Source organism: Nuphar pumila, chromosome 1 (genome assembly GCF_984573655.1).
Source record: "Nuphar pumila chromosome 1, dmNupPumi1.hap1.1, whole genome shotgun sequence".
In the NCBI taxonomy this organism is placed as follows: Eukaryota; Viridiplantae; Streptophyta; class Magnoliopsida; order Nymphaeales; family Nymphaeaceae; genus Nuphar; species Nuphar pumila.
This window is the reverse complement of record NC_143249.1, coordinates 44,129,923-44,202,011: the sequence shown is the minus strand read 5'-3', so window position 1 is coordinate 44,202,011 and position 72,089 is coordinate 44,129,923.

Genomic DNA, 72,089 nt, shown 5'->3' with positions numbered 1-72,089 from the left:
ATCTCTGTTATTGAACTCACCATGGCTCAAATCCCGAGGCTGTAAGAACCAAAAATGTTCCATTTCGAGTCTTTTAGCAGTCTGCAAAATATCAGAAGTTTCCATAGTGTAAATCTTGCATTATCATATTAGGCATTGCATTTGGTTCGGATCCATAGGCAAAATCCACCATTTTAGGACTTTCCTTGAATTTTAGCATTTAAATCATATCATTTCGTGATTCTTAGAATTCTAGGTTGTTTATCAGAGTGTTTAGATGCTTCATACCGAATTTGGTGCAATTTGGAATCCATTTGAGGTTCGGATCATCCATAATACCAAAACAGGGTCCCGCAGGACCCGGATCCAAGTGAAAAACAAGCGAAATTCGCTATTTTGGCTAAATTTCAAAATGTCAAATTCTGATTTTACAGTCATAATGTGTCTAGCAGCATGTCATCATATCTCTTACTGCATTTCATCATCATTTGATTCAATTTGAATTTCAAAATCTCAATTTTACCAAGTTTTCCTTCAAAAAACCCTGATTTTAAAGATGTAACTTTAATTTTAGGGGTATTTTGGTCATTTTAACCTCAATTCCGAATTTCAAATTGTTTTTCACTGAATTTCTAGCATTTTCATCATTTCAAAATATCAAGGAAGCATGAGAATAGGGTTTATATCCAATTAAATCCAATAATTTCATAATATTATTGGAAAATCTTGGAAAAACCCACATATTTGAGCTAACTTTATTCCAAGTTTGGCAGGGACATTCAAAAGAAGGAGCTGAAGTCTGCAAATTTCTTTTATTTCCTTTATTTAGTGATGTAATAATGTAAATTTTGGAATAAGAGAGTTAATTTCCTGCTTAGACTAGGATGCATATCATATAGTTTGAATTTATGCAATATCCTGCTTATATGATTCATGCATTCTATTTCAAAAGCACTATGGATGTTCACGAATGGCACGTGCACCAACTCTTAGGGAGTTGATGAACTCGGTGGAATCCATATTTACGGCCCTAGTCGGAATATGGACGAGACCCAGATCCATCATCTTTCTACTAGTCACATTGAGCCTACACTCTTAGGCTATCTTGAAAATGCACATCATATTTCCAATGTTTTCAAAATCTTGTGCATTAAATCAATTAAACTCGGAACATATTCATGGCCACAGTCAGGATATGTGAAGGATTTACATTGACTTAATACACATTTTTCCAACAAAGTTCTTGGAAAATCTTCCAAAATGCTCTCATTCACTCATATCATTTGCATCATGAAATCATTGGTTTTCCCATGACTTTCTTAAGAAGACTTCATTCTCAAGAAATCGATTTCTCAAGAAACTCTAAGGATTTTTCAAAATCGGTTTTCCAAAGACAAGTTTCTCTACAGTTTTCCCTGGAAAATGATATTTTCTTAAGAGATTCAAAAGAGTTTCCCAATCTTTCTCCAAGATCCAAAATCGATTTCCAAGTATTTCAAAAGGTAAAATTCCCAGGATTTCGATTCCCCAAGTTTTGAATTTCCTTCTCCAATGAATTTTCCTATAAATCTTCCATCATCTTCCTAAGAAAACTCTCAAAGTTCAAGTTTTCCTAAGAAGTGTTTCCCTTTTCAAAAGGTTCATCTTTTCTCAAGAATCACTTCCATTTTCCCAGGATTTTCAACCATTCATGATTTTCCCACAACTTCATGAACTTTCCCGTGACTTCAAAAACCCTTTTTTTCACATGAGTTTTCCTAAGAAATTGACTTTCATCTTTTTCCTAAGAGAATCTTTTCAACTCCAAATATTTTCCAAGCATACATCATGTTTTTCCAAGCTGCATTTTCCAAAATCTCACAGCACATGCCTGAATTCTCTGTGCATTTAGGATAGAACATAACTTTGATAATTTCGCTAAGTCAAGCATAATTTTGGTCCTTGGTTCGATTACCCCTGTTAAAGGCGGCAGGAACGGTCGAACCTCGTACCGACAGGTCGAGCCCCATCCCATGGATTTTCCCGCAATTTTCAAAACGGAGGCGAGTATTTCAAAACCATTTTCAAAATCCGGTCAAGTTTGAAGCGCGAAATCGTTTCTCTCTTTCTCTCTTCCGCAAGGAAGGGAAGACGGGGGAAAAATTTCGCGACGATAACACGCTACCTATGAGGATTCTTTTGTAAATACAAGTTTTGTTAATCTTTATTGATTTTCTAGATTTATATCAATTTGCCTTCGCTAAATTTTTCTCAAATTCTTTTTCCCATTCAGGATAAGGGAAAATCCTGAAACCCCTCGTAGGAGCAATAACGCTACCTATGAGGATTCTTTTTGTAAATACAAGTTTTGTTAATCTTTGATGATTTTCTAGATTTATATCAATTTCTCTTCATTTTAAATTCTATTCTTGTTCCCATTCAGGGTAAGGGATAATCCTGAAACCCCTCGCAGGAGTAATAACACTACCTATGAGGATTCTTTTGTAAATACAAGTTTTGCCAATCTTTATTGATTTTTCTAGATTTATATCAATCTCCCTTCATTAAATCTCTTTAAATTCTATTCTTTTTCCCATTCAAGATAAGGGATAATCCTGAAACCCCTCGTAGGAGCAATAATGCTACTTACGAGAATTCTTTTGTAAATACAAGTTTTGTCAACCTTTATTTGATTTTCTAAATTTATATCAATATCTCTTCACCTTCTTAAATTCTATTATTTTCCCCATTCAGGATAAGGGATAATCCTGAGATCACTCATAGGGGCAACCATGCTACCTGTGAGAATTCTTTTTATAAAAATAAAAGCAAATTTTCCTCAAGTGTTCTACATTTTTTTCCAAGTTCTATATCCTTTTGTCTTCTTAAAGTTTATTCTTTTTATATTCCCCGTCACATACCTGGTCCATCTAAATCATAGATCATAAATTCTAAATCTTGTCATATCCCTTCTAAATTCAAGTCTCAGGTTATCTCTTCATAAAATCTTCTATTCCCCCTTCAGGTTAAGGGATAAACCTGAATCATTCTTTTCCTAAATTCTCATCAAATGTCTATTTCATTTCCCCTTCAGGTTAAGGGATAAACCTGAATCATTCTTTTTCTAAATTCTCGTCAAAAATGTCTATTCTATTTTGCCTTCAGGATATGGGATAATCCTGAAACCCCGACCATTCTTCTTGCTTCGATCTCTAAATATCTTAAATAGGTCGATCTCCTTCCCGACTCTCAGTTGAAAAACCTAGTGTTCGCATTGGTTATTTTGCTAAGTTTTCAAATCTAAAGATCAAGTTCATCAGTCCTCGTGTTGTTTGTCTCTCAGAAAAGTCTCAATCTTAAATCAAGTCATTAAATGAAATGTCCCAGCTACTTCGCTGGTCGTTAAATGATTAAATGAAATGTCCCAGCTACTTCGCTGGTCGTTAAATGATTAAATGAAATGTCCCAGCTACTTCGCTGGTCGTTAAATGATTAAATGAAATGTCCCAGCTACTTCGCTGGTCGTTAAATGATTAAATGAAATGTCTCAGCTACTTCGCTGGTCGTTAAATGATTAAATGAAATGTCCCAGCTACTTCGCTGGTCGTTAAAATGATTAAATGAAATATCCCAGCTACTTCGCTGGTCGTTAAATGATTAAATGAAATATCCTGGCTACTTCGCTGGTCGTTAAATGATTAAATGAAATGTCCCAGCTACTTCGCTGGTCGTTAAATGATTAAATGAAATGTCCCAGCTACTTCGTTGGTCGTTAAATGATTAAATGAAATGTCCCAGCTACTTCGCTGATCGTTAAATGATTAAATGAAATGTCCCAGCTACTTCGCTGGTCGTTAAATGATTAAATAAAATGTCCCAGCTACTTCCTTGGTCGTTAAATGATTAAATGAAATGTCCCAGCTACTTCGCTGGTCGTTAAATGAAATGTCCCAGATACTTCGCTGGTCGTTAAATGAAATGTCCCAGCTACTTCGCTGGTCATTAAATGAAATGTCCCAGCTACTTCGCTGGTCGTTAAATGAAAGGTTCCAGCTACTTCGCTGGTCATTAAATGAAAGGTCTCAGTTTTTACTGGTCATTAAATAAAAGGTTCCAGCTACTTCGCTGGTCGTTAAATGAAATATCTCAGTTTTACTGGTCAGAACATCCAAAATCATAAATTGCGACTAAGGGTCGCATCAAAATCTATATTGAGTAAATATTTCACATAGAAGTCATGAAAACTTTGCCAATTTGCTAAAAATATTTGTTGATTCCCAAATAAATCTTACTGCACAAAAGAATTACCTTGGATTACCTCTAGTATTTTCTTCATAAAAGGTGAAACTCTTTGCGAAAAAGAGGTAAAATTCAAATCTTTTTCCTGTTGATCAAGCAAAAGGATGAAAGAAATATCCTCGGTATGATTAGTGAAATAAATATTCGATGACATTGAAAAGCCGGAAGCAAATTGATATTGATCATAGCTATGGGGCATGTTTAAAGATGATTTTCTGGCAATTAGGCAGTGGAAATATCCTGAGCCATAAAAGAATCCACTTAATCCATAAGTTGCAATCAAAATATCTGCAAAAGGGATCTCTCAATTGTCGTCAAGATGAAGGCGAATTAAGCGAGTAGACCCCTGGGGCCAAAGAAGATTTGGATCATCTACCGAGATGAAGGAGTTTGTGAAGGATCCTTCCAGGAAAAGTTCAGATCACCGTCGAGATGAAGGCGAGTGTGATGGACCTACCGACAAACCCTAAATGATATTTGATTTCAGCTATCATCTAAAGACCTTTGAGCCAATATCATATATAATCCCTGAGAAAAAGAAGGATCAAAGCATCTTCGAGATGAAGGAGTTTGTGACGTACCCTTTCCTGAAAAAGAGAGAAAAGTCAGGACATCTCCAAAATAAAGGATGATGTAAAAAGCCCAAAAAGTTTAATGACTCAAAAAGAGTGCAAGAAGATCATCATGAGAAAACACTCAGATATCAAACTGCCTAAATTGCCAGAAATCATCTTTTCTTATGCAAAATATCTTTTATCAATGTCTTTTCACTACCTGCTTTTATGAAATTGAGAATATTTCTTCTCTTCTCATATCAGGGAAATAGATAACTTCCTTAAAGAAAATCATCAGCGCTAAAGTTCTGAATTTGACTCTTAAAAACCAAAGAGTTAACCTCGTTGGGGGAAATACTCTAGGTAAAAGAGGGAATATCTTTGCACACATGTACACATTTTCAAGCGTTGAAGTCAACTATAAATTTATCTTGTTGGCAAAATTTTCTAGATATTCTAAGAATGAAATAAGTAGTCAATATCCATTTTGATGCAACCCAGCGTTGTTCATATCTTCCAGAAGAGTTACCCCATTCAGTTGAAGTATCTCACCTGTCCCATCACGGTTTCGAGAAATCTGTATGGTTGTTCCCACTCAGGTTAAGGGTCAAAACCTGTACTCCCTGCGAGAGGTCATTAAATTCAAAAGATGATTTAGTCTCAGCAATGCGACGTCCAAGTTCATCCCTTTTTCAAAGCTTTAGGGAACCCCATTTCCTTCCTCCTTTCGCAAACCCCTTTCGGATTTGTTCGTTCAAACTCCGAAGGTCCCATCATGGTCTCTTCACTCGAGGATTTCATATGGTCGTCCCCTTCAGGTTAAGGGTTAAGCCTGAACCTCGTACCTCGAGGTATCTTCCTTTTCCAGGTTTGGGTTAAACCTGAGTCTCGTTTCGACGAGGTGTTTCTTCCTCCAGTCTCATCATGATTCTTCGGCAGCTTACATCAGACTCAACAAAAGCAAAACAGACTCTAAGCGCAACTGTACAATGTAAGTCGCAAGGGAACATGTTCCCCCCTTCAAATCATGCGCCGTCCTCGACGCCATCTGTTTTGTGGTAAGCTCTGACTTCAGCAGGGTAGCGGCTATTTATTTGGAATGCAGGCTCCCACGTTGGTTCCGCTGTTTCCTCCCACTGCACCAAGTATTTCTTTGCTTGCCCCAAGTAGTTGACCTTGTAGCGAATGATCTGACTAAAGTGCTTATCAGCCCGTTGTGCTGTCGGGGCCCTCTGCATGATGGGAGCGCGTTGTAGCACAATGCGTTTTGGGTCTCTATCATCTGGATGAAACTGCTTGAGGTTGCACACGTGGAACACCGGGTGCACCTTAAAGTCTGGGTGCAACTCCAGCTTGTATGCCAACTCATCCACCTTCTTTGTGATGGTGAAGGGTCCCTCATACTTTCTAAGTAGTCCGTGGTGCCACCCGCAGAAGATGCCTGTGCGACCAGGATATAGTTTCACCAACACTTGGTCTCCAACTTGGAACCTTGCGGGCCGACGATGTTTGTCCGCCCACTTCTTCATTCTCTTTGTTGCCTTGTGTAAGAATGCCTTCGCCAACTCATTCTGCTCATGCCAGTTGCGAACAAACTGATAGGCGAAGGATGGTCTTCCCTTTTCTCGTGCGGCAAGAGTGTGTGGGGTCAGTGGTTTCTGCCTCGTGGCTATCTCAAATGGGCTATGGTCTGAAGACTCGTTCTTCTGCAGATTATAACAAAACTGTGCCACATCAAGGAGCTTCACCCAATTTTTCTGATTGGCACTAACAAAGTGCCTAAGGTACTGCTCGAGTATCCCGTTGATGCGCTCTGTCTGCCCATCTGTCTGTGGATGGAAACATGTTGAAAACAGCAAATCAGAGTCAAGTAGCCGAAATACTTCACGCCAGAACTTGTCCGTGAAGCGAGCATTATGATCACTCACAATGCTCTTTGGTATGCCCCAGTGCTTCACTACATGCTTTACGAACAACTCTGCAGTCTTCTCTACAGGGCACTCCTTGGAAGCTGGGATGAAGGTGTCATACTTTGAGAAACGATCCACCACAACCAAAATAGAACTTAGGCCCTCTACCTTTGGCAGACTAACAACAAAGTCCATGAAGATGCTATCCCAAGGACGTTTTGGAATTGGTAGAGGCTCAAAGAGACCGACAGCCTTATGATTTATCCCCTTATCTTGCTGGTAGATGAGGCATGTCCGCACATACCTCTCAACATCATCTCTCATCTGCGACCAATAGTAGCCATGCTCAAGGAGTGCTAAGGTCCGCTCTTGACCAGAATGACCGGCCCATAATGTATCATGGCACTCCTTAAGTAGTTCTCGGCGAAGGCTTTCCCATCGCGGCACGAAGATGCGTCCCCCTTTTGTTACGAGGAGGCCATCCTGTAGCCAAAATCGCCGATTCTTCTCTGCCTGCGCCAGAGAAACAAGGTATTGTGCAGTCAGATCCTTTTGCGTACCTTCGCATATGCGGCTCAGCAATGCGCCCTCCAAGTGCACTTCAGAAGGCTCTGCACGTGCAGCTACCAGTTCAGCCCTATGGCTCAGAGCATCCGCCACAACATTGGTCTTTCCAACCTTGTACTCCAAGGCAAAGTCGAACTCAGCCAAAAACATCTACCATTGAGCTTGTTTAGGCGTCAACTTCTTCTTTGTCTGAAAATAGCTCGTGGCCACATTGTCCATCTTGACGAAGAACTCAACACCCAAGAGGTAGTGCCGCCAGGTCCTGAGGCAATACACAATGGCGGTCATCTCACGTTCATGCACTGTGTAACGCCTTTCTGCATCTTTCAACTTTTGACTCTCATATGCGATTGGATGGCCATCTTACATAATTACTCCGCCGATGACAAAGTCTGAGGCATCCGTGTGGACTTCAAAGGGTCTCGAATGATCAGGCAGTCGCAGCATTGTCTCCCTCACCAAGGCTTTCTTCAAGCCATCGAAGGCATCTTGGCACGCTTCTGTCCAGAGCCATACTCGATTCTTCTTTAACAAATCTGTGAGGGGCACAACAATGAGGGAATAGCCTTTGATGAAACGCCAATAATAGTTTGCCAAACCGAGGAATGATTGTAATTCTGGCACTTTTCTTGGCGAAATCTATTCCTGGATGACCCTTATCTTCTGTCGTAGGAGGGTGAGGGGAGGCACGCCTCCCTCTCGAAGCCCTTCGCTCCCATCGCGCCGACCTCCTCCTTCCTTGCGCACACCACTAGCGTCGATCGCTGCCATCGCTGCTACCCACGCCGATGTTGATCGTCGACGTCGGCCACCATCATCGATCTCCTCCCGGGTACACCCTCTTCTCCTCCATCTTCTACTCCCTCTTCGCCCCTCTCTCTGTCACCTTGCCGGAAGGCACGACAGGGGGCCGATGGCCCCTGCCGTACCCTCCCTCTTCACCCTCTTCTTGACGGTTCACCGGAAGGCCGACAGGCGGCACACGATCCCTGCCGCGTCTCCCACCTCCCCTGTGCCCATCGGAGGCCCGACAAGTGGCCTACGGGGCCCCTGTCTTCCCCTTTTCTCTCTGGGGGTTCGCTGGAGTGCCGACAGGGGACCAATGGCCCTTGTGACACCCCCCTCTCCTGCAGGCGATCGGGCGACCGACAGGAGGTCGGTCGTCCCCCTGTCAGCCCCCCCCCCTCCTCTGTGGCCTGCGAAGGGGTCGGTAGGAGGTTGGTGACTCCTGCCGCCCCGGTCTCTCTTTGGCAGGGGTTAGTCCCCCTGCCGCCTCTCGATCTCCGGTAGGCAGGGGCAGTGCCCCAACCACTTCCTGTTTCTCGGCAGGCAGGAGCTCACCCCCGCTGCCTCTAGGCTTTTGGCAAGCAGGGGTAATGCCCCTGCCGCCTTCCTATCTTGGCTGGCAGGGGCGATGACCCTATTGTCCTTTGATTGCTAGGCAGGAAGGGGCTCGCCCCCTGCCGCCTCTTGGTTTCTGGGAAGGCAGGGGATAGCCCCTGCTGCCCCTTGGTTCTCAGCAGGCAGAGGCTCGCCCCCTGTCACCTCTTTGGTTTCTGGGAAGGCACGGGATAGCCCCCTGCTGCCCCTTGGTTCTCGGCAGGCAGAGGCTCGGCCCCTATCGCCTGTTTGGTTCTCGACCGGCAGGGGCTCGCCCTCTGCCGCCTCACTGTTGTCGGCAGGCAGGGGCTTTCCCCCTATCGCTTTTTTGATTTCGGCAAACAGGGGCACACCCCTGTTGCCTCTCTCTTTTTCGATCGACAGGCCGAGGGAGATGCCCTGCCTGACTTTCTATTTCTCCGCATGATAAATAATGTAGCGCTGAATACTCACACTTTTGCAGACTTCGCATCGAACCCCGCTCTGGCTCTGCAGCCTGAGCCTCGTATCATATACACCCGTAGACGCACACAACTGCATAACATCCCGAGGTAGGGGAAAGTCGCATAAGGATTTTGGATGAATGAAATAAAATATAAGACTTCTGAGATAGACTAGTTATTTTACACACCTGCTTATCTGAAGAAGTATTTAACTTATGATTGTCTGGTCAGTGTTTTTCCCCTTCTTATTTTTTTGAAATTGCATGCTTAATGTAAACTCTATGAGTAGACTCATTCTAGAGAGAATCGAATAGTTTAATTGGCATACATGCTTACCTGTAGGATTACTTAACTTGTGATTGTGTTTTGCGTTTCCTCATGCTTATTCTTTTGAAATTGCATACTTAATGTAAACTTTCTGAATAGACTCATTTCTGGAGAGAAACCCACTGCAATTGCTATTGTAACCGAACCTTAAGACAAGTACGGTATAAATTTTATGAGAGGTCATGAAGTACCTTGAAGTGAGCAATCAACACTTTATTGATATAGATGAGATAATGTCGGCCTCCACAGGCCAATTGCTCAAAGAGCAATACATGTCATGTATGAACCAAAAGAATCATAAAACATTAATTGTTACCCTCTCATCATAGTCATATCTCTAGGAAGGTATGATTGTACTTTTTGGACAAGTACGTCACATGTGTGTTATGATGGTTGGATGATGAGGTTGTAGCAACATCGAGGCGTGCATTTAGCACAATGTTGAGATCACATAAATGGTGACAACTCGCCCTCACAAGCAAGATGCTCGAGTGGGTCTAACAGACCAGAGCATGTAGAACGGGGTGGCAGTTAAGAAACCCCCGTCGTACCCATTCGACCTTCACGGTTCATCAAGGGAGAGGATGGATCGTACAAAAACTCTGATGGACAGGTTGTTAACAACCACCCCACGGGCAAAAGACTCGGCTTTCTCAATCATCGGAGTTAGGAGAATTGGGATTATAAAAAATTATCCTAGGTGGTAACTCCCAGGTACTTCTGCAGAAGTTGAATGCATCCATGAGCCACGAATGCCTTTGGGGATTTACTCTCTTGGTCACTGACCATCTCCTTAGGAGCAGACTCAGCCAGCCATCCGGGTTAATGAAAACACCTGACACAATAAACCCCCAGGTCGGTATCGGCTGTTTCTACGTTTCGCGTCTGTGTGTACCCACATTTACAATTGTATTCGTTGTTTTAATATAATAACTGTTTATCTCATGAATGTCCTGCTTTATTTTTATTCTACTTATCTATTCGTGCACCTACTGATTTGTTATGAAACTGACCTATTTCATGAGCAGGTGAGGAGTAGGACTTCACAGGCGGCCGATGGCGTGGTGCAGTATGGCTCAAGACTTCTCTTCTTTCTGCTGGCGTCTTGGCTCTGAGTTTTAGAGTTTTTCTTTAGATGATGGAACGTTGGGAAATTGCTCATTTTGTAATAAACTGCAGATTTTATTAATAATCTATTGCATTATTTCCTCAATTCCTTTTTAGTAGTTATTCATGTGGATGGTGGTCTTTCAGCTAACGTACCCAGGATTGTTGACTTGTGCTCCTTTCTAAATGTCTTCCGCTGTCGTTTTTAAAAGTGAAAACTTCAAATCTTTGAAAGCATTTTTTCGATAATGTTTTCGAAATCACAAGTTGAAATTTTGGGGTGTTACAACTTGGTATCAGAGCCAGATCAGAAAGAGGTGAATCTTGACTATTGAGCATCCCATCGCGATGTAAGTCTTTGATATTTTATAACATATTTAGACTAAATTCTTGTTTTTTATTTGTGGTACCGTCAGATAGATGGATTTGTTTGCTGGTTCTAGTGGTAGTCACGATAGGGGCAGACATGGGATGTTTGGGGATGGTTACTGGGCTAACCGCTCTCATCTACCCATTTTTACGGATGATCAAGGCTTCCCACTATCGATTGCCTACCAAATACCCTTGGTAGCAACGTGGGTTGAGGTGTATGCTCGAGAAGGTGGTTTCACGCCTTCACACGTTCGGGTGCACCATCAGACACCACAAGAGTCATCGGGAGATTTTGTTCCACCTGAGTTAGCAGAGGAGTGCGTATTCTGTGGAGAATCAGGGCACACCATGAATGCCTGTCTCCGCAAGGCCAAGCACGATGGCAAGATCGCAATTTCGACTGTAGGCGAGCAACCACCACCTCCAACAGACCCAGTGGGCGGTGTATCACCCACATACACGCCTGCAACTGATTCATCAAGTTATAGTCTTGGCTCACCGGAATATACTCCAGTGACGCCCTCTATGGACAGGAGACCTCCTACGGGGAGCCACCTCCCTTCACCCCTAAGCGCATATTCAGGTGCACAGGCAATAGAAGGGAATATCTTAGGAAGTACTCTAGCAGTCCCTAAGGGAGGTAGCACCTACCATGTTTTGTTGGAGTCTGTGAACTCATTTATCATTACAGAATAGAACTTTTGCTTATGTACCAGCACGACTGGATTCAAAATAAATGACTTTCGTAATAAAGATCTATATTTTTGCCTTTGCTTCTATACTTATGTCTTCTTGTGCTTCTTCAATATTTTTGACTCTTAACCTTGGTTGCTTTTTAAGGATGACGGGAAACTCAAGCAACAACATAGCTGATGAGTTGCGTGAGCAGAGAGGATTCATGATGGATACCCTCAACTTCTTGGCAGAGATGATTCGTAGCCAGGGTCGCCCCCAGCAGGATCCGGGTTCTCTTGTGGGGAATACACCAACCGCCATATATGAAAAATTTCTGAAGCTTGACCTTCCTACCTTCTCTGGCAAGGTTGACCCTGACTTGGCGAAGAGTTGGGTTAAAGAGGTGGAACGGGTGTTCCAAGTGTTGTCTGTTCTTGACGATAAGAAGACAATGTTCGGGTCCTTTCGATTGAAGGACGACGCTTGCGAGTGGTGGGACACTACCCGGGATGTGAAGTTCCCAAGTGCTGGGGTGATTCCTTGGGAGGCCTTCTGGAGGGATTTTCTCAGAAACTACTTTCCTTCTCATGCGAAGGAAAATAAGAAGGTGGAATTTCTGGAGTTGTGCCAAGGCAGCTTAAGTTTAAATGAGTATATCGCCAAATTTCAACTGTTGGAGCGCTATTGTCCTCACCTATTCGAGGATGATCATGAGCGGGTTGGGAAGTTCATTCGTGGATTGAAGGAAGGACTCAGGCATAGGGTTCTCACCAGCATGCCTGCGACTTTTTCTGCAGCTGTAGCAGCAGCCACCCTACTGAACGAGGATTGGGAGCGTTCAAAGAGTGTGCAAGCAAAAAAGCCACCCGCGACGGGTGGTGATCAGAAGAGGACCTATTCTGGCGGCCCAGGGCAGCGACCACCATTACCTGTGAAGACCGAGGGAGGGAAGAAACAGTTCCCTCCGACAAAGCGCCAACGACAGCAGGGCCATCCACCGCTTAGACAGCCGTCTGGAGATAACTGCCCCAAGTGCAAGAGGCCAAACGTAAGACAATCTTTTCCGCGGGACACTGGCGAATGCCTGTACTGTGGCAAGATGGGTCATTTCATACGCGACTACCGAAAGAAAGCAGCTGATGACCTCAAGTGAACCGACAATGTATCTCAGCCTCCTCGACCACCTCATCAGCAGCAACAGTGAGCACAACCAAGCATTGTCAGGGAGCCGGGTTGAGTTTATGCAACCACGGTAGAACAATTAACAAAAGGGGATCTCGTTCAAGATACCATTCTTGTTGCTGGTCAAGCAGCTTTTGCACTCTTTGATTGTGGTGCCACACACTCATTTGTTTCAGAAAAAATCATAAAACAATTGCATATAATTGTAAAACCTCTTGTCAATGTGTTAGACGTGTATAACCTCTTTAGGAAGAACACAATTTGCGCCAATTATATACATGAATTGGACATAGTTGTGGTAGAGCGACACTTGCCTGCTTATGCCATCTTGCTTGAGATGACAGAATTTGACGTCATTCTAGGCATGGATTGGTTGCACAAGTATCATGCCAAGATATTTTGTCGTGATGGCAAGATCGTTTTATCACCTCCAGACTCTTAGAGAGTAGAATTCAAAATTCCCAGACCCATACGAGCAAGTCGAATGATCTCGGCGCTAAAGGCGCAGAACTTCTTGCGGAAGTGATGCACTACCTTTTTGGTTAGTGTTATCCAATCAGATCCAATGCCTATTCCCATCAGTGAGCTGGATATTGTTCGCGCTTATCTCGATGTTTTTTCTAAAGAGCTGTCGAGACTTCCGCCATCTCGTGAGGTAGAATTCAATATTGAATTGCTACCAGGTACGACGCCAATCTCCAAAGCACCCTACAGAATGGCGCTGGCTGAGCTTGAGGAGTTGAAGAAGCAGTTGAAGGAGTTGTTGGATCAACGATTCATTCACCCCAGCGTATCTCCTTGGGGAGCTCCTGTGCTTTTCGTGAAGAAGAAGGACGGGACCTTGCGTCTGTGCATCGACTATCAAATGCTCAACCAGGCCACGATAAAAAAAAAAGTACCCATTGCCGCGTATAGAAGACTTGTTCGATCAGTTACAGAAGGCTAAAGTTTCCTAAAAAATCGACCTTAGGTTTGGATACCATCAACTCAGAATTAGGAATGATGATATTTCTAAGACGGCCTTTCGAACAGGATACATACATTACGAGTTCACGGTCATGCCGTTCGGACTGACCAATGCCCCTGCAACTTTCATGGACTTGATGAATAGGGTATTCAAGCCATTTTTGGACACCTTCGTGATCGTGTTCATCGACGACATCATGGTGTATTCAGAAAGTCGAGAACAACATCGGGAACACCTAACCATCATGTTGGAGACCCTGTGAAAGGAACATTTGTATGCCAAGTTCTCTAAATGTGAATTCTGGCTCGAAGAAGTTATGTTTTTTGGACACGTTATTTCTAAGGAAGGAGTGTCCGTGGACCCTGCAAAGGTTGAGGCTGTGCTCAGTTGACAGCAACCGAAGAACGCACGTGATATTAGAAGTTTTCTGGGATTAGCTGGTTACTACAAACGATTCATTCAGGAATTTTCAAAAATTGCGTTACCTCTGACGAAGTTGCTAAAGAAAGAGGCTAGATTCTTATGGGACGAGAAGTGCGAGACAAGTTTTCAGTTATTGAAGGAGCGACTTACCAGTGCTCCTATTTCGACCTTACCTTCTGGTAAAGGCGGATTCGTGATTTATACTGATGCCTCTGGGTCAGGCCTAGGGGTTGTGGTGATGCAGAATGGGAAAGTGATTGCTTACGCCTCTCGACAACTTGAAATTCATGAGAGGAACTACCCAACTCATGATTTGGAGTTAGCCGCGGTTGTGTTCGCACTGAAGATATGGCGACACTACTTGTATGGGGAGCAGTTTGAGGCATTCACCGATCATAAGAGCCTTAAGTATCTATTTTTGCAGAAAGAATTGAACATGAGGCAACGACGTTGGCTCGAATTCCTCAAGGATTACGACTTCACCCTCTCCTACCACCCAGGAAATGTGAATGTCGTGGCTGACGCTCTCAGCCGCAAGGCACCAGAAGTTTTGATTAATGCCTTTTTTGTTGGTTGGAGGTTGGTCGAAGACCTAGCCTCTTGGGAACCTTTTGGCTATCACTCACGGTTCAATCGGTTTATCCCACCTTGTTGCTCAACCTGAGCTACTAGCGAGGATCATCAATGGGCAGAAGACGGATGCACGCTACGAGAAGTTGAAGGCTCAAGCGATACTGGCAGATACACATTTTCGTCTAAAGGAGGATGAAAGTATATGGTTGAAGGAGCGCCTTTGGGTTCCTGATGACCCGGTTTTGCGAGATGAAATTCTTGCAAAAACCCACAAGTCTAGATACACCATTCACCCTGGCGGCACAAAGATGTTCAAGGACCTACAACAGAGTTATTGGTGAAACTGTATGAAGCGAGACGCGGCTGAGTATGTCTCGAAGTGTTTGACATGCCAGCAAATCAAGATCAAACACCAGAGACCCGGTGGGGTCATGCAACAGATAGATATACCTCTATGGAAGTGAGAGGATATCACCATGGACTTCGTAGTCGGTCTACCGAGGACACGGATGAAGCATGACGTGATTTCAGTGATCGTCGATAGACTCACCAAGTCTGCTCACTTTCTACCTATCCGTCTCAACCAATCGTTGGATAGTCTCACTGATCTCTATGTTAGAGAGATTGTGAGACTACACGGTGTTCCGGTCTCGATTATCTCTGATTGTGATCCTAGATTCACTTTGAGGTTTTAGGGGCAACTTCAGTTGGCTTTGGGCACAAAATTGAAGTTCAGTACTGTGTTTTACCTTCAGACTGACGGACAGTCGAAACATACGATTCAAACCTTGGAAGACATGCTTCGAGCTTGTATGATGAACTGGAAGGGAGAGTGGGATTCCCACATCAGTCTGGAGAAATTCGCGTATAACAACAGCTATCATGCGAGCATCGGGATGGCCCCATACGAAGCTTTGTATGGGAGGTCGTGCTGATCACCTGTTTACTGGAACAAGGTTGGCGAACGAAAATTGGAGGCACCTATAGTTTTGCAATACTACACTCAACAAATGCAAATGACTCGGGAACGACTCTGTACCGCTTAGAGTCAGCAGAAAAGCTATGCAGATAAACGCCGACGAGAGCTTGCCTTGGAAATTGGCGAGATGGTTTTTGTTAAGGTATCTCCGATGAAGAGCGTATTTCTGTTCGGGAAGAAGGGAAAGCTAAGTCCTAGATATGTTGGACCATTCGAAATCCTGGAGTGGATTGGAGAAGCAGCTTATCGCGTGGCATTACCTACTCAGTATGCTCAGATCCATAATGTTTTTCACGTATCCATGTTGAGAAAGTACGTTCACGATCCATCGCACATCATTCATTGCGACGATGTGGACATTAGGGGAGACTTGACATTCGAAGAAAGACCAATGGAGATCGTAGATCGTCGTGACCAAGTGCTAAGATCAAAGACCATTTTCTTTGTAAAGGTTTGGTGGCAACATCATGGAATTGACGAATGTACTTGGGAATCGGAGAGCGATATCAGGAAAAAATATCCTGAACTGTATTTTGATTCTTGAAGGCAATAAATATTTCGCTGACGAAATTCTTTTAAGAGGGGTAGGATGTAAAACCCACGGTTTAAAAATTTTTTTTTATTGTATTGGACTGTGCCGGGTTGGGTCCGGACCCGACCTGGGCCTATCCTCGATAGGGTTTTAATAACCCGACTCAGGAAATCCTCTTCTCGAGCGCCGCACCCCCCACCTTCATTTTCGGGAGGATAAAGGAAACCCATCGGGGTTTCCCCATTCATCACCCCCCTGAGGCCTTTAAGAACAACGTAGGAGGGCGAGGGGAGGCACGCCTTCCTCTCGAAGCCCTTCGCTCCCATCGCGCCGACCTCCTCCTTCCCTGCGCACGCCACCAGCGTCGATCGCCGCCGTCACTGCGACCCACGCCGACGCCGGCCACCGCCGTCGATCTCCTCCTAGGTACGCCCTCTTCTCCTCCCTCTTCACCCCTCTCTCTATCACCTCGCCGGAAGGCACGACAGGGGGCCGATGGCCCCTGCCGCACCCTCCCTCTTCACCCTCTTCTTGAGGGTTCACCGGGAGGCCGACAGGCGACGCACGACCTCTGCCGCACCACCCACCTCCTCTGTGCCCATTAAAGGCCCGACAGGTGGCCTACTGGGCCTCAGTCGTCCCCTTTTCTCTCTGGGGGTTTGCCGGAGTGCTGGCAGGGGACCAATGGCCCCTGCGACACCCCCCTCTCCCTTGCAGGCGATCAGGCGACCAACAGGAGGTCAGTCGTCCCCCTGTCATCCCCCCCCCCCCCTCTCCTCTGTGGCCTGCGAAGAGGTCGGTAGGAGGTTGGTGACTCCTGCCGCCCCAGTCTCTCTCTGGCAGGGGTTAGTCCCACTGCACCTCTCGATCTCTGGTAGGCAGGGGCAGTGCCTTTGCCGCTTCCTGTTTCCCGGCAGGCAGGGGCTCGCCCCCGCTGCCTATAGGATTTTGGCAGGCAGGGGTAATGCCCCTGCCGCCTTCCTATCTTGGCTGGCAGGGGCGATGCCCCTGTCGTCCTTTGATTGCTGGGCAGACAAGGGCTCGCCCCCTGCCGCCTCTTGGTTTTTGGGAAGGCAGGGGATAGCCCCCTGCTGCCTCTTGGTTCTCGGCAGGCAGGGGCTCGCCCCCTGCCGCCTGTTTGGTTCTCAACTGGCAGGGGCTCGCCCTCTGCGGCCTCATTGTTGTCGGCAGGCAGGGGCTCGCCACTTGTCGCTTTTCTGATTACGGCAAACAGGGTCACACCTCTGCTGCCTCTCTCTTTTTCGATCAACAGGCTGAGAGAGATGCCCTGCCTGACTTTCTATTTCTCTACATGATAAATAATGTAGCGCTGAATACTGACACTTTTGCAGACTTCGCATCAAACCCCGCTCTGGCTTTGTGGTCTGAGCCTCGTATCATCTACACTCGTAGACGCACGTAGCTGCACGACATCCCGAGGTAGGGGAAAACCATACGAGGATTTTGGATGAATGAAATAAAATATAAGACTTCTAAGATAGAACTGTTATTATACATACGTGCTTATCTGAAGAAGTATTTAACTTATGATTGTCTGGTCAGTGTTTTCCTCGTTCTTATTCTTTTGAAATTGCATGCTTAATGTAAACTCTATGGATAGACTCATTCTAGAGAGAATCAAATAGTTTAATTGGCATACATGCTTACCTGTAGGATTACTTAACTTGTGATTGTCTGTTTTGCGTTTTCTCATGCTTATTCTTTTGAAATTACATACTTAATGTAAACTTTGTGAATAGACTCATTTCTGGAGAGAAACCCACTGCAATTGCTATTGTAACCGAACCTTAAGACAGGTATGGTATAAATTTTACGAGAGGTCATGGAGTACCTTGAAGTGGGCAATCAACACTTTATTGATATAGATGAGATAATGTCGGCCTCCACAAGCCAATTGCTCAAAGAGCAATACATTTCATGTATGAACCAAAAGAATCATAAAACATTAATTGTTACCCTTTCATCGTAGTCGTATATCTAGGAATGTATGATCGTACTTTTTGGACAAGTACGTCCCATGTGTGTTACGATGGTTGGATGATGAGGTTGTAGCAACCTCGATGCGTGCATTTAGCACAATGCTGAGATCACATAAATGGTGACAACTCGCCCTCACAGGCAAGATGCTCGAGTGGGTCTAACAGACCAGAGCATGTAGAATGGGGCGTCGGTTAAGAAACCCCCATCGTACACATTCGACCTTCATGGTTCATCAAGGGAGAGGATGGATGGTACAAAAACTCTGATGGACATGTTGTTAACAACCACCCCACGAGCAAAAGACTCGGCTTCCCCAGTCATCGGAGTTAGGGGAATTGGGATTACCATAAATTATCCTAGGTGGTAACTCCCAAGTACTTTTACAGAAGTTGGATGCATCCATGGGCCACGAATGCCTTTGGGGATTTACTCTCTTGGTCACTGACCGTCCCCTTAGGAGCGGACTCAGTCGGCCATCCGGGTTAATGAAAACATCTGACACAATAAACCCTCGGATCGGTATAGGTTGTTTCTACGTTTCGCGTCTGTGTATACCCACATGCCAGTTAATATCAGAACTTAAAGAATATCTTTTTGAATAGTTGTAGATGATTGAGACTTACACTGCATGAAATGCTTCAAACAATAGCTCTTTGCACATGTTACACTTGTTAGAATAGATTACAATTGTATTGGTTGTTTTAATATAATAACTGTTTATCTCATGAATGTCCTGCTTTATTTTTATTGTACTTATCTATTCGTGCACCTACTGGTTTGTTATGAAACTGACACATTTCATGGGCAGGTGAAGAGTAAGACTTCACAGGCGGCCGATGGCGTGGTGCAATATGGCTCAAGATTTCGCTTCTTTCTGCTGACGTATTGGCTCTGAGTTTTAGAGTTTTTCTTTAGATTATGGAACTTTGAGAAATTGCTCATTTTGTAATAAACTGCAGATTTTATTAATAATCTATTGCATTATTTCCTCAATTCCTTTTTAGTAGTTATTCATGTGGATGGTGGTCTTTCAGTTAACGTACCCAAGATTGTTGACTTGTGCGCCTTTCTAAATGTCTTCCACTGTCATTTTTAAAAGTGAAAACTTCAAATCTTTGAAAGGTTTTCGATAATATTTTCAAAATCACAAGTTGAACATTTGGGGCGTTACACGACATGTTCCTCCATGTTGCTGCTGTAAACCATGATATCATCCAGGTAGACTACCACAAACTTGTCTAAGGGTTGAAGATCTGGTTCATTAAAGTCGTGAACGTGGCTGAAGCATTTGTCAGCCCGAATGACATTACTAAGAATTCGTAAGCACCATAGCGGGTGACGCAAGTTGTCTTCAGCTTATCACCTTCAGCAATCCTCACCTGCCAGTAACCCGATCGCAGATCTAGCTTGAAAAAGATACGAGCACTGCCTAGCTGATCGAACAAGTCCGCTATCAATGGCAATGAGTACTTGTTCTTCACCGTGACCTTGTTCAAAGCACGATAATTCACACATAACCGTTTGGCGCCATCATGTTTCATCTAGAAAAGGACTAGGGCACCAAATGGGGCTTTTGATGGACGAACAATGCCTGCGTCCAACATCTCATCTAGCTGCCTGCGCAGCTCCTTCAGTTCAGCTGGCCTCATACGGTATGAAACCATTGCGGGAGGCTTTGCTCTCGGGGTCAACTCAATCTTGTGGTCGACCTCACATCTTGGCGGAAGACGCTTTGACAATTCCGGAGGCATCACCCCCCGAAACTTCTCCAATAGTGGGGCTAGGGTCGGCGACACTGCTGCTTCTACCTTCCCTTCTTCTGCGCGCACTGCCACTAAGAATGTCTGCTCCCCATGCTTGACACCCTTCTTCAGCTGCATTGCCGATAACACCGAAGACTTGCCTTTCTGCGTAAGGCACTGCAATGTGTGGGACAGGTCTGATCCCATGATCGTCAACATGTTAAATTTTGACAGCATCATAATATTCTGGCTTCACAGAAACTCCATACCCAAAATCATCTTAAAATCATCCAGGGGCACCACAGAGAAGTTGGCTTTGCCGACCCAACTCCCCACTTGAATAGCCATGTCTCTTGCTTAGCCAAGGATGGGCTTGGCCTCAGAGTTTACCGTTTTGATAGTCCTCTGCTTTGGCTCAGGCTTCAAGCCCAACTGTTCTGCCTCTTCCCGCGAGACAAAGTTGTGTGTGGCCCCGGAGTCTATCATTGCTGAAACAGACTTTCCATTCATAATGACTTCCAAGTACATAAGTTCCTTACTGGCCTGCATGTTCTTAGCCGCACAACTTCTAGCCGCGTTAATCGATCGCATGACCCCCATCCTTGGTTGCATCGCTTCAGTGTCACTGCATTTAGTATCGCTGCATTCTTCCTGTGCAACATTGGCTTGCATGTCGTCCTTTACGATGCACTTTGGGCACTGCCTGACGATATGTCTATCACCGCAAAACCAACATGTCACAATCGCACCCTTGTTGCTGTTGTTATGCTTTGTGAAGTTCTGTTTCTTTTCGGATTTATGGTGTGTCGACGCCTCACCTTTATCATTGCGCTGCTCATCCTTGCCTTCGTGGTTAGGCTTCTTCCCGACTTTGGTTGATGGGGTGAAAGGCTTACGCTGAGTGTCAACTAAGCGCTCGGCTGCCACATATACATCTTCCAAAATATGGGGGTTGCTCCTTTCCACTTCAGACTATGCCCATGATTGAAGTCCCACAATGAACCAGTTGAGCATGTCGTCTTCTGGCATGTTAGGTATCTCCAGCATAAGCTTCTGGAACGTTCTGACATAGTCTTGCAACAAACCAAAATGTTTGAGCTCACGAACCATCCGGTATGCCTGTCTCTGCACATTTCTTGGCAAAAAGTAGTTGTGCAACTCCATTTTGAAGTCATCAAAGGTGTCTATCACACATTGACCCCTCTCCATGTCATTGTGTTTCCGCCTCCACCAAGCGATAACGTCTCCATCAAGTAAGGCCGCTGCAGCCTTAATCCTCAGATCTTCAAGGGTCACATTTTGGATATCCAAGTAGTCTTCTACTTGGAACAAGAAGTTCTCAATGACCTTGTTGTCACGAGAACCATTGAATTTTGCAGGTCTTGGCACATCAATCCTTGATGGCCTCTCACCATTTTTGCCATTTAGGGTCACCGTCCGCTGCAACGTACAGTTCTTCAACTGAAGCTCCCCTACTTCAGTCTGCAAGTCAGCTACTGTATTCGTTAACGAAGTGACCTGCCCCATTAATAAGGTTACCTGCTCTTGCAGGCTCGCCACCGCATCATTCAGTCCATTGAATGATTCACATGCGCGTGAAATCACTTCCTCATGCGAAGTCACCTCTTCTACCAACTTGTTAACAGTTGCAACCAACTCTTCTTATCCCCGAGGTGAACCCATCTCCTCAGCTTTAACAACTGCCTTGCCTTTGGTGTTGCGTAAGTTTTGATAAGGCGCCACGATGTCTTGCTCACAAATCGCAGCCGGTTGGCGTGTCTGTCGACACCGACTTCGGAGTCTCTTCCCCAGCACGAGAACAGACTCTGATACCACTTGTCAAGGGTCTATTTACTTCAATGGGCCAGCGCGACGCGACGGTCCCTCCTCACCGTCGCAAGCCTAATTGTCAGCTCGCTTGCCGATCGCGGAAGCTTGTAATCAGAGTGCAAGAGAGCAAGAGAGAATTGAGGGTGAGAAATTGCAATCACAAGAAGCAATCACAATGAGGGTGAACAAAAGAAAGCTCAACGCATTTACTTCATTCACAATTTTGCCTGCAGGCTATTACAGTTCAAGTATATGGGCTGCCCCTTCGGAGTATTGATTCACCTGAACCGGACAGCTTACATCAGACTCAACAAAAGCAAAACAGACTCTAAGTGCAATTATACAATGTAAGTCGCAAGAAAACATTTTGAGTGCCGCAGAAAAAGTGATCTTTGTGCAGCGCCTACTCATTGAGAAAACGTGGCACTGACTTTCCATGAGAAAGGTCGCCCAGAAAATCAATGTTGTAACCCATGGAATCATTTTCCCTCTTATGGAGGGTCAGACTTGCTTTCCTCCGAAGCATTCTTCTGTGGCACACAAACGCCTCCTAATAAAATCTTGCCTCGTACTGCTAAAGGACCATAATTTCGTTGAGAGGATTCGATCCATATCATCGGATCCAGTCACCATATTAGAATCGGTGTCTGATATGAAATAACTATTACTGGGCCTAGTCAGATCTGAATAATAACAAATATGACTCGATCTTGTTTCAAGATTAGGTCTAACCCCACTTGTTTTAAATTTTTACATTAAAATCTTTTTTTTTGTTTATTTTTAGTAGGTCCAGTGACACATGGATTCGATCCCTAACTGGTTGGGACTCCCTTATGAGATCTCATTAGTAGGGATGGCAGTGGACCCGGGCGGGGGTGGGGGACAAGGTCTCCACCCCCGCCCCGTCTCAAAATCCTACCCTCCATTCTCGCACGGGATTTGATTTTAACCTTCATCGCTGGTCCAAATGGGGCGAGGCGGGGCGGTCCCCCAATTTCTCCTTGGTCCCCAACCATCTGTAAAGAAGGATGGGGGCAGGGCAAGGTGGGGATCGGGGACGGGGTGGGCGGGGGAAAGCCTGAGTGCATCCTCACAGGGGTTTTGATTTTAACCTCCCATTTCCAGTCGACTGCCATCCCTACTCATTAGGATTCAAATATGTAGCCAGATTCACTATGCATAATTTGGAGCTGTAATGAGGTCGAGAATAAACTATCCATATCCAGACCATTTTCACTCCACTTCCTACCAAATAGCCATGTTGGATTCGCCTAGCCCAGCCAAGTGCAGTCTAACGGGTGGGACTACAGTTACTGGACTTGACCCGATACACACGCTGCACTGGTGGGGGGCACAGGGCAGTGGCTGATAGGGGTGTTGAACCTTCACCAGACCTGGATCCCTTTCTAAGGTGATGTTTCTAGGTCCAGACCTGGGTATGACCCAATCTACCATAGAAAAACCATACCCAGGTAAGGATTACAAAAACCATACCTAGCACATACTTACATTATTTATATTGACAAAATTGTGGATCTTAATCGGAACTTGAGACGGACCAAAGGTCTGGTATGTTATTTCATAAACCATGCCCGATTCTATCTACTAATCGGACGACACATGTCTGATCCCAACAGTCAATTGGATCCTCTTTTTTTTTTTATCAAACCCTGACGATACCGGATCTGGTACGAAACAAGTTCGGGTCATACCTGACCCGTTGACACTATTTGTGGGTGGGCCATCTGTGTTATTAATGACCCATTTGGTCAATGGCCAGCCTGGCCACGCACACAGAGAGAGAAGTTATTATCCGTACATCCAGGAGAGAGAGAGAGAGAGAGAGAGAGAGAGAGAGAGGAGTTATTATCCGTACATCCAGTAAGTCCACACGATTAGAAGTGATCCATTTTCAAGACCACATCAAGATAGTAACAGAAATAGCAAATACAGGTCAGGAGTCACCCCTGCGCACCCTGCAGTGTTCCGTACCAACCCAAGACATCAAGTTTTTCTCTCTCTCTCTCTCTCTATATATATATATATATATAAAAGGTAATCATACTTGATAATAAAAAAAGTGATTTTTTAAGCATTGAATATATTTTAAATTTGTAAGCGGTTGATTTTTAATCTTATAAAAACCTAATTTATTGTTGAAATTGAATGATTCATTCCCACAAAATTAAGCATGTATAGATTACATCTTGTCAAGCTTTAGAAAAAATAAAAACAATCTTTCCAAAGCTCGTAAGAACAAAAAGGTTTAAGCACACCTACCCATCATTATATATATATATATATATATATATATATATATATATATATATATATATATATATATATATATATATATGTCATGAAATAGTACCAACACAAACTATGCACCTAGATGTGTGGTAGATCCCATATTTTATCAACGGTCACTGCCCACAAATAAATAAAGACCGTCCAATTTTTAAAGATATTGAACCGTTTTATATCATTGGGGGAGACACACACACGGCTAACTTTGGCTGGCTAATCATGTTTGAGACAAAAGTCTTGTAAAAGATAAGCAGTTATAGAGATGGGAGCTTTTTTAGATGCCATTGATTTCAAGATAAACGACATCCAAACCTGTATGAATGAGATGCCCATCAATTGTATGGGCCTCACCCTTTTTCGGGACCTACTTTGTGTTTAGGATGGACGGCATCTGTCTGGCTTAAAATGAACAGCTCACAACGAGTCTTATTCATTGTTTGATGGGTGCCCTTAATGGCATCCAAGGCATAGTGACAAACGTTTTTTTAGGCAATTTTTTGTTTTTCAAAAAATTGTGAGAAATTGAAAATTTTCATAAATCTTGCATTTTTTTTCGGCCAAATCTCGGCAATAAAAAAATAAATTAAAAAATATAAAATTTATTTTTTATAAGAAAATATTAATAAAAAATATTTAAAAATAAAAATACATGATTTTTTCATGACAAATAGCCATTTAAAACGTAATAAATCACGGTATTTATGTTTTTTCATAAATCTTGTGATATTTTGAAAATCTTGTGAGAAATTGCCATTTTAAACTTTCAGGCAATTTCTCACGATATTTTCATAAATCTCACGATATTTGTCACTATGATCGAAGTCTTCACTGTGCCTCTGACCTGGTCTTCTCTCTCGCAATGGGTTTAACATAAATGTTAGATTTTTATTTCTATTGAAATCTAATCACGTCTTAGCCCAAGACTTAAAAGATAAGTCTAATTATGCATTGACATCAACATCATTCTCATTTATTTTGGAAATGACAGATGCTAAGTATTTGCATATGTTTACTAATTGGGACTACTAAATTACTAATGTGCATTTACCGTCTTGATCTTCTAATAAAAATGTATAGCAAGATTACTTTTTTATTCTCAACTTAGATATTGAAAATCTGATAATCGTGATCTTAAACGTTTCTTTTCTTTTTTCTTTTTTTTTAGAAGAGGTCTCAAAAAGTTCATTCCATGTACCAGAAATTTAACAAGAGGACCAAATGCACTTGATTTTTTATAAACCTGAATATTTAATAATGCATTTTCTCATGTTTGTTTACAAGATTGTATTTTTTGTTTTTTAAAGGCAAGCGGTACCACTGGGGTTTGAACCTGCAACGTCCCACCACAAAGAGACATGCACTGACAGCTCCTACCAACCACGCGGAGCCCGCTTGGTACAAGATCCTGTTTTTATGTGAATTGAAAATGACTAGAAGCACTTGAAATTCTTTATTTCTGAATTAATTTTAACAAACTCGTTCATATCGAAATGCACACACACACACACACATATATGTTGCATGTTAAAGCAATATAAAACACAATATTTGGGAAAATATACAGCCCTATGCAAATTATAATTTACATCTTGCGCAGCATGTTGGGAGCAAACCATTTTGACAATATGAAAATGTTTTCACAATTTTCACTTGGGAGCATTTGATGCCACCATATTTGGCCTTCCTTCTATCCCAAAAACCATCATGGATTTTTATGGCATCTAAATTGTCACACTACCACAACCGAGGGGTCTCAGGTTCAAATCCTGCAAAGACTATACCCCAGCTTGCCCAAACTAAAAAAAAATAAAACAAACAGAGAATGATAGTACTGTCCTTGCAAAATGATGCATTTTTCAAAATGCCTACTAATTTTTACAAAATTTGCAACTCTTTACTTGTGAAAGTTCTCCTGCTTAAAAAAAAAAAAGGCAAGACAGGAGGGCGTTTGCAAATACAGTACAACAAGAGTTGCTAATGTCCTCATGCCTATGCTTTTTTTTTTCTAGGCAAGAGGACATTTATAAGTAAAGAGTTGAGCCGTGGAGGGTTTAAAAATGTGGTAAAAAAAGTCTAGAATCTAAATTTTAGATATTCGGAGAATTTTGTCAAAAATTGTTAGGTATTTTAAAAAAATGTACCATTTTGCAAGAATACGACGGTCTTTTTCTGTTCTTTTTTAGAATGTGGTTGAAAAGATTATTGCTTGTGTCCTAAAATCTTTGTAGAAAAGGACACAAGCAACTTGGTTCTCAACATTTCTTATTAAAAAAAAAAAAATCAAAATCCAAGAGATTCTAGAGATTTCATGACTTATGTGTGGCACCGAGCTGAACGGACGTCTCAAGTTCGAAATCCATGTGTGCATCCTTTGGTAAGAGGATAAAACTAGATGTGTTTACTGTTGTTCAAGAAAGACCTGGGGTTTTTATAACGATGAGCTCAAGAGTGAGTGAGGTGGTTTTCCAAGATTATACAGGCAAGAAAAAGGAAGCCTACATTAATGGATTTACCAATCGGGTCCGGCGTAGACCAACCTACTGATAGTGAAGATTTAGTGTGATGTACCTTACACTAGGGGTGTGAAGGGGTCGGGTTTACCCGGACCAAACTCTATAGGGTCTTGGTATGGAGACAAATAAGACGACTCTATTAATACCCAGGCCCGGACTCGAAGGTCTGACTAATACATGGATCTGGGTATAGTTTTTAAAATTTTAAACCAGATCCAGACCCGACTCGATTAAGACCCTCAATTTTTCAATGTAAAAATGATAGAAAATATTATTTTACCGGGTATGGTCTGGGTCTGGTTCATGTAGTTCTTATATATAGTTTTTCTTATAGTAGACCCTATTAGACCCGGGTCCAGACCCGATACCATACCTGAAAATCTGGTCCAAGTCTGGTTCCACCTGGGTCAGAACCTAACCCCACCAGTTGTCACCCCTACAAGGCGGTACCGGCTAGTTTTTCAAAATTTACCTCAAACATTAGAACGAATACCGTAATTATTTGCGTATCCGGATAAAAAAAAAGACCACAATTATTTGCATTCCAAAGTGCAGTCTATATATTTTCCAGGAACTGCATCAATGTTGGGTAACCGATATGAAAAGGCTTAGGACTGTCAATGGGTCAGGTTTGTATTGGGCAACCGATTTGAACCCAAACATCAGGTATGGGCATAAAAATGGTGACTTAAATATTATAAAGGTCAACCTAAACCTGGCCTGATCCATATGTGGGTTAGGTTGAGCCATGATTTTCTATTAGATATGCAACCCAATCCAGCTTGACCATGCAATCTATAACTGTTCTAAATTAAAAATACAGGTTTTAGGTATACTCAAAGATTATATGGCTATTTTCTTTTTCTTTTTTTGATTTATTACTGGAATAAACAACTTTTGAGATCAAAGACCTGATCGCACTGGCTTATAGAGAACATATTATGCATTCTAAAAATTGCAGTTAATACATCATTATGCCTTTCATTGTGTTTTTAATCAAACTTCTGAAATCCTTATGGTTGATATTTTTTATAATGTCCAAATCTGAATTTATGAAGACATTTGAAAACACAAATTTGTGGTGAAGGTTGGTGCGGTTCATCTATGGCTGTGAACACCAACAGATCCCTCTGTGTGCCTATGAAGGTGAAAACCTGATATTCAAGGAATCCAACAGCTCCCTCTGTAAAAACATGATATTCAACGAATCCAACCAAGAGAGAGAGAGAGAGAGAGAGAGAGAGAGAGAGAGAGAGAGAGAGAGAGAGAGATTGGTTTGTTTGTTTGTTTAAGTGCTGCCAACCATCAATTCCTAGCAGGGAATGTGCAGAACATGCTGTGCATTTTGGCCTTGGCCTACAATGCAACTACGTGCCACCATGTGCCCCAAAACTCTCTCTTTCTCTCTTTCCACGCACATCTGCTGAACCAGCGCACATATGCTCCATCCTCCACGCCCGCGTACACTTACTTTTATCTCTCAAGCACATGCCCGCGCACACACACACACTTTCTTTTTCAAGCACATATGCTCTTTCTCTCTACACAAACACATGCACACACCCTCTACCTTCACACCGGGAACAGATCCAGTGATCAGTAAAGTATTCAGGCAACACAAAACACAGAAATCGCTAACATGGACTGCAATTTTCCATGTTCCCGTTTTACATAGAAAATCGCTATCCATTAGTGATTTTCTGTGTTTTGTGTGACCCGAATACTTTCTTAATTGCTCGGGATCCATCACCCTACCACACTCCACCACACACCGCACACATATAATGATTTTGCTCTCTCTCTCTCTCTCTCTCTCTCTCTAAAAGCCGCCTGGCCTCTCCCTTTCACACAGGCTGGCCTTCGCTGGACATGGTAACTTCACGTGCGCCCTTTGGGGAAACCGCACCCCACACCCACAACCCCTTCTTCCCACTCTGCCCTTATGCGTTGTAGTAAAAAACTCTCCATCCCAACTCTACTTCCATCATTTTTTAACCTTTATGCCCTCACTTATCCACTTCCCCACATCCGTTGAGAGGAGGATGATGCTTTTGCCCTAGATTATATGATATGATTAGTATGAGCTAACTGACACCATTGGTTGGCCTAAAATAAATCTTACAAATATCGAAGTACACAAAATTCAGAAGTGCAAATAAAAAGCCGATGATAAGACATGTATTTATAAGCCTGCTTTCTTACAAGTAAAATTTCTGGATTGAGAAGACGATCACCCAGCCTTATGTGCTTCAACCGTGATAAAACTATGGCATCCCTCATGCCCAAGTGAGATCTGATCCACAGCTTAAACCAGGACTCCGCTGACCACATGGTAGCCACCGTATTATACAGTCGAACCAGTAAGGAAGGAAAGTGGTATATTAGATAACACAAAAATGAATGAGGGCCATACCACCATTTTGCTCACTTGCGTGATTAAAAAGAACGTACTGTAGGGTATTTCAGATATAAATAGAAAGTGGTAATGGTAAAATAGTCACTCATATGTCCCCGAAATCCACTGCACATGCATGCTTGCAGGCCGGCAGGCCAGCAGGCTTTTCTTTATAGAGAGAGATAGAAGGCTTTAAAACGCTACCTCCTCTCATTTCGATCTCATTTCCACTCGGAAACAGTCTTTTGTAAGAGAGAGAGAGAGAGAGAGAGAGTTCTCTCTTCAAAGGAATGGGCTTCTGCATGAAGGTAGGCGTGGCTGCCAGAATGAGGAAGGGGAGAGGGAGGAAACCGGCCAAGAGAATCTTCCCAAGGCGTGCCCCGAAGATGGGTGGTGGTGGGCATGGGGATAGGTGGTCGATCTCAGCCAGGTTGGTGGCCCTCCAAAGCCTGGTGGCCGCTGGAGGCAACATGAAGGTTGAGAGCCTCTTCCAAGAGACAGCAAACTACATACACTTCTTGAGAACCCAAGTGCAGATCTTGCAACGCTTAATCGAGATCTCCGGCGGTGATGGTGGTGGTGGAGCAGAGTGGAAAGGATGATGGTTCTTATCTTTGGGCTTGTACTTTGTACAGTAGACTGCATGATTGCTTTCTTTTTTGGTTATCTTTTTTCTGTTTTTTTTTCTTCTTGCTAGTTAGTCTGTTTTTTGTTCCTTAACAAAGACGGGGTGGAGTTTTCTGTTTCTTCTCTAGTTGCTGTATTTTTGTTCCTTCACAACGATAGGAAGCTCTTTCTCTCTCTCACACATTTTGAAGCTAGTTTACTTTTTTTTTTCAATTTATTACTCGAAGTAACTGCTCTGGCTGAGAGTAAAACTCCCAGATTTTTTCATTCCTTCTCCCTTTCTCTATGTTATCAAGCATGCACAAACTGGTAATGGAAATAGTGGTTTGAATTAACTATTGTAACAACGTTTATGTCAAATCGCAATACTGATAGAAAAATTTCACGTCAGACATAAATCTGAACCCCAAAATAAAAGGTTGTTGATGATGATGCATGATCTCTGTTCAAGTTGGTTTTCAAAGTCGATCATGACACGTCTCTTGGAGGTGAAAATGAGATAGATTTACGTGGGAATAAATGTTTTGATACTTAGAAGGTGGATACCCTCTTAGCAAGAGATGCGAAACATCTGGAACATGCTGTAGTCCAGTCCAATCTAGCCTGGCTGAAAGAGACGTTTTGGTAAGGCTGATGATATAGCAACAAAGTCCACTGATGGTTGGTGCATCTCACAGCTAGACCTTTCTTTGGATAATAGCATCTCACGTCTCATTTTACTCTATAAAATTTGTTCTCTTGCATTTATTAGGATCAGCCCACTTATCTAGAAAAGAGTGTGTGTGTGTGTGTGTGGGACATTAATATATATGTATATTTTTTATCTATAATGAAATATCTAGATTTTTCCCAGTTTTTTGGACAGCTTAATTATCCTGACCAATGTTATCAGTATCGGTGAGTATCGGCCGATACACATAGTATCGGAAAATTTTCGATACGTCTTCACCCGGCTAATTTTTAAATAAATGCTAAAAATACTAAAAATCAATTTAGCATTATTATTTTAATGATTTTAACATGTGTCACACGTCATGGTTGACACAATATTTTGTATTATTTTCTGGCCGATACAGAATGATTCAGCTGAGTATTGGTATCGGCTACGTTTCACCCTGATTTGGCTATTTTTTTAAATAAATGCCAAAAATACTAATAATTAATTTTTTATTATTATTATTTTAACGGTTTTAACATGTGTCACGTTATGGTTCACACATTTTTTTTAATTATTTTCTGGCCGATACAGAACGATTCAGCTGAGTATTGGTAATCGGCGGATACGGCTGAATCGGTGCCCAACAATTCAGGGCAGATACCGATACTGACAACATTGATCCAGACTGGGATAAGAGCAGATATTGCATTATGAGAATGTGAACCACCTTATCCCAGATTCTGGAGAAGCTACTGCATCCTCTTATTTAAGAGTTAGCTCTGACCCAATGTTTCAAAACATTCTTTGGTAACAAGAAGAACCTACCGTTATGGTTCAAAGTCCCGGCAAGGGTTGAAAGTAGGGATGTCAATGAATCGAATTTTATCCAATATCCAATCGGATTTAATTATGTTCAATTGCACTCCGTAAGCCAAAATCATATCCGTTGGATGCTGATATGGTTTTGAATTTTTGCTACTGAATCTAACAAATATTCAAATTTCACGGATACCTAAATCCATTTACATTAAAAAAAGTCGATCGGGTATGAACTTTTTTCATCTGAATCCAAATTCGAACTCATTGTTTGGCCACATCCAATCGGAATCTGAATCCGAACCGTTTCCATCCCTAGTGACTAGGAAAGGTGCCACTGCCATGTTGACTATAGCCCTATTTTAGTATTTGCGGTGCAAAATTCCACGAGTATCTATCAGAGGATTTGAAATGTAGTCACAAATATCAACCAACATTTTAAAATTACTGCAACAAAATATTTTTGAGCAATGATATAATACCCAAGAAAAAACAATATTTTACAAAATATCACCTATATATTTTGAAGATATCATGTTCTTAAACCGATATTAATGTATTAAAAGCAGTTTTGTTGCTTAGTTTTATGCATAGTATTTACATTTGTTTTCCGCATATTTTGCATATATTTTCAAATATGTATATATATGCCAATGTTTTCTCAAGAAAAACTCGTTTTTTTTCCAAAATATCATGAGGTTTTCCTGAGAACGAGATTTGTGACTATGGTTTGAAAATGAAACGTTCATGGATGAATTATGAAACGGTACAAGTCTACAAAACATCATAATTACATACATACAAAAGAAAAGGCTAGAGTAAATTCTCGACGGTACCAACTTTATATCATGAATAAATGTAATCGACATAACCTGTCAATTCAGTAAAGAAAGAACATTGGAAATGGTTAGTAGATTGTCAGAATTTAAATTGCCTATTATTACAAGAAAGCAGTAGAGAAGGTAAAGAAAAAATTAACCAAGAACAAGTTTTTCCTCGAAGAGTTCATTTGGCTTCAATTAAAGAACGGCCATGATCACATTTATGTACCATACTGATCTTAATTAAGGATTATCAACTCTACCTCTTGAATATATGTTTCTAGTTAAACCAGGGTTACCGGAAACACTATAAGATGGAAAAAACAAATTTTCTAACCAAGTAACACTTTATTTCCAAGACATTTGACAAATGCTAAAAATGTGTGAGAAACAAGTTTGCACTCACTACAGGGATGAGGGTCAATAGCAGGACTCTTTAAAGGCAATAAAAATCTCGCCTCTATTGATCGCGCAATAACAATAAGAGTTTTATCCTGGCTAAATGATAGGTAATAGAAGCGACATAAATACCGGCCATGAATCTCGCTGTTATTGCTTCATCAATAACGATGAGCTGGACTGGGTCTTGCCCTTGCACACATCTCGCTGTTAAAGATAAAACTATAACGACCTCTGGATGTCGTCGTTAAAGATATGTTTATAACGCTGAGATTATTTGGACGTTAAATATTATCATTAAAACACTTTATTGCTTATATCTGACGGGCAAAATATTTCGATATTATAGATCAATAATGGCGAGTTCTGAATCTCATCGTTACAGAGTTTTACTATATAATGGAGATATATCAAATAGTATTTAAAAAAAGGTCCGATGGGCCCATTTATATTTTTCTCTCTCTGCGATCTCGTCGAACTACTGTTGGACCACTGCTCTTTTGTTCTCTCTCTCTCTTGGGTCTCCCAGCCCTCTCGTCTTCTTCTTCAACCCTTCATTGTCCGAGCCCGAGCCTCCGTTGCAACCCTATCGGAGATCATCCCCACCACCGATTGAGGTCCCTGTTGCAGGTGTGTCTCTCAGCTTCTTCTCCACACCACAATTTAAATGGATGAAAGAATGATCTTTTCATTGATATATGTTTTTCTAGTTTTTGAGTTTTTTAGGGTTCATTGGTTTCTCTTTGTTGATTGATTGAGTTGGGCTTTTTTAGGGTTGATGCCCTTAGTTGGAATCCATTCAATGACCCGTTTGGTTTCGTACTTTTTTTTCAAAAGAAACTGTCAAGGATATGAATTGCTGGATCCCAAAATGCATGGGATGGAAATCCAAATAACATCTAATTTGATTTCCTACTTTTTTATTTCAAAGCAAACTTTAAAAAACCAAAAGAATAATGCAGCACCTAACTTGCTGATTTTTAATCTACTCTGAACGGCTCAGCCATGTGGGCTGGTTCGAACCAAGTCACAATTTAAGTTTTGATCGAAACTGAGCGAAACTCAAAACCATGATTCGGTTAGGTCCCCACTGAACCAAGTCACCAAGCTGGCCGGTTTGAACCAGCAAGTTTGACAACCATGATAAGAGGCATATGAATATTCAAGGATATTGCTATATGGCGATGTTCAAATCCTCCACTTGTTTCACCAATTACTTCTTTACTACTTTGAATATTTTTGTGCGATGTAAAAAGAATAATTATGCACCAGCACGTTAATTTCTAGACAAGAATGGAATGGTATTCAAAATTTTCTTTTGTACAAGCATGTTGTGGAAAGTATGGAATGATCTACAATTAAAACCCTTCAAGAGGCATGTGTCGGTGAGGGTGGCTTTCAAGCAACGCAATAGTGCATTCTCAATTGGTGTCGACATGTCCCTCTGCACAAACTACATGATATAGTCTTTTTTTAGAGTTCACTGGTTTTCGGTGAGGGTGCATTCTTAAGAGTGCATTCTCAATAGGTGTCGGTGAGGGTTTTTAGGGTTCATTGGTTTTCAGTTGATCTTTATTTTGTTTATGTTTCGAAAAGAAATGTTATTAGCTTATTTTTCAAGCGGTGGTTGATGAAACTGTATGTTGTGCAAGGATTAATAGTAATTTTTGCAGCCAAAAGCACCTGGAACTGATGACGCTTCTTCTCTTCAATGCACATTGAAAATTGAGATTTTGTTAGGTATTCTTTTGCCTTTCTTTAAATTGAGTTTTATTTGCTGTTCAAGTTTGTATTGAGGAATGATTTTATGTGTCAGTTTTCTATGAGTAAAATTGTACGTGACCAAAGGGTAGACTGAAATCTTAGGTTGTGAATTGAGATTTTATATGAATGTTTGATTTTGCTAGAATATTGATGTTTTTTAGGATTTAGGTTATTGATTTAGTTTATTAATTTTTTTAAATTAGCTTACTACTTGGTTGTTTATTGTTTTTTCTGCTAATGATCAAATATTCTCTTGTTGAATATAGTGGGGTCGCTGTCTATGAATATGGATCAATCGTCGACACATTCATGATAGAAGTTATGAACCTTATACATCTAAAATTGATTAATTCCATGAAACGTCACATGTTCATGTTGATTCCGCTGGTAGGATACGATGTTCATGTTGAGACTGCAAAAATAAAAATTATGAAGTTCAACCATTGATCAAATTACACTTGATTGAACATGGTTCTACCACGAAATATATTCAGTCACATGTGAGTGTGACCCAAACCCATGTAGATGCTACGCATGTACATCATGATGAGAGCGAGGATACGAGCGAGGTTTATGATCAGATAAAAAAAAAAGTTTGACGACGTTATTATGAAGACAACATTGGATGAAACTCCGGATGATAATGGCGATAATATGCCCCTTCAAGACTTAATGGGTGATGTCTGGAGTTATCTATATATAAGTTGTACAAAGTTAATAAAACTAACTTTTATTCTTAAGTTGTTACATATCAAAACAATGAACAATTAGAGTAACAAATCATTTAACATACTTATTGATTTGTTGAAGGAGGCATTGCCCGAGTGAAAAAGATTGTCAAACTCTTACTATACGGTGAATAAATTTGTGCATCACACCAACTTTGATTATGTGAAGATAGATGCATGCATGCGTGAATGACTGCATGCCTTTCTAGGAGGAGCATGAGAAGAACGAAACATGTCCAAAGTGTAATGCTTCAAGATGGAAACTATATAAAGACAAATGAATGAAAGTTTTTCAAAAGATGTTACGATATTTTTTTGTAAAGTTGAGGTTGCAGCTCTTGTTCATAACAACAGAAATAACATCAAATATGAGGTGGTATAAAACCTGACGTGCAAGCTATGAGAATATACTAATTCATCCATCAAGTTTTATAGTGTAGAAGGAGTTTGATAGAGAACATATATCATTCGCGGCAGAACCTCGCAATGTTCATCTCGACTTAGCAAGTGATGGTTTCAATCCATTAAAAAATATAAGCTAGTCATACAACATGTGGTCTATAATATTATTGTCGTATAATTTGCCTCCATGGATGTGTATGAAAGATCCCTTCATACAACTTTTCCTACACATCCTTGGACTAAAGGCACCTAAAAATAAAGTAGATGTTTATATGCATCAGTTAATTAAAGATTTGCAAGTGTTATTGGGATGAAGGCATTAGCACGTACGATGCATAAACTAAATAGATATTTCAAATGCGAGTAGCGGTAATGTGGACTATCAATAATATTTCAGCATATGCTAACTTATCATGGTGGTCTACAAAAGGAAAGCTTGTGTGCTAAGTTTGCAACGTAGGTACAGTTTCATATAGGTTAAAGTTTCTTAAGAAAACATATTACATGTCATATCATCGATTCTTATCAGAAGATCACCCATGATGTCATCAAAAGAATGAGTTTGACGATTAAATGAAGCTTAGAGGACCACCAAATAAATTATTTGTAGGTGAAATTGAAGTACAATTAAGTAATGTTACTGTTGATTTCGAAAAAGTATGGGTTGGTGGAAAAAGAAAAAAATGTGATGATAACTAACGATATCTAAATTGATTTTTTTTTCCAACTACCATATTGGTTATCATTAAAGCTAAGACACAACTTAGACATGATGCATGCTGAGAAGAACATACATGTCAATATTTTATATACATTGCTCGATGTAAAAGAGAAAACAAAGGACAACAAAAATGCATGAGAAGATTTAAGACTCAGAAAGATTCGTCAGTCACGTGTACTTAGACAAAAGCGATGCAACAACCAAAGAAACCACACACACACAATATACATTTTTGCGCAAGCATGAAAATGCGTTTTTCAATTGGTTAAAGGATGCGAAGTTTTTCGATGGCTAAGCATTTAACATTGGGCGATGCATAAATATAAACAACGTTAATTGTTTTAGAATGAAGAGTCATGATAGTCACATCTTTTTCCAGCACCTACATCCTATTGTAGTTTGTGGATATCTAAAGAAGACAATCAACATGCCTTTAATCCGTTTGAGTGATATGTTTAGACTCTTGTGTGCAAGGACAATGAGAAGAGATGCTTTAATGAAGATTAATGAAAATATTCAAGTAATCTTATGCACTTTGGAAAAGATATTTTCACCTTTATTTTTTACCATCATGATGCACTTAGCCATTTATTCACCACGTGAAGCCAAACTTATTGGACCAGTATAATATCGTTGGATGTATCCGATCAAGAGATTCTTTAGTAAATTAAAGCGAACTGTGATGAACAAAGCACGACCAGAAGCTTCCATTGCTGAGACATATATTTCAATAGAATGCGCGACTTTTTGCTTAATGTATCTTAGTGATATTGATACTAGATTTAATCATTGGGATCGATATGATGATATGTCTGGCATGACAAGGACACCCAGTTTGTCTGTATTCTCATATGACATTCGTGTGAAAGCCGAAGGTGGTTTATCAATTGTACTTTCAGATTTACAACCTGCGAGAGCTCATCAATATATATTGGACAACTATGTTGAATGTGAGCCATATCTAAGGAAATATAGATAGATGATCCACAACTTGTGCAATAATGTTTAGGAAGCTACAATACAAAATGCCCAGGAGTTCACAAGTTGGTTTCTAAAGAATCCCAATGATGCTTCTCCAAAATTACAAAATCTCGTAAGAGGACTTGAGCACAAATCATAGTCCTATTAAACTTATGATATGAATGAAATCAAGTTTCATACACAATCTCGAGGTCAAGATCATAATTCTCAGAACAATAGGATAATAATTATGTGTGAAGGCGATGTAGAGAAGCCCGATGTAGACTATTACATTGTTCTAAAGGATATTATCGAATTTAAACATATAAGACGACATTAAGTGTATACGTTTAGTCGTGATTGGTTTGATAATAGGCACATATGTAAGGACAAATATTTTACATGTGTCAATATGTCTCACCAATCATATTGGGAGGATCTCTTTATTTTAGTCGTTCAAGCTATGCAAGTATTTTATATTAGAGATCTCACAAATAGTGAAATGCATATAGCGCAGAAGAAAATACCAAGAAATGTATATGAGATTCTGCCATCTTCTGTTGAATGAAACTAAGAACATGACAATGATGCATATCAGGAGGTTGATTGCGGAGGGGATGATTCCTTACCCATACACCATCGACAAGATCCCTTGCCGTTACACCGAGATGATTGATAAATATTTCAATGTGTAATTTCATGAAAGATAAAGGTTGCCTTTATGACGCGACACAACAACCTCCTGAGGTAGTCGACCTTGAAGCGTAAAAACATTTGATGAATAGAACAAAACAATGATTCAATATACCAATAGATCATTTTCGTACCTTCAGAGGTATCAAATGAGGGTAACTTTTTTATCCACTAAGTTTATTTATTTTCATATAGTATAGTCCTAAATATGTTTGATCTAATAGATTCTTAATTTGTTATTGGCACATTGAAATAGATGAATATGAATTGACGATGAGTGCGTTCTACAAAAAAATGCATGCTCATTCAAATCACATGGCATTTATCTCTAACGAAACAAAAGACACCTTTGTAAGTAACTCACATTTTATAGTGTATATGTTTTGATTTTTAAATTGTTATACTTAAATTTTTGATTTATGTGAATTGTAGATGTGTATATATTTGTTGAAGGGTTGGAGAAGATGTAGGGAGTGTAAGGGGTTTGTATTTGAAGTGTGTTTGTTGCGGGCGTGAAGATGATGTAGTGGGTTTGAAGTTGAATATTTGAGGATGTATGTTTGAAGTATATATTTGCAGTGTATTTGAAATTTCTGTTGAATATACATTTCAATTGCTAATTTCATTATATTTAAAGTTTTCGTTGAAGTCGAATTTTGAAGTGTATGCATTTGGAGTATAAATGTGAATGTAAACAAAAATTTAAAACTAATTTTTAGTTTTAAATTTGCAGGTTTATAGTATATAACGATGACATTTATATGTAGCGAAGTAAAAGACACCTTTGTAAGTAACTCACACTTTATAGTGCATATGTTTTGATTTCTAAACTCTTTGCTATAATTGCTATAATTAAATTTTAAGTTGTTTGAATCATAAATGTGCATACGTTTGTTGCAGACTTGGAGAGGATGTAGTGGATTTAAAGTTGAATGTTTGATGATGTATGTCTGAAGTGTATTTGAAGTTTTTGTTAAATGTATGTTTCAGTTGCTAATTTCAGTATATTTGAAGTTTTTGCTGAGGTGTATGCATTTAAAGTGTAAATGTGAATATAAAAAAAATTAAAACTAACTTTTAGTTTTAAAATTTCTGGTTTATAGCCTATAACAACTAGTTAATTCTCCCTTTTATAGCTTACATCGATGAGTTAATGCTCGCCATTATAGGCTATAATGGCGAGACAAGAATGTTAAAAACTATAGGTATCCTATAACAGTGAGCCAGAGATCTCATTGTTATAGGGTATCTCGTCATTAAAACAACCTCGTCGTTATATGCTACCTCATCACTATTAGTGGTTCTTTGTTTCGGCAAGATTCTTTGCTTATATTGGTTCACCTTTAACATCGACCAATAAATGTCATCATTATTGGTCAACAAAGGCCATTTTTTTGCAGCGATTTATTGACGAGAATTCTCACCATTCTAGGCTAATAATGGCGAGAAAAATTGCTGTTATTGTGCCTCATCCTTGTAGTGACTTTAAGGAAAATATGTCTCTCACTCTTTGGGAAACACGTTTCTCGTGCTACGATAAGAGAAACACGTTTTCTAAACATTTCTCTCTTGTGGGATACATGTTTCTCAAGTTTAGTTTCATTAATTTATTATGTTATTAAGCATTCACTTTTTTTTAAAGGGTTCTCATGTTTGTGTAATGAAAGGAAACACGTTTGTTAGGCATTTTCCTTTTTGTAGGATACATGTTTCTCATGTTTGATTTCATTAATTTATTATGTTATTGAGGCTTCTCTTTTTCTTAAACATTTCTCATGTGTTTCCCAATCATTTCTTGGTTCATTTTCACATTCTTTTCTTGGTCTTTTCCTGTTTTTTGTTTCACATGCACTTAAAAAACCTTGTTTCTGATTTGCCAAAATGGTTTTATTTTTTGTTTCTCTTTCTGGCAACCTTGGGGAAAAGTGTCATCACTGGTCACACATTCACACACCTTTGGTTAATAAAACCCTGGAGAATCGTCGCCACCCATTGACAAGTATACCGAGCTTTGACTTTGGGTCAAGGGACACCCTTAGGGTTTTTGAACCATATTTTCTCATGTCAAGTGACAAACTTCCCCTAGCCAGAAAGGCAAATATAAGGGTACGCTTGGTTGTATTTTTGAATAGTAAAAATATTGTTCAAAAGAGATTTATTTTTCAAAATCTCATGAGACCTCATGAAAAAGTGAATCACACACAAACGAGATTCACTTTTTAAATCTCACACAAATGCCAACTCACTTTTTATGAAACTTGCTTTTGGAGTTGTATACCAAAAAAGGGTAAAGTGATTTGATTTTTCCCCTGCAGCCTCCTCCGTTAAGAGGGACCATTTAGCTAGTTGAGCAAAATGTAAACACACTGTGACAGAAAGAATAGCATTTACCCAATGGACATTAGAGTTACTTTAAAATGGTGAATTTTTATAGGGTCGTTTGTTTCATTTTTTCCAAAAACAAAAAACTTCATTGGAAAGGCATCCCATGTGTGAAAAAAATGCATATTTAAATCGGTTGGGTGGGGGCGGGAGGTGTATGAATTTACATAATAAATGCATGGTCAAAGTGAAAAGAAACTCATGATGACTGTGGGCCCCATAGGAAAACGGAGCGAGCATGTTTGTTTCACCTGCATATGAAAATGGAGGGTTTCATACATAAACCCCCATTTTCATGTGTAATTGGGTGAAACAAATGACCCATGAGAGATTTGTTTTTCTTTTCTTTCAATTGTTGGTTTATCTAGGCTGAGTTAGGTATAGTCCTTTATGGGATGCTAACCGGAGTAGCCATAGCTAATAAAATACCACTCTATAATGAATAAGGCCCCGTTTGTACTGGGAAAATTTTGAAAAAGGAAAAGTTCTCCCAAAATGCATTGGCAGCATGCAGCTTTTCTTGAGCATAACAAACATGGGTAGTTTTTGCCGAAAAACAAGTTATCTAAGGCAAGTTGTAGAGAAAAAAGTTTGATGTGTAGACATCAAACTTTTCTTTTCCACATACTTTATCCAATTTTTCCCCCTACAAACAAACGGTGGTTAAAGGAAAAAAAATTACCTGCGTGATTATGCATGTGAATATGATCCCCACCGTTATACATTGTACCATTAGGAAAAAAATGCATATAAAATTTTTTTTTTTTGGTTTTTTTTATAGGCAAGCGGGGGGGTTAAGCAGACCCCCACCATTATACATTGTACCATTAGGTTTTAAGTGTGGCCGGGCCTGGAGATGGCTAGACCCATTTACTAACGGGCCAGGTATTAGCCCGGTTCTTAATGCTCGACTTTGAAGTGCATCCCATGGCCCAGCTCATTGGCCCAATGAGACAATGTTTAGTCGGTCAGTCCAGTCCAGCCTGATCCAAACCCATTTGCAAGTTATTTTGAACAAAGTTCATAAATTAATTCATAGAATACCCAAAAAAATAAATTAAATGAAAAAAACATAAAATTTAGAATTTCACATTTAATAATCTTCAAAGTACCCAAATGAAAAGTTCATAGCAAAATATTTCATACATGGCATAGCATTTGAACAAATAAATCAACATTAATTTTCCAAAATTACATAAAGCATGATCTTGAATTCTAGCCACTGATATGGTTTAACCCATTATGCAGCATAACCTACAAAAAAAAACAAAGCAAAAATATTTAAAAATAATTGCAGTTAGAATTACAAACCACAACAAATTTTACCTCAATCAGTATCATTATTCAACTCTTTTGGTGAATCCATAACAAAACTTGATGATGAAGGAGTTGCAGTTTGCACGGAGAATGTGATAAAGAGATGGAGAAAAAATGCCAGGAAACCTAATTCTTAAATCAACCAGCATTCTCATAAAATTATCTTTCTATTTTTCATAAAATTAGTGTAGCTAATTTGGTAAATATTAATAATTAATAACTTTCCATGTACCCAACTAATTATCTTTCTAGTTTTCATAAATTTAATGTAACTAATTAAGTAAATAGCAATAGTTACCAAGTTACTATGGAACTACCTAATTTTTAAAATTTTTATATTACTAAAAAATTAATTAAATAGCTCAGGCCATGGGGCCGGTCCATGTATATAACGGTATGGGTTTTCACCTGGTAGCCAATGGTCCAGGGCCTAAAAACTTGACCCAAACTTGGTCCATGGCAGGCCGGGTCGGCTTAGCCGATCAGGCCGCTCAGCTTGTTGCCAACCCCTAATTGAATGCCTGCCAGAAAAACAAAAAAGTTAGTTGGATCATCTTGATTGGGATATAAATCTCTAAGAACAAAAAAACTAACTAATTTAGTTAATCAGATCTGGAATTATTTCTGACTGAACGATAATATCCAAACCAAACTGCATGTAGAGACGGGGCTTAGTCTAGATCATCCTGACTCGCACTGGATCTGACAGGGTCAGGGCTTGGTAACAAAGGAAGGGGTCCGATTAACCATTCGGGTCTGACCCATGAAGTCAGATTATTGTATGAGCTAGCATGGTTTATGAAATTTTATACCAAACCTGGGTCTAACCTCAATTCCCTTTAAGAACCGCAAATTTTCAATGTAAAAAACTTAAAAAATATTATTTCCTTCTATATGGATTGGGTCTTGTTTGTGTAATCCTTATTGGAATCAGGAATGGTTTTTCTTACGAAAGATCCAGTTAAACCCAGATCCGAACCAGATGCCAACACCCCTTTGTCGTGACCAGGTCTGGGCCACCCATTTTGGTGACGTCTGACCCATTGACACACCTGCCCATGAGTTAACCGAGCTGTTTCAGTTTTAACTAGGGGTGTCAACAGGTCTGGTTTGACATGGACCCAACCCGTACCAAACCCTACAAAGTTAGGGTTTAGTGATAAAAAAGAAGGTCCGACCTCAAGGGTCCGACTAATATATGGAGCCGGGTATAGTTTGTGAAATTTCATACCAGACTCGGCTCTGACCCGAGTTCCACTTAAGTTTGGTAATTTTTCAATGTCAAAGAGATCAAAATATTATTTTATATGATATGAACCGGGTCTGGTTCATGTAATCCTTATAAGACCCCGGTATGGTTTTTCTCATGGTGGACCTGATCAGACCACGGTTCGGATCAGGTACCCTCACCTCAAAGTCAGATCCGGGTTTGGACACACCAGATCCGATACAATGATACCCCTTACTTTTAACGTAACGCCCGAAAAACGATACGACTCAGAATCCATATTAGTCTCCGTAAATATCCGATAAAATTAGGGCTGTTTCCGTAAATAGGTCGCCAACAGCACAACGCCTTCCCTGTAAAAGGGCATTCGCAGAGGATCCAGATCTCCCGCTTTTGCCGGGAAACACCCATTCGAAAAACCCGCCTGAGGCAATCGAGATCGTAGAACTCGTCGGCCGGAGACTGGATATTACGTCCTCAGATCCTCAATTGCCGCTAGATAATGGCCAGAGCTCCGTCGGGGTAACCGTGATTACCGGCAACCTCGGCGCCGGTAAATCCACGGTGAGCGTCAATTTCAGCGCAGATGTAGGGTTTTCTTCCATATTTCTTCCAGTATTTCTTTCTAATTCAAATCCTCAATATCTAGAGTCCAGACTATGTTTTCTTTCGTATGTCCGGGAAAGTCTGTCTAGTTTAAGGGAGTCGTCGGAAGAGTGCTAGTTTTCCTCGCGAACGATGCAGATTTTGTGAAGATTTTTCTCAGAGTGGTAAATGATTCGAATTTCAAGAGCTCTTCAATTACTAGGCCAAGACAAAACTCTAGTATGATCGAAAACTCAGCTAGGACTCTTATGCAACTCATTGTGATCATTGCACAGTACTCTCGCAAGGTTCACTTGACATTTGAAAAAAGATTTTTGAAAATAACTCGCCTTTGTTTTGAAAAAATGCGAAAAAATGGGAAGATGGGGCTCGCTCGTTGGTACGAGGTTTAACTGTTCCTGGAGCCTTTACTAGGGGTAATTAAACCAAGTATCAAATTTATGCCTTTACTTTACAAAAATTTGTCTAAAAAATTATTATAAATTCTAAAATGCACAAAGAATCATGCTTGTGCTATGAATTTTCAAAAAAATGTTAATTTTAAAAATATGGTGGATGCTTTGGAAATTTGTTTTGATTTGAAAGCATTTTGAAAATATTTTAAAATTGAATTTCCAAGTGATTTTGAAATTGATTTGAAAATATATTTTAAAAAATTGTTTGAAAAGCATCTTGAAATTGACTCGAAAAGAATTTTGAAAATGAAAATTGAACTTAAACTTGAAATTATTTGTGAAATTGAGATTTGAAGTTTTGAGATTGAAATTGAAATTGAAATTGAAGATTATAGTTTGATGAATTGAAGTTTGAAGTTTGAAGTTTGAACTTGAAATTGAAGTTGAATAATTCAAAATTTAAAATTTAAAATTAGAATTCAGAATTGGAATTGAAAAATTACTTGGAAAAGTGATTTGAAAATAATTGGAAATGAATTTGAAAATTGTATAAAAATTGAACAATCACTGAAAATAATTTGAAATTGAGTTAGAATTAACTTTGAAAATCATTTGAAAATTGAGATTAAACTTTGAGAATGAAATTTGAAGTTGAATTTGAAATTAAAATTGAAATTGAAATTGTTTGGCAGTTGAAATTAAAAGTTAGTTTTCGAAATGGAATTTGAAATTAAATTTTTGAAATTGAAATTAGAGTCTAAAATTGCAATTTTGAATTGAAATTAAGATTGGAAATCGAATTTGAAATTAAACCTTGAAATCGAAATCAGAATGGAAATTAGAGTTTAAATTGAATTTTAAAATTGAGATTAAAGTAGAAATTGAAGTTTAAAATTAAAATTGCTTTGGATTTCGAAAATAACTTTTAAGAAAAATATTTTGAATAATTTTGAATTTTGCAAAATAACTTTAAAATTGAAAATGGTTTTAAATTTACTTTTGAAAATAAATTTCAAAAATCACTTAGAAAATACTTTGAAATTGAAAATATTTTGAATAATTTTGAAAATAGAAAATAATGAAACGATGTAATTCTATCCTAAATGATAAATGCATTATTTTATAAAAAGGGTTTTGAATGGAATTTTATAGAAAATTCCTTTGATTTAAAACTTTATTTAAAAAAAAAAGTGAATTTGTGTCTTTATAGAATTAAAACAAGATTAATTTTTTGATATATCCATGACTATGACCATTGGTTGATATTTTGAGATTCTCTTTTTAAAACAATTATTTTCAATAAAGCTTTGGAAAATCGTCAACCAAAAATTTTAAAAACCGACTTTCCACCAAGTGGTAAGTACGGGTCGAATCCATAGGGAACAGGAATTAAACACAATATTTCTATAAAATTCAATTTATTAATGCCAAATGTCAACCTACAATTAAAAAGTTAATACAACTGCAATTAAACACTAAAAGAAAAGTAAACAAGCAATCAGTCTTCTGCTCCATGCTAAGGGTATTTCCGTCTTTTCGCCACTTAAAGAATCTTCTCACTTGGACAATACCCCTGGACACTAAATATGTTTTTCAATCCTGAAAATGCAGAAAAATACAAAGTTAGTTTTCAATTCTAATAATGAAAACAATAACTAAAACTATTTCTAATTTTACGAAAATTGTAAAACAAATACTATTTATCAAGCAAAAATTAAATAAAATACTAAATTAATGCTAAAATTAACAAATTTAACTCTACTAATGCTGTATGATGATGATGCAAATCCTAAAATGCAGAAATTATGGAAAACAAGTCTAAATTACCGAAACTACGAAAATTACGAAACTGCCCCTAACTAGTGTAAAATAGCATTCTGACAGGTTATCGGAAAACCACTGTTTGACAGGGCAAACGAGGTCTGATTTTCCCGAAATTTGTTCTGTTCTGCAACTGACAGATTGAACAAAACGACAGTTTTTACAGAATTGAAAAACAGTATCTGTAACTCCAGATATAAGCGTTTCAAATCTGGGAAAAATCAGGATATCGCCAGTCATGTAATTTAAAATCCAGAAAAAGCGGTTTTCACAAAACGCTTAAAAATTAGACCAAATCAACTCCGAATGAGCTGAAATTTGGTATGCAGTCAAACAACACGTCTAGAAAGTGAATAGAATAAATTTTTTTGTAAAACACAGAGTTTTTGTACAGAAAATAAGGCTGGTGCGACAGGGCAAAAATCTGGTTTTGATTTGAGTGCACTATTCACTATTTGAACTATTTTACTCTCTAAGAATGTAATCTACATGAAATGCAATAATCCTATATAACTGATTATATGCAGATGATAACTATAATGAAGCTAAATGAACTCTACACGGAATATGATATGCATGTTATGACTATGCACTAAATGAGATACTAATGCAATTACAATCAATACACTAAATAATATAGTTAAATATATGACTAAATGATATATGCTCTATCAACTAACTATACTAACTAACTAATCAACAAACGGTAAACTAACAAACACCAATCAAATCGACAATTAGAAATTTTGGCTAAACAATTAAAGAGATAACTACATTAGCTAATCTAAAATCGCTATGAGTAAATAAAAAACTTAGGGGATTAAAATGGGCTAATGGGACACGTGTTCGACTAAGACTAGGGTCGGTTGACTCCAATGGACTCGGTTTAGGCTTAGCTAAGGGGGGTTAACTTGGGTAGGCTCGAGTTAGGTTTGACTCAACTCGGTTTAGGTTTGGGCTCGGCTAGGTTTGGTCTCGAGTTTGACTTGATCAACTAGGTTCGAATAGGATAAGGTAAACTCGGTTGACCCACTAGGTTTAGACTAGGGTTTGGGTCTTGGTTGAACTCGGATTGGATTAGGTAGGCTCGGTTTGACCTTAGCTAAGGTTGGGTTGGGTTTGGTTAAGGTTGATTCGATCTCGGATTGGTCTTGACTTGGACTTAGGCTAGGCTAGGGTTTGAACTTGGTTTAGGATTGACTTAGTCAACTAGGTTCGGGTTGACTTAGGCTCAACTAAGTTTGACCCAGCTTAGGTTTGACTAGGTTCGAATTGTGTTTGACTTGGGCTAGGGTTCAAGTTGACTTGGACACAAGACACACTTAACTAAATCGACTAGGTGAACTCGGTTAGGCTAGGCTTCAATAGGTGGACTAAGGTTGACTCGACCTAGGAGTGGGTTGGGTTTTGACTAGACTTGGCTAGGTTAGGGTTTGACTTAGTCTTGACTAGGGCTAGGTCTAGGTCTAGGACTTAGGCTTATTAGGACTAGGTTGAACTCGGTTTAGGTTTGACTTAGTCAACTAGGTTCGAGTTAACTTAGGCTCAACTAAGTTGGACCCAACTTAGGGTTTGACTAGACTCGAATGGGATGTAGACTAGGGTTTGACTCGACCTAGATTCGGTTTGACTAGGTTAGGTCTAGACTAAAGTAGTAACCTATTAATTCCTAAAATTAATTCAAGGTTAACGATTTTAATGGAGAGGGTTGGAAAAGGAATATAATAATTACCAAATTCCAAACTTTGAAATGCTTTGGATTCTCAAAAATCGCCCCATTTACAGAGGGGGTTACACTCCTTAATTGCTTTTAAAGCTCCTTTTGGAAAATGGAAAGGTCTAATATAGAAATCCACGATTTTTGCTTTTCAAGATGGAATTGAATGCCTTTAATTCTTTATGAAAATCGTGGAGCCTAAATTAGAATTTTTATGTAAATTCAAAACACTTTCCAAAATGGAAGAGTAACTCCTTCTTTAATGCACATGCTAAATTCAAATCTCCATTAAATGCCTCACACGATTTTTGATGAACCTCCTATTTCCAAAAGATTTCCAAGTTTCAATTACTTTAATTATCTCCCTTCTCAAAAATCGCCAACTTCTAAAAATCCTACTTTCTAAATAAAAGAATTAAATTTACCTAGGGAATAAAAGGAACTAAATGAAAAAACGATTTCCTAGGAGTTAATGCTAACCTAATTCCCAAAACTTAACTTAAATAACCCCTAAAAACGGCTAAGACACTAAGCCCTAATACATTGAACCTAGACAACCTAATTACACCTACCTAACTCCATTAAAACTTACTAAAAAATTCGACCAAGAGCTCAAGGAGAGCTCTAATGGCTGCCGCCCCCCTTGGGGAAGAAGAAGAACTATACGAAAAAAAATAAAATAAAATTATAAACTACGAAAAACAATAAAACTAAGTAACTACTATTTTGATAAAACTAAGTTAGAAAATACTAAAAATGACTCCTAATTACACAAAAGCTAACAAGAGCAGCACTATACTGGAATTAAAAACATGAAAAACAAAAAAAACCTTGATTTTTATAATTTTCAACAATAAACTCAAAACATAAAAACGAAAAAATGATTAAAACAAGTATTAAGACAAATCCTAAAACAATGAAAAGACTAACACAAATTTATGCTACTGTTAACATAAAAAAAATACAGCAACCACACCATTTACCCACATCAACACATACATTTAACAAAAACACAAAGCTCGGCTTGAATAATCCTAGCCGATTTCTTTTTTTTTTTTTCTTTTTCAAAAATAAAATCAACACAATACACAAGTACAATCCCACGAATAAAACGAACTAAAATGAAATTTTCTAATGAGATGTTCAGCAAAACAACACAATACACATGCTGGACGAAACAAAAATACCAAAACAAAAAGATATATTTTTTTTTTGTGAAAATCAAGAATCCGCTAGAATAAGTCTAACCGATTTTTGGATTTTGCTTTTTAATTAAACCCAAATACAACTCACCCACAAAAACCGAATAAGATAAATCAAAATGAACATTTTTTTATTGGATTTTCTGTCAAACAGCCCCAAGAGCGCCTATGAGAAATTTAACGAATCGACTAGATGAAGATCTAGCCGATTTTTTTGATGAAAAGAATGAAAAAAATCAAGAAATTCGATTTCAATGAATCAAACAACCAAGTAAACCTAATCTAACGTGCTGGTCTATGCACGAATATTACTCTAAGGTTGAAACAAAAAGAAAACTAAGAAACACACAGAAAATAACAAAACAAAATCCGCACACAAATCGGCTTTATCTAGAAGAGAAGAAAGAAGAAGACCTACCTTTTGGAAGATCCGACGACCGGGGGGGGGGGGGATGAAGAAGAGCGGATCGTGGCTGGAGATGGACGTCCTATACAATTCGAGGATGCTGTACTTCACCAAAAACGGCACCTATTGCAGCTGCTACACGTTGGAGATCCACCGACGATGGAGTGTGGGCCGATTCTCGATCGGAGGGTGTAGAAAGCCGGATGGAGGTAGGTCCGGCTCACCTTGGTGGTGTGTTGCGCACTCCCGCCAAGGTTAATGGTCTCCACCTCTGCTACACCTGCAAAAGTACAGAAAAATGGTGAAAAGACAGCAAGGAACAAGAAAGAAATGAAAAGAAACAAAAGGAAGCTCGAAAATATGCTTGAAAATCAAGCATAGGTCGATCTTCAATGGCCAACACGTGGGGGAGATGGAGAGGAAGGAGCTGCTTCTGTAGAGTCACTGTAGGGGGCGTCCAAACACAGCCAAAGACGCCTAGGGCTTCTCTAAAAAGTATATTTATACTTTTTGGAATTTGCAAAAACAATGTTATAAAAAAAATATTTTCTAGGCGCCTCTTTTTGGGGGGTTTTCAGAAAAACTTTTTGAAATGGATCTGGATAGGCGTGTGGGTTGGGTTTTGGACTTTTAAAGAGTTGATCCAAGGTCCAATTAACCTAATTGGGTCGGATATGGATCCGATCCACCTCGAAATCCATGCCCAAACACTGAAATAGCCATAACTCTCTCATTTTAACTCCGATTTTTCTGAAATTCGAACCATAGCCCCTTACTATCAAAACACATCTAAACATGGGTTTAAAACCTTAAACTTGATACAAAATGCATGAAAAACTTGTTTACATGATATGCATTTCATGCATCATCAAATACCCCCATGCTTGAATGTTTGTTAGTCCCTTAACAAACCCTAATCATGATATGCACTGAAGACAAGAAATGCTCAGCATGAATGCATAATACTAACTCACTTTCGTAGGAATCACGGTTGCATTTAGCGTATGCAACAAGCCCTTTAAACCCCTAGCTTACACTAGTGGACGAGTAAGGTCTCGTGAGGGTTTGCAGCGATGCTACCCACAAACATCAATGAAATGCGAGGATGATCTTTCAAAAATATTAGGCTTTTAAGAACATAGTTGTAATACATATTTCATGTAATTGACATTCTCAAAACAAGTTTAAAAATCTCATGCCACCACAGTAAAAATTCTTTTCCTTCACTTTTCTAATATTGTAGCTAGTTCATGATTTTTCTCTGAAAGTCAAGTATTCTCATGTTTTACTCATTTATTCTCACTTGTATATTTTCTGCACAGTAATACACATTTATGCCTAAGCAATGAAAAATTTCTCATTCAGCACATCCTTTTCTTTCAATTTCACTCTTTTTTCAACTTTTGATCTCTTGCTCATTCTTCTCATATGAGCACTATTTCGAATAGTCAGTTTTTGTGACCCGTGTAGCGAGCTTTGGGTCAGTGACTCCCAAGTCGGCCGACCTTAGGGCACTAGATACAGAGTATCCCTCGGACTTAATTGCTCGAGTCACTAAACCTTCTATTCTAATAGTTTACGTATAGTCTTCCTCTCGTCATGTACAATGTCTCTATCTCTTAGGCTTTCTATGCAGTTCATGTAACAAGCTTTCAAACCAGTGACTCCCAAACCAGTTGGTTTTGGGGCACCAGGTGTAAAACACCCTTCAGATTCTACTTACTCGAACTACAAAGGCCACAGATATCGATTTAGACAAGAAGATGATCTCCTTCGTTATCCTTTTCGTTAAGATACTCAAACACTTCATCTCGTGTCTGAGTTCTACTACTAGGATTCACGAAGACATCAACAACTAAACATAGCTCTATTCTTTTAAACTCATTTTTCAAACACATCTTTCCATTGCTTATTTCTTTCAGAAAACATACTGTGCATACTTATACTAAAGTGATTCAAAATTTTTGAACAGTCAAATACTATCTTTTCTTTGAATTTTCTCATGAATAACTACTCTATTTGACTCAGTTCAGAAAATAAAATTTTTTATGGGGCTTAAAAATTTATAAACCGTTAGTTTATGCCAAAAACAATCATATATGCTACACTTTGTTCTCAAATGCCTACTTTGATTACCAGTCATAAAAAAATTTTGTGTATTTTTGTGTGCATGCATCTAAACCACCCCCCCATGCTTGAATGACACTGTCCCTAGTGGCATACAAAATGAATAAACATGTAATGCAAATGCACACTAAAAGACACTAACAAAAATATGGGAGAAAGGATAGATACAACCTGATGTGCTTTGAGCTTCTGAAGTTGATTTTCATCTGATCCTTGAATTCTTTGAAAGCTCTTCTCTGTACCTGGTAATTGATACACTAATTGTTAAGTTCATCCTGCATACATCAAAACACAAATTAGCACATGTGAAATGAACTACTAAATAAATAAAAACTCTGAAATGAAAAAGAAATAATGTACATATGATACATCCCTCTGGTTGAACCCTCATGCCTTCGTGAGATGCACTATCTCACACTCACCATCTTGCAAGGCATCTGAAATGAATGACTTCAGTCTTTGCCCATTTACCTTGAATGTACCTTGGGTCATAGGATCGAATAGTGTCACTGCTCCATGGGGAAATACTTCTTTCACAATGTACAGACCTGTCCATCTCGATCTTAACTTCCCTAGAAATAAATGTAAACGAGAATTGTATAGCCACACTTTCTGATCTGGCTCAAACACTTTTCTGACAATATGCTTATCATGAAATGCTTTTGTGCGAGCTTTATATAATTTGGCATTCTCATATGCATCATTCCTGAGTTCCTCTAATTCTGAGAGCTGCAGTGCTCTCTCTTTGCCAGCCTGAGTGAGGTCAAAATTCAATTTCTTGATAGCCCAGTACGCTCTATGCTCTAGCTCGACAGGAAGATGGTATGCTTTCCCGAATACAAGGCGATACAGGGACATGCCAATGGGAGTCTTAAATGCAGTTCTATATGCCCAAAGTGCATCATCTAAGCGGTGGGACCAATCCTTGCGGTCCGGACTAACTGTCTTTTCTAAAATTCGCTTAATCTCCCTATTGGACACTTCAACCTGTCCACTAGTCTGCGGATGATATGGAGTGGTAAATCTATGATTGACAGAATATCTTCTCAACAGAGAAGCTATCTGTATATTCCTAAAATGCTTGCCACCATCGCTAATCATCGCACGTGGCACCCCAAAACGACTGAAAATGTTGTGCTTAATGAACTTAAGCACTACTCTATGATCATTGGTCTTGGTTGCCACAGCCTCGACCCACTTGGACACATAATCAACCGCCACCAGAATGTATAAATTTCCGAATGAAGGCGGAAATGGTCCCATGAAATCAATGCCCCAAACATCAAAAATCTCGACTATCAAAATCGGAAGCAAGGGCATCATGTCCCTCTTGGACATGTTCCCAATCTGCTGACATCGCAGGCATCGCCTACAGAACTCATGAGCATCCCTGTGGAGTGTAGGCCAATAAAATCCTGACTGCAAAACCTTTGCAGCCGTCTTCCTACTACTAAAATGCCCTCCACAGGCTAACGAATGGGAAAAATTCAGAATGGACTGGTACTCTTCCTCCGGAACACATCTCCTAATGATCTGGTCTGCACAGTATTTGAACAACTCCGGTTCATCCCAATAATAGTGCCTCACCTGAGATAGGAATCTCTCACGCTCATTCTTGTTCCAATACTCAGGTATCTGCCTCGAAACCAGATAGTTCACAATATCTGCAAACCAGGGTAACTGCGATGTACTAACTGACATGATCTGCTCGTCGGGGAAAGAATCACTGATCGGTCTCTTATCCTGCGTGGTCTCCATGATCAGTCTGGAAAGATGGTCTGCTACTACATTCTCGCTTCCCTTCTTATCTCGAATCTCGAGATCAAACTCCTGTAGTAGTAGGACCCAACGAATCAATCTCGGTTTGGTGTCTTTCTTATTCAACAAATATTTCAATGCAGAATGGTCAGAATAGACAACCACCTTCGAACCGAGTAAATAGGACCTAAATTTATCCAATGCGAAAACTACCGCAAGTAGTTCCTTCTCTGTCGTAGTATAATTCATCTGGGCATCAGACAGAGTTCTACTCGCATAGTAGATCACATAAGGTTTCCTATCAATGCGTTGTCCTAAAATAGCCCCCATAGCGTAATCCGATGCATCGCACATAATTTCAAATGGGAGAGTCCAATCTGGAGGTCTCAAAATAGGTGTAGTAATCAAGGCCTCTTTGAGAATCTCAAAGGCCTTCATACAATCCTCACCGAAAACAAAGGGCTGGTCTTTCTCCAATAACGTGCAAAGCGGTCGAGAGATTTTGCTGAAATCTTTTATGAACCGCCTATAAAATCCCGCATGCCCTAAAAATGATCGAATCTGCCTCACAGAGGTGGGTGGAGTCAAACGGGAAATGGATTCCACCTTCGCTCTGTCAACCTCAATACCACGCTTGGACACAATGTGTCCTAGCATAATCCCTTCCTGGACCATAAAATGGCTCTTTTCCCAGCTCAGGACGAGATTGGTCTCCGCACACCTACTCAGTAATCGAGCAAGTTTTTGGAGGCAATCTTCAAAAGAAGAGCCATACACTGAAAAGTCGTCCATAAAAACTTCCATCACATCATCAATCATGTTCGAGAAGATAGCAAGCATGCACCTCTGAAAAGTAGCCGGGGCATTACAGAGCCCAAAAGGCATACGTCTAAACGCGAAGGTGCCATAAGGACATGTAAACGTGGTCTTCTCCTGGTCATCAGGATGGACAACTACCTGATTGTATCCTGAATATCCATCTAGAAAGCAGTAGTAGCTCTGTCCTGCGAGTCTCTCTAAGATCTGATCAATGAATGGCAATGAGAAATGATCTTTCCTAGTTGCCACATTCAGCTTCCTATAATCGATGCAGACTCGCCATCCTGTAGTGGTCCTCATCGGAATTCTCTCACCCTTCTCATTCTCAACCACAGTGAGTCCTGACTTCTTCGGCACAACTTGAATCAGACTGACCCACTGGCTATCAGAAATAGGGTAAATGATTCCGGCATCCAACCACTTCACCACCTCTTTCTTCACCACTTCCTTCATGTTGGGATTTAGCCTTCTCTGCATATCCCTAAATGGCTTGACTTCCTCATTACAATGGATCCTATGCATGCAGAATGAAGGATCAATCCCCTTCAGATCAGCAACTCCCCAGCCAATCACTGCCTTGTGCTCTCGAAGAATAGTTAGCAATCTTTGTTCCTGCTCCTCAGTGAGCAAGGATGAGATGATCACAGGCAGCGTCTCATCATCTCCGAGGTATGCATACTTGAGTGAATCCGGTAAGGGTTTCAACTCAAGTTTCGGAGGCGACTCGATCGACGATTTGGCGGAGGTCTCCGCAAGTGGTGGAAGAGGCTCCCTGACCGCATGGGGGGGTGGTTTCTCTGACGACACTCTAGACACGTCTACACTATCTACACAGTTATTCTTCTCTATGTGATACAAATCTAAAGAATCCTCAGTAATGTACAACTCGGACTGCTCCTCCACTAACTCCTATGCAATGTCTACATGAAAGCAGTCCATGTCTCCTGTTGGTCCCATTGCGGCATTGAAAATATTCAGCTTTACCTTTCGATTGCCGAATGAGAGATCCATGGCTCCGGTCCTACAGTTGATGCACGCATTGGCAGTCGCCAAGAATGATCTGCCTAAAATAATCGGAGTCTGGTGCTGGCTATCCACTCCTTCCATATCAAGAATAATGAAATCGACTGGAAAATAAAAGTCATCCACCTTAACTAGCACGTCCTCCAAGACACCTCTCGGTACCTTGACGGAACGATCTGCCAGCTGCAGTGTAATTGGAGTCGATCTCATCTCTCCTAGCCCGAAAAAATCAAAGAAATATCCGGGCAGAATGTTCACGCTTGCTCCAAGATCGAGCAATGCTCGTTCTATCCGGATGTTCCCTATAGTACAAGCAATGATAGGGGCTCCAGGGTCCTTGAGCTTTGGTGGTGTCTGATGCTGAAGTACTGAACTCACCTGCTCAGTCAGATGGACCCTGTTAGGAACTCGCTCTCTAGATTTACGCTTCTGCGTACATAGTTCCTTCAGGAATTTGGCATATGCCGGCACCTGCTGAATAGCATCGAGCAAAGGTAGGTTGATCTGCACATGCTTGAAGATGTCAAGCATGTCCTGGATCTTCGCACCTTGCTTCCCTCTATATCCAAGAGACTCTAATGCTTTGGGATAGGGTGGTGGGGGAATATACTCTGCTGGTTCCTCCTCTTTGTGAGAAGGCTCACTCCTATCCTTCTTCTTCTTCTCTGAGGATGAAGATGATGAAGATGGTGAAGGTGATGATGGGGATGAGGATGATGATTGAGCCGACGTGGGTGAAACAATGGTCTCTGGCTCCTGTATCCTCTCTCTACTCTCTCGCTCTCTGCTCTCGACGTGATACTCACGTCCACTCCTCAAGGCCATAACTGATTTAGCCTGCTGCTGTGTCTCGGTATGAAATAGGCCTCCAGTCATCTGGTCCTTACCCTTCGGGTTCATGACAGCCTAACTCGGCAATGTACCCTCGGGTCTCCTACTAATAGCCTCAGCTAACTGTCCCATTTGCGACTCTAACTTCGCAATGGACTGCGTATGCGAGCTCAAAATCTGGCTACACTTCTCGAAGGCATTCTGATTAGAGGTTTTCACCTCTTGGAATGCCTGGAGAAGTCTCTCCTCAAAAGATGTCTGCGGGGCAGACTCCTGCTGAATCGGGGGAGTAACAGAAGAAGAAGAAGACTGAGCATAGTTCGGTCTTTGAAATGACTGAGTAAAAGATGGCTGCCGAACTGGCTGAGAGGATGTAGGCATCTGCATGGAAGACTGTGGATTCTTCCATGAAAAATTGGGATGGTTACGCCAACCCGGATTATATGTCGATGAAAATGGGTTATTCGTCGGTCTGACGTAACCCTGAGCTGCCTGAACTTGTTCTTGAACAAATTCAGGGTACTGAGCTACCGAAGGGCACTCAGTGATCTCGTGTGCCGGACTGGCACAAAGAGTACACACCTGCTGAGTAGTGGATGGTCCGGAAAGAAGCTGGTCCAACTTCTGAGCAATCATGTCTACCTTGCACTGTAGTGCAGTAGATGGACCAACTTCAAGAACACCAGCTTTCTTCTGAATGCTGGGTGTGGCTCTATCAGAATGAGAGCTCGAAGCATGGTGGAGAGAATTCTCGGCCAATGTATCAAATAGTCTCCATGCTTCGTCCTCGCTCTTCAGCATGAATGTCCCTCCACATGAAGAGTCGATCATCTGACGATTCTTGTCAGACAATCCATCATAAAAGCTCTGCACCAGTTGCCATTTTGGCACCTGATGATGGGGACATTTCCTGAGGAGATCCTTCATTCTCTCCCAGGTCTCATGAAAGTGCTCACCATCTAGCTCTGAAAAGCTAGTGATGGCTCTACGATATTGGTTCGTGCGACCAATGGGAAAGTATTTCCGAAGAAACTCCTGTTGCAACTGATCCCAGGACTCTATTTCTACAGAATCTAAGGACTTTAGCCAATACTTGGCTTTGTCCTTCAATGAAAAGGGGAATAGAGTCAACCTCAACGCATCATCATCGAAATTCTGTATCTTAACAGTAGAACAGATTTCGAGGAATTCATCTAAATGTCTGTAGGGATCCTCATGACTAAGGCCATAAAAGGATGGAAGCATTTGAATAATGCTGGCCTTAATCTCATAATGTGGCGCTCCTACATCGGGTCTCCGAATGCAGGATGCCTGAACATAGTCTGTGGGAATGAAGTATTCTCGCAGAGGGCGTGAAAGAACTGGGGGTGGAGGTGGAGGATCCATGTCAGCCATTATTGCCGAACTTCGATGAGAATGTAAAATTCTCTCTGGGTTGTCAACAAATGGGTGTAATGGGGTTCCTAGACCTCGTCGACCCTGCATACACTGGTACTGAGACCAGATGTAAGCCAACGACCTAACTAACTAAAAAAAAAAATATAAACTAACACAAAAACTAAAATGGAAATACACAAAATACACAACTACTAAACACTATGCTAAACTAACTATGTCAGAATGATTTAACTAAGTAAATGAAATAACAAATTAAACTATTCTAAAGTACTGAAAAGATAAATACAGGAAATCACAACTAAGTTTTTCTAAAACCCACCTGTCTACTCGCTCCTTGCAGAATGAATTTTAAGTGAATCCTAGAAAGAACAGAACGTGAATCCTATATTTACTAACTATGTTAATCCTATATTCACTTACTAATCCTACTAACTAAAAATAAAACGACTAATTAACTAACTAAAACAAATTAATAAATCAAACTCTAAGAAATAAAGTAATTAATTCGCCGTTCCCCGGCAACGGCGCCAAAATTTGGTTGATATTTTGAGATGCTCTTTTTAAAACAATTATTTTCAATAAAGCTTTGGAAAATCGTCAACCAAAAATTTTAAAAACCGACTTTCCACCAAGTGGTAAGTACGGGTCGAATCCACAGGGAACAGGAATTAAACACAATATTTCTATAAAATTCAATTTATTAATGCCAAATGTCAACCTACAATTACAAAGTTAATACAACTGCAATTAAACACTAAAAGAAAAGTAAACAAGCAATCAGTCTTCTGCTCCACGCTAAGGGTATTTCCGTCTTTTCGCCACTTAAAGAATCTTCTCACTTGGACAATACCCCTGGACACTAAATATGTTTTTCAATCCTGAAAATGCAGAAAAATACAAAGTTAGTTTTCTATTCTAATAATGAAAACAATAACTAAAACTATTTCTAATTTTACGAAAATTGTAAAACAAATACTATTTATCAAGCAAAAATTAAATAAAATACTAAATTAATGCTAAAATTAACCAATTTAACTCTACTAGTGCTGTATGATGATGATGCAAATCCTAAAATGCAGAAATTATGGAAATCAAGTCTAAATTACCGAAACTACGAAAATTATGAAACTGCCCCTAACTAGTGTAAAATAGCATTCTGACAGGTTATTCGAAAACCACTGTTTGACAGGGCAAACGAGGTCCGATTTTCCCGAAATTTATTCTGTTCTGCAACTGACAGATTGAACAAAACGACAGTTTTTACAGAATTGAAAAACAGTATCTGTAACTCCAGATATAAGCGTTTCAAATCTGGGAAAAATCAGGATATCGCCAGTCCTGTAATTTAAAATCCAGAAAAAGCGGTTTTCACAAAACGCTTAAAAATCAGACCAAATCAACTCCGAATGAGCTGAAATTTGGTATGCAGTCAAACAACACGTCTAGCAAGTGAATAGAATAAATTTTTTTGTAAAACACAGAGTTTTTGTACAGAAAATAAGGCTGGTGCGACAGGGCAAAAATCTGGTTTTGATTTGAGTGCACTATTCACTATTTGAACTATTTTACTCTCTAAGAATGTAATCTACATGAAATGCAAACTTAATTAATCCTATATAACTGATTATATGCAGATGATAACTATAATGAAGCTAAATGAACTCTACACGGAATATGATATGCATGTTATGACTATGCACTAAATGAGATACTAATGCAATTACAATCAATACACTAAATAATATAGTTAAATATATGACTAAATGATATATGCTCTATCAACTAACTATACTAACTAACTAATCAACAAACGGTAAACTAACAAACACCAATCAAATCGACAATTAGAAATTTTGGCTAAACAATTAAAGAGATAACTACATTAGCTAATCTAAAATCGCTATGAGTAAATAAAAAACTTAGGGGATTAAAATGGGCTAATGGGACACGTGTTCGACTAAGACTAGGGTCGGTTGACTCCAATGGACTCGGTTTAGGCTTAGCTAAGGGGGGTTAACTTGGGTAGGCTCGAGTTAGGTTTGACTCAACTCGGTTTAGGTTTGGGCTCGGCTAGGTTTGGTCTCGGGTTTGACTTGATCAACTAGGTTCGAATAGGATAAGGTAAACTCGGTTGACCCACTAGGTTTAGACTAGTGTTTGGGTCTTGGTTGAACTCGGATTGGATTAGGTAGGCTCGGTTTGACCTTAGCTAAGGTTGGGTTGGGTTTGGTTAAGGTTGATTCGATCTCGGATTGGTCTTGACTTGGACTTAGGCTAGGCTAGGGTTTGAACTTGGTTTAGGATTGACTTAGTCAACTAGGTTCGGGTTGACTTAGGCTCAACTAAGTTTGACCCAGCTTAGGTTTGACTAGGTTCGAATTGTGTTTGACTTGGGCTAGGGTTCAAGTTGACTTGGACACAAGACACACTTAACTAAATCGACTAGGTGAACTCGGTTAGGCTAGGATTCAATAGGTGGACTAAGGTTGACTCGACCTAGGAGTGGGTTGGGTTTTGACTAGACTTGGCTAGGTTAGGGTTTGACTTAGTCTTGACTAGGGCTAGGTCTAGGTCTAGGACTTAGGCTTATTAGGACTAGGTTGAACTCGGTTTAGGTTTGACTTAGTCAACTAGGTTCGAGTTAACTTAGGCTCAACTAAGTTGGACCCAACTTAGGGTTTGACTAGACTCGAATGGGATGTAGACTAGGGTTTGACTCGACCTAGATTCGGTTTGACTAGGTTAGGTCTAGACTAAAGTAGTAACCTATTAATTCCTAAAATTAATTCAAGGTTAACGATTTTAATGGAGAGGGTTGGAAAAGGAATATAATAATTACCAAATTCCAAACTTTGAAATGCTTTGGATTCTCAAAAATCGCCCCATTTACAGAGGGGGTTACACTCCTTAATTGCTTTTAAAGCTCCTTTTGGAAAATGGAAAGGTCTAATATAGAAATCCACGATTTTTGCTTTTCAAGATGGAATTGAATGCCTTTAATTCTTTATGAAAATCGTGGAGCCTAAATTAGAATTTTTATGTAAATTCAAAACACTTTCCAAAATGGAAGAGTAACTCCTTCTTTAATGCACATGCTAAATTCAAATCTCCATTAAATGCCTCACACGATTTTTGATGAACCTCCTATTTCCAAAAGATTTCCAAGTTTTAATTACTTTAATTATCTCCCTTCTCAAAAATCGCCAACTTCTAAAAATCCTACTTTCTAAATAAAAGAATTAAATTTACCTAGGGAATAAAAGGAACTAAATGAAAAAACGATTTCCTAGGAGTTAATGCTAACCTAATTCCCAAAACTTAACTTAAATAACCCCTAAAAACGGCTAAGACACTAAGCCCTAATACATTGAACCTAGACAACCTAATTACACCTACCTAACTCCATTAAAACTTACTAAAAAATTCGACCAAGAGCTCAAGGAGAGCTCTAATGGCTGCCGCCCCCCTTGGGGAATAACAAGAACTATACGAAAAAAAATAAAATAAAATTATAAACTACGAAAAGCAATAAAACTAAGTAACTACTATTTTGATAAAACTAAGTTAGAAAATACTAAAAAATGACTTCTAATTACACAAAAGCTAACAAGAGCAGCACTATACTGGAATTAAAAACATGAAAAACAAAAGAAACCTTGATTTTTATAATTTTCAACAATAAACTCAAAACATAAAAACGAAAAAATGATTAAAACAAGTATTAAGACAAATCCTAAAACAATGAAAAGACTAACACAAATTTATGCTACTGTTAACATAAAAAAAATACAGCAACCACACCATTTACCCACATCAACACATACATTTAACAAAAACACAAAGCTCGGCTAGAATAATCCTAGCCGATTTTTTTTTTTCTTTTTCAAAAATAAAATCAACACAATACACAAGCACAATCCCACGAATAAAACGAACTAAAATGAAATTTTCTAATGAGATGTTCAGCAAAACAACACAATACACATGCTGGACGAAACAAAAATACCAAAACAAAAAGATATATTTTTTTTTTGTGAAAATCAAGAATCGGCTAGAATAAGTCTAACCGATTTTTGGATTTTGCTTTTTAATTAAACCCAAATACAACTCACCCATAAAAACCGAATAAGATAAATCAAAATGAACATTTTTTTATTGGATTTTCTGTCAAACAGCCCCAAGAGTGCCTATGAGAAATTTAACGAATCGACTAGATGAAGATCTAGCCGATTTTTTTGATGAAAAGAATGAAAAAAATCAAGAAATTCGATTTCAATGAATCAAACAACCAAGTAAACCTAATCTAACGTGCTGGTCTATGCACGAATATTACTCTAAGGTTGAAACAAAAAGAAAACTAAGAAACACACAGAAAATAACAAAACAAAATCCGCACACAAATCGGCTTTATCTAGAAGAGAAGAAAGAAGAAGACCTACCTTTTGGAAGATCCGACGACCGGGTGGGGGGGGGGATGAAGAAGAGCGGATCGTGGCTGAAGATGGACGTCCTATACAGTTCGAGGATGCTGTACTTCACCAAAAATGGCACCTATTGCAGCTGCTACACGTTGGAGATCCACCGACGATGGAGTGTGGGCCGATTCTCGATCGGAGGGTGTAGAAAGCCGGATGGAGGTAGGTCCGGCTCACCTTGGTGGTGTGTTGCGCACTCCCGCCAAGGTTAATGGTTTCCACCTCTGCTACACCTGCAAAAGTACAGAAAAATGGTGAAAAGACAGCAAGGAACAAGAAATAAATGAAAAGAAACAAAAGGAAGCTCGAAAATATGCTTGAAAATCAAGCATAGGTCGATCTTCAATGGCCAACACGTGGGGGAGATGGAGAGGAAGGAGCTGCTTCTGTAGAGTCACTGTAGGGGGCGTCCAAACACAGCCAAAGACGCCTAGGGCTTCTCTAAAAAGTATATTTATACTTTTTGGAATTTGCAAAAACAATGTTATAAAAAAAATATTTTCTAGGCGCCTCTTTTTGGGGGGTTTTCAGAAAAACTTTTTGAAATGGATCTGGATAGGCGTGTGGGTTGGGTTTTGGACTTTTAAAGAGTTGATCCAAGGTCCAATTAACCTAATTGGGTCGGATATGGATCCGATCCACCTCGAAATCCGTGCCCAAACACTGAAATAGCCATAACTCTCTCATTTTAACTCCGATTTTTCTGAAATTCGAACCATAGCCCCTTACTATCAAAACACATCTAAACATGGGTTTAAAACCTTAAACTTGATACAAAATGCATGAAAAACTTGTTTACATGATGTGCATTTCATGCATCATCAACCATAAATACATTTCGAATTAACCTTTATTTAAATTATAATAAAGAAAGAAAAGAATTTTGAAATATGATGATTTTGGAAAATGACGTAAGAGTATAGGTCGATTTTTTTTTGCTTTAATAAAGAATAATAAATCTAAGTATTATTCATATTCTGACTATAGCCATAAATACAAACTTTACTAAGTTTATTAAACTCTATTAAAATGGTGTACGTGCCATTCGTGTTTCACCACAATGTATTTAAAATGAAAATAAAAATGCTATAATTAATCATGAAAAATCAAAATTAAACTATATGCTCATTCATTCTAAACTAAGCATAAAGAAAAATTCTTATTAATTAATTTATTACAATCATTGAATCAATACAATAACTAAAAAAGAAATAACAAAATAAAAATTTCTGCAAAATGAGAAAACTTGTTAGAAATAAATGTAGGCTTTTATAGATTTTCCTTCAATTATCAGAAAATTAAAGAAAAATAGCCAAAAATAGCCTTTTATGCCCCCAAAATAAAAAAATTAAACAAAATAAATGCAAATGATGCATGATTTTATAAAAGCATTTGAAAATATGTTTTGGAGTTTCAAATTTTTGAAATTGAGGTTTGAAATATCTAAATTTACTTTAAAATTTGAGTTTAAATGAATTTAACTTTAAAATTGAGGATTTTATAAATCAGACATTAAAAATTATTGAAATAAAATATAAATAAACTCTAAAACTTATTAAAATGAAGATATGACATTCTAAGTTGATGAAAAATGTTTTCTATTTATGAAATTTATGAATTATATTTAAAAATTGGATTTTAAAATATTAAAATGCCCAATTTAATTTTATTTTATCAAAGAAAATATTTTTCATAAAATCGGTTTCAAAAAATACAATGAATGAAGTGTCAAATGACCATAAAAATTTATAAAAATTGATGTGGAGATTCCTAAAAACCTTAAAAATACTCTAGAATTAAAAAATATAAGAAAAAACTAGAGAAAGAACCGAATTAGGGCTTTTTATCCAATTAAAACAGAAATTTGCAAAACCAAAATTTACAAAGAAACCTATCAGAGCATTTTAGGTGAATGGAGATCTAAAACAACTCAAATTAATCTCAAAATGCATTCATAAATTTAAAACACATCAGAAAAATATCTCTTTTTTACAGATCTTTAAAATCATTTTTGAAACTTGAGATATGAATGAAACATCAAAACATTAATTTCAGTAGCAGGAGATTGGGTTTTAGCAGACAAACTTCTATAATTTAAATGTTTCAGAGGCTAAATTGACTCAATTTATCCCAAATTTATCAGAGACATTGCTAAACATAATCAAGAAACAACTTTAATTTACAGAAATAAAAAATCAATCCTGGTTTGGAAATGGTAACTTTGAAAAGTCACGGTTCCATCTCAGGAAATGAACCTATTATAGAACTTAAAGTTTTGTAACTAGTTCTGGTTTCTAGCAAAATTGACATCGCAAATGAGTATAAAAGTTTATGAAATTTGACTGAGATAAACTAGACACAAAATGGAAGAAAACTCTTTTTATAGATTTTGAAAATGACTTTTTATCAGGGAGAGATAATCTAAACAAAAATGAGATAAAATCTAAACAATGCCTAATGATGTAAGATAATAGGGTTTTTGGTTTTTGATCCAAATGGAATATGAAATATCCATAGAAATGACTAAACATTTGGACAAGTAAACTAGATGTGCAAATGAGAAAAATCCTTTTTACATATCTTAAAAATAATCTTCCATTGAGGAGATCCGATCCAATCAAGTTGACCCAAAACCCGTGTAAAGCCTGACAAAGAAAAAACAACAGGGTTCTGTTTTTTTTATCAAAATGGCAGACAAAAAGGAAATAAAAATTTACAAAAATTGGCATGCATAAACTAGACATTCTAAAAAAGAAATTACTTTTTACATATATGGAAAATTATCTCCCATTAAAGCGATATGATTGCAACAAATCGATCTTGGCTCTGAGCAACGCCTGCGATTGCAAACAGATAGGGTCTTGATTTTAAATACAAAATAAATAGAAATCCACCATATAAATTGCTGAAATTTTACATAGGTGTATTAAACATGCACATAAATAAGATATTTTTTACAGATCTTGAAAATAGTTTCTCATTACGGGGATCTGACTTTGACAAAATGAACTAAAATCTGAGCCATTAAAATAACATAGTGTGATAGGGTCATGGTTTTTGACCAAAATCAGGTATAAAAATACCATAAAATTGCTAAATATTGGTATGAACAAACTAGATTCAATTCTGGACACACCACTTTTTACGAATTAGAAAGATCATATTTGGTTAGGGAGAAATCACTTCGATAAGTCGGTCTAATTTTGGGTAAAATCTGAATGGTCCAGAATGATAGGGCCTGAATCCTAATTTTTTGGAAAGCCAAACAAACTCAAAATGATCTGATTTTTTGGTGGAGATCCCGAAAACACATGAAGAAAGATGTGGTAAAAATATTAGATTAAAATGACATCTAATTATATCCAAATTGATGACTCTAAAATTAAATCAGAATTAAAAATGCAATCTAAAGGTAATTGAACATGATCAAAGCAAATTACATTCATGGATGATATATTTTTGAAAAAGAAAACATCTTCTAATGTAAAAATTAAATAAAACAAGGTATTAGATCCATTTGATATTGCCAATTGAAGGAGAATTTGATCTATGAAAGATCAAATCCCATTTTCTTGATGGCTTAAAAAAAAGGAATAAAAATTACAAAGTGTAAATCAAATTAAACAAAGAAGAAGAAAAGGATTACCTTGCACCAAATGAGGAAGAGAGAGAGGAGAAGCTCCAAGGGTGGTGCCAACTCCAAGGAGTGAGGAGAGAGAGAGAGAGAGGAGAAGAAAGAGAGATTTTTCAATTTTCAAGGGAATTCTCAATCTTTTCTCTTCTCCACTATTTCAACTTCTTAGAATAGACCCCCCTAAGGGGTCTATTTATAGTTGAGCTTGGGGGAAATTTGGGAATGCCCCAAGTTCAAAGTTTGTTGGAATAGGACTGAGGTGGCACACAAAGTGGGGCGCCAACCCCATGTGGGCATTTTTGCTTTTTCAAATGGCTAAAATGAGCAATTTGGCCAAAATGTGACACATGGCATCACTTTGCAAGTGATGCCCATGTGTATTTTTAAAAACAAAGCGGTGAAGTTAAAATCAAATGGAAAATGATGTTTTTAAAGCTAGGGTAAGGGTTTAAAATAAAAATCTTTTTTGAATTTTGAAAAAGGCCAAGTGGCGCCCCCTTTACAAAAGATAATTTTTTTCTTTTTTATTTTAGAAGCTAAAAATGAAAGGTTTGAAAATAAAGATAAAAACAAAAGAGAATTTGAAAAATCAAATAATGGATCTCATTTGGATATGAGATCCATTTTGATTTTTTTTTGAAATCTAAATTGAATTGAAACTGGATCTAGATCGAATTTTGAAAGATTTTGTAAAAATATGGATTTTGGATTTGAAATTCAAAGATTATTTTTGAAACTAGAGTAAAGATTGGATTTTGAATTCGAATTTTAAAATCAAAGAATTGATTTAGGACAAAAATTGGATTTTGAATTTGGATTTGGATCCATTTTGATATTTCAAAATCCAGATTGAATTGTAAATTGGATCCAGGGTATTTTTCAAATGATTTCACAAAAATGTTTCATTTGAAATTGAAATCCAAGAATTGATTTTGAAATTAGAATAAAAATTGAATTTTGAAAAGGATCTGGATCAAATGTTTTGAATAAAAATTGTTGGATCTCAATTAAAGGAAATTGGTTCGAAATGAAAATCGAACCCTGGAAATAGATTTATAAAACAAATTTGAAATGAAAGATCCAGGCTCATGATGGAATTTGGATTTGGATATTGGAGTGAGCTTGAAGTGGAATTGGATCTTGGATCGGGAATAGAATCCAAGAAATGAAACTGAATCTCAGATATCAGATAAATCTAAGTTCGCGATTAAAAAATGATTTTAAATATCCTTCTAAATGGATCAGAAGGTGGATCCAGATAGAAATGGATCTGGATCCGAGAATGGTTAATTGGATCCTTGATATCTAATGAGATATTCCAGGTTCAGAAAGTGAATTTGGACTCTGAATATGGCTTATAGAATGAAATTAGATAAAAAATCCAAGTCCGGGATGAAAAATGGACATCAAATCCAACATTGGATTCGTATCCGATTTGAAAAGTGATTTGAATCTTGGATATTGATAAAATCTCAGATAAAGGAGTTGATCTGAGTCTGAATTGGGACTTATCCCAGTTTGAAAATTATCAGAAATGATGTTTTGAAGAAATTAACTTTTTTTTGTTTTTGCCCTGCAGGGGTAAAAACACGGTACTGAACTAGTCTAAACTAATCGGAACTGGATAATATTGAAATGAACTGAATTAGAAGTCAGTTATACTAAGATGAACTAAATTCAAAGCTAAAGCACTAGCTCAACTGACTGGGGTTAGCTCAATTTGGACTGAATTGAGCTCAAATAAAATGAGCTGAAACAAGCTAAAATAAAGGTCCGGGAGTGTGAGCGATGACTTAGAACTGGAAATGGACCATTTAAATTCCTGATGAACTCATATCAAACTCATGGGGATAGGATCTACTGAGTTTAACTGACTCGAGGACAAATTGACTAAAATTTGAGCTAAAATGAGCTCATTTCATCTGAAATGGAGTAAATTTAGCTGAATGAGCTAACATTGCTTATTGTGAGCTCAGTGGTGCTAGCAATGACTGACATTGTAACTCTTCTGAACTTAGAATGAGCTTGGCTACGACTGACTGACTAAAGAACTAAGGGTGACTCACAAATAAAATGATAATTTTATTGATAAAATGAGGGTAGATTGATCTCTAGATTGGGGTAAACCTAGGGGTGGGGCTCGACACTGCCCTGCAGAGTGGCATCTGCGAAAGGAGATGTCTAGCACAAATCTGAAAAATTTGGGGTGTTTACACTCATCCAAAACTCTGAAATGAAGGCTATGCTTTGGATTTCATAGAAGCAAATTTTGTTGGCTTCTGAACTTGGATTTCGTTCTTTAGCCAATTCCACTGAGTAAAAAGAATTACTCGGGGCACCATCTAGTCGCCAGTTTAGGTTTCATCAAATTCCTGGAACTCGGTTTTTGTTGAATAGGGAAAGTGTGATTGACTTCTTGGCAGTAAATTTGTTGAATTCATGAAGTTAATTGCAGTTGTATGACTTCAAATTGTTTAACTTCTGAAAATGTGGCTAAAAATTCTTTAGCAAGAAGAGGACTATTCCTATTAGGGAAAACTTTCCTGCAATGATTTTCTTCAAGATAGTAAGTTGTATGCTACATAGCTTTAGAAGATTATCCATGATATGATCTCTCCCTGTTTCAACCTAACTTGAAGTTGTATGAGTTCCATGGATACTCATGGATCCTGAACAATTCACATTCCAGGCAATTGCCTTGAACCCTAAGATGATGGAGCTCACTTTTTATTAAAATTTGTCTATAAAAATGTGATAGATCAGAATGTTGATTTCTTTGAGATTGATGCTCCATCATGGCCCATTCAGCGTACGCTGAAAGGTTATGTAACGATAGTTCTTTTTCATTTATACAACTAGCCTATATGGGTATTGATAGTTCTTTTTAATTTACAAAACTAACCTATATGGGTATATAACAACTTATCAAATGACATGTTGCATTGTGATTTCATCTGGTCAATTATGTATTGAATGCCCAACACGGTAAGAAGATTGCTATGAATTTGAATGAGTTTGGTGAAGGAGAAGACACATATTGGTTGAAGAATGGGTTGAGCTGGCCAATGGTTGTGTTTGTTGCACAGTTAAGCAAAGCCTGGTGCAAGCTCTAGAGCAACTGACTCAAAGGAAGCAAAAATGAGTGCTTGTTATCTATCCTTCATTTGTAGCTGTTGTATATCTTGCAATTACGTTTACATTCTTATTCTTAGCCACTTGCATGTTCAGGCACTGATGTGCACACATACACACTCAATGGCTGGTTTGCCTGGTTGATTTCTCATGTTTTCGGGTGCTTTAAAATGATTCATTCGCAATCATTTAGTTGATTTTTTTTAGAAAACTTTAAATCTTGCACTTCTCTTGCTGAACTGCACAGAGGTTGCTTTTAATATATTGGTTGAGTAACCTTTGTTTTTGGCAAGTGGCACATGTTCATTCCACATAATATATTATCATCACAGTAGTTATTACTTTTTAGAACATTGATGCCTTATGATTTATGATTTTTTATTTATTTATGATTTTGATATTATCTTTGATCATGCAAATTCATTGTAGGACAAGTGTATCTTCGTAACGTCCCTAAAAAATACAACATTTTAAAACTTTTCTAAACCCTAAAATTTGAGAAAAATTTAAAACTTTTTATTTATATAAACAATTCACATGGTTTCCGAAAGTAATATGCCAACAAGTTCATCTATGACCACGTTCCAACTGTTTCAAATACTAGATGGCTCACCTGAGCACAAGCGCGAGTGTATATGAGCCTCCCAGTATTAAATCCAATACAAAATCACCCATAGACACAACTTGATTGAGACTATTACTCTAAGGGCTTCTCACACGTAAAAAAAGAAATGGAGAAGACAAAATGTATTAAGATTTAAGATAATTAAGAAGTTATATAAAAATTTAAGGTTCTAAACCATATGCAAGAACATAATAAGAATGAAATGACATAATTTAAAAATGTTCTCATTCTAAAATATTATACTTTTTTAAATATAAGGATTCAGATAAAAAGTAAAATTTACACAAGTTTTTGACCAACTCAAGCTTTTGCCTGATCTCTCCAACAATCGTACTAGGTAAGAGTGGAGCCTTCAGCCATGCTGCAACCCGTGCTTCTCTTTAATCCTCCATGAGGTTATCTGTAAATATTGTAGGGCATCAACCACATGCCTGTAGAAAACCAAAACTAAACTTGAAGAATGCAATTTAAGTTGAAATGATGTAATCAAGTGCATTCTCATCATTTTAGAAATGAGAGTCAATGAAATCCACATCATAAAAAGAACATGATATTCAATCACATAAATCATCATTCATTGCATGACATTTATAATCACATCACTTGTATGCATGAAAACTCAAAACCATTCTCATTTTAATTCATGACATTCAATTTCATATTTATTCATATACATGATAATCATTTACATAAATGAATGAAACTAACAGTTTATAGCATGCTTCAAAGTGAAATAAAAGTGCAATATATCATGAAATGCCATCTTTCACTTTCTTTATGCTCAAAAGAAATATGTTCATGTCCAACTTATGACTAAGGCATGCATTATTTCAATTACAAATTTATATGTCATTTATCAGAATATTTATGCACTTTGCATTCAAATATAATAATGGAACATGTCATATCTTGACCCTTTCCGTGTACCTCTCACACACAAGCACCTCACGTGCATCAACCAAGCCCTTGGCTTGTAACAATAGGTCAAAATTATATGACCAATCATAAACATATCTTTTTTATTCACATATAACAGAATTCATATGCAATAATCATGCAAACTTAAAAGTCGCTACATGTTCATAATATATGATTATGCATATAGAAGCAGTTATCCTAAAAATCTAATTAATTGCTTCGCTTGTTATTCAAACCCATCTGGTACAAAAGAAAGTATAGACATTCAAAAACAAGCATAGGAGTATTCATTATTCTATATATTTTTTATTGTCCCCATATAGCTTAATTGGTTCTTTCTCGAGCGATTCAACCCTGTAGTGCAGCGGTTGAAAGAACAGACCCATGGTCCCAGGTCTTGGCATGCGACAAACCAAAATCGTCGATAAAAAAATTAGGCATGCATTCCTAACTCCGCAGAGCTGTGGTACTACCACCTAGGACTCACTGGTAGACCTATCCCCTAACCTCCGTAGGACGAGAACAAGAGGTGCCTTTAACCCTCAAAACACATGTCCCACGAGGCTTGTACCGTCCTCCCCTCTCCCGGAAGGACACGAGATCAAAATGGATCCAACTATCTCAGAGAGCTCAGCCTTGCTGGCACCTCAAATAGACCCATGGTTCAGGGTTATCTTTATTATTAAGTCATAAGTCAGAGCCAAACATTATATTCTCACAAGATAACCTTCTCATGCCCTCATGCATGAATTCAAAAGTCTATACCACTAGCATAACTTAAACTTACATACTCTCGTGCATGATATCAAAGTCTATGTTACTTGCATAATTTAAATTTACATGCTCTCATGCATGATATTAAAATCTGTCATTTGCAAAATTCAAATTTACATGCTCTCATGCATGTTCATAATATAACAGATTTGTATTCACTTTCATGCATGACCCTATCATGTCATGATTCAACTATACATGCTCACATGCATGATTCGATTCTAACATGATTTCATGCATGATTTAATCTCAACATGCTTAACATAAGATACACTCACATGAGCTATTATGCATGCATAGATAATTCTATTTTTTCATGCACAAAACACATCACATCATACTTGCACACATTAACAGGACATACAAAAAATGTAATCATCATCACAAGCATGATGCATTCATTTTAGGCATGTCTTCATGATACAAATTTCACATGCATGACAAACTCAATAAAAATTAATGTCATGCGAGCATGTGATGCAGTCAATTCAGGTACAACAATACAATCAACCATTCATTTCACAACAATGTCAAACATGTACCTACAACAAACACACTTCAATATTCCGCTAACTATAACAATGTCCAGCATGGTCTCCAAACTATAATTGTCAACACTCCTTGTAAAACCCGCAAAATTTCAATAATTATCAAAATAAATAAATATTACCATTCTTGAAAATAGATAGGATAAAGTGATACAGAGTCGATCCAAATGGATCTTGTATCTAAACTGAATCAAATCGATCCAGTATTTGGATTCAGATACGATGTATGGATTCAGATCTTGGATGGATCCAAAACCCAATTTTCAATTTTCAATTTCAACTAATTCTTAAAGCACATATTTAAATTTTTATCTCTTGCAAAAATCGCCCTAGTTATGAGCCATATCCTATCGATATACGCTTTCCAGTAATTCACATGAAATAACAAGGTTTTTTCCTTGTTTGGGTTCCAAATTCGGGGATCGACTAGTCTTATATATTATGAATTTGATTTATGATTCTCGGGAAGTGATTCTTCATAAATAGTACTCATGCCACTTTGTACATCTTACATGATTTTCGACCTCGCACATCAATAGGTATATATATATATATATATATATATATATATATATATATATATATTTCAAAATCCTCGTAACCATACAAGAAATTCTTCCTACTGAGACACATCATAATTTACATTATCTTAGAACTATCGTGGGCCTTACACTAATTGGACCTTAATGGATCCAAATATGGTAAAATTGCAATCAAGATAAAAAAATGATTGAATCACAATCAAGTTCTGAAAATGCATTAAATAAGAGTTTGGAATTCTCAGGAGAATGACATCGTAATCAAGTAAGAGGACGATGAGACACAACCCATGCTTAAAGGATATTGAGTCAAGAGGCAAGACAAGGAGAGACATCTCAGGTTCGAATCCTTCTGTGCACCAAAATGAAGCCTTTTTACAAAAAAAAATTATATAGGTAATTTTCTTTGGGATTTTCTTTTTGTTTGAAATTCAAAAAGGCAATAAATGGTGACTTAAATGGAGAGGGGGGCGACTTTCCAAAGCAAGAGGGGCTGAACGGTTGGGCCACCTTGGAAGCCCAACCGCCCAGCATGGTAAAGAGCCTCCCTTCCATATTCTTGAAATGGAAAAGAGTTTCAAAAACGAAAATGAGCAGCTGTTTTTTAGGGCTGCAATAAAAGCAAGAGAAAAAAAAATTAAATCAGTATCGAATGACATTTTTTTAAGAGACTTTACAAAAACTGAGGAGCCTTGAAAACTCCTCCCCTTTCCTCTCCCAATCTTCCCTCTTTTTCCATTCCAGTTATTCCTTCCTCCATCCTTCACGTCTTCTTCAGTCCAGCCATTG